Source organism: Oncorhynchus gorbuscha, linkage group LG21 (assembly GCF_021184085.1).
Source record: "Oncorhynchus gorbuscha isolate QuinsamMale2020 ecotype Even-year linkage group LG21, OgorEven_v1.0, whole genome shotgun sequence".
In the NCBI taxonomy this organism is placed as follows: Eukaryota; Metazoa; Chordata; class Actinopteri; order Salmoniformes; family Salmonidae; genus Oncorhynchus; species Oncorhynchus gorbuscha.
Genome location: NC_060193.1, coordinates 16,780,265 through 16,852,353, shown reverse-complemented (window position 1 = coordinate 16,852,353; position 72,089 = coordinate 16,780,265). Strand labels below are relative to the sequence as shown.

The following is a 72,089-nucleotide window of genomic DNA, read 5'->3' as shown; positions in this document are numbered from 1 at the left end:
TTTCAGTTGACAGATTCTTATAACTATGATCTGGCCCCCCGACCATCCGCTCCGACCAAAAATTGGCCAGCTGCTGAATCTAGTTGCCTACTCTTGCCAACGTCTTTAGGTGGATAAAAACGCATATGGTTACAGAGCATTATGGGTACTGTAGTATATCATGCTTTATTACCTAAGCTTCTTCTTCCCCCACATGAACCCTGTCCAGAAACAACTCCAATAGCAGGGTCCCAAACTGGAAGCCTGCTGCCCGAATATGTCCCGTGGATGGTTTTTACATTTTATTTTCATTGTTGGACATAATACTGTTAACACCAGCAAATCAGCTCCAAGTGATTTTATTCCCACGCGTAATAGAGAGACACGTAATTGTATACAAATGTAAGCAAAGTTTGAAATTATTCTGTTTTAGTGAAATATTATATCTGTTTGGGTTTCTTGCGGTCCATTTGCATTCTACAAATTATTTGTAATTATGTTTCGGCCCCCTGACCATCCCCTCAAGAAAAAATTGTTCCACGGCTGAATCTAGTTGATGAACCCTGCCCTATAGCCTCCCAAGGGTTGGCAGACATTGATGTCTGGATCAGGTTTCCATCAGTCTTCGTAGAACTCTCCAGCCTCTCCCTCCTACTTTCACACCTCTCAAAGCCAGGGGCGGCAGGTAGCCTAGCGGTTAGAGTGTTGGTCCAGTAACCGAAAGGTGTCAAATCTGTCTGCCCGAGTCCAAGGCACTTGACCCTAATTCCTCCAGGGTTGCTGTTGATAATGGCAGACCCTGGGCTGGGACCCCACTCTCTGAGGGTGTTTCAGGGAGAGTGGGATATGCTAAAAATATAATTTCCAATTCACACTTGTATCACTTCTCAAGTTCGCTATCAAACAGGGAGCCTCCAAAATTCCTCTTCCTTTCTCTCTCCCCCACTCTCTCCCCCACTCTTTCTTTCTCTCTTCCCCACCTTTCTCCCCCTCTTCACTGTTTTAACATCACTACAGTATACAAATGCTTACTTAGTGTGTGTAATTTAAAGAAGAGATGGGTGGGAAGGGTACAGGAAACCCCCTCGCAAGATGAGAATAAGACCTGGCAATCCAACCCCGACATGGCAATCCAACCCCGACATGGCAATCCAACCCCGACATGGCAGTCCAACCCCGACATGGCAGTCCAACCCCGACATGGCAGTCCAACCCCGACATGGCAGTCCAACCCCGACATGGCAATGTTTCTGTATGAAATGTCTTTGTTTACAATGCACACATACTACAGCTTATTCTCCTGAACTAGAAGCATCAATTTAAAGTCTTTGGAAGAATGCATTTTTAGGGGAATCATGGGGGGAAACACAATGTGGACTTGTTTGAATCGAGTCTGAAGTGTGTGTGACTCGGTGTGAACGAATATGTTGCACATGACAGATAGGCAGGAAGTGTTCAGGGATCCTCATAGAAACACAGCAAGAGAACAGCACCTGGGAGACGGACTAAAAGTGACAACACATTTTTCACTGTCATTAATACATCTCTTTCCCCCCCAGTGGAGATTGGAGGCGTTGTTTCTGCACACAAAGCACTCTCCTCTCCCTGGGTCTTTGTTCTCACTTTAATTAGGCTGCTGAATGAGAGTGTAGATTTACATCTTATTTGTTTTCGCTTCAATGTATTTTTCATGTGTCTGGGATGTTGCCGCTTTCACAGGGAGCGAGAGAGCGAAAGCGTGGGGTGTGTGTGTGAGTTTAATTTGGTCATTGGGGAGAAAGAAATAGCAAGGGGTGGAAGAGGGAACTGAACTTGGAGATACAAGCCCAATGGAGTCTGTTACCATGGTTATCAGACAAAGTTAGTGATCGATCTTTGTTTAAAGTGTTGTGCAGACAATAGACACGAGGCAAAGATGGAGGGGATAGTGAAAGGACAGTTTAGAGAGGACGAGGTAGACACAGTCATCTAATATACAACAGGGGCTAGGAGAGAAACGATGATCCAAACCCAGACCAACAGATGTAGATTGAGGGGAAAAAGATAGCAAGATTATGACTACCAGACCGAGAAGCCAGCTCCTGTACTGTAGACTGCACTGTAGTAGATGTAACAGGCCTTGGGTGTTCAGCAGCTAAGAGACCTGGGTTCAAATAGTGTGTATGTATGTTTTTTTTTTTTCAAAACACTTCAGCCACACTTGACTGAGTTTGCCTGGCACTATGGAATCAATGAAATGGGCTCAAAAGTACAAACCGCTGCCCACCTGACTCTAAAAAAACAGGCTCAATCTAATGCTTCCAAGTATCTGAAAGAAAACCAATACTATTTGAACCCAAGCCTGGTATCTAGCCAGAACAGTGTCCAGTTCACTGTCTGGGCTAGTGTCCAGAGAATGTGGATTAACGAATGGTCTTGTTTGAAAGCCTGTGGATCTCTCTCAGCATTGTCTGAATCCACAAATCCTTTGAACTAGTGTAGCATAGTAGGTAGTCTTCAGACTGGAGTGGACACAGATATACTCTGACTCACCTCAGGGCTGTAAAGTGTGACCAAATGGATTGCATAATCAACAAAAATATCTTGCTGTGCGACAAGGAGTTCTATTTTGGCAGCGGTGTGCGGCTATGAAAGAAAATAATCTCCTAGGCGCTCTACCCATGTTTCCGAGTGCCCTAGAGAAACAAGCGAGTGCAGATGTGTTAGCGTCATGGTTTCACCATTACAATGAAAACGGCTTGCTTCTAGACCAACCAGGTCAAATGCTCTGACCCATATTACCGACGCCATATGAGCCAGATCTTTTGGTATTCAAAGTCTGTGTCGGTGGGGTCGGCAAAATGAATTTACTTACTGTACATTAGTTGTCTGAGTAAACTGAGAATATTGCCTGGCTAGCCATCCATATCGCTCAGTCCAACCGACATTTCTTCTCCACGATGAGTCTGGATTTGCCTCCCTCTCCGGCGATTTCTAGAATGCGAAGACATTCTGGCTTGAAATCTATGGCAAGACTTGAAAATGGCTGTCTAGCAATGATCAACAACCAACTCGAAAAAGCTTCAATTTATTTAGAGTAATGGGCAAATATTGTACACTCCCGGTTTACAGAGCTCTTAGACTTACCCAGAAAGACTCACGGCTGTAATCGCTACGAATAGTGATTCTAACATGTACTGAGGGGTTTGAATTCTAATCAAGATCTATTAGTATTTTCATTTCCATTTTTTTTTTTTTTTAATTCACATTTTTCTTCCACTTCGACATTAGTATTTTGTGTAGATCGTTGACAGAATTGCAATTAAATCCATTTAAATCCCACTTTGTAACACAACAAAGTGTGGGGGGGGGAAGGGGTGTGAATACTTTCTGAAGGCACTGGTATGAAACCATGCAACTGTAAAGTTGATTAAGTTCAAGGTTTATATTTCCTCATATCTTATCTTTTAATATCATTTTAATCTAAACAGCCACCCGCTGCCTAATGAAATTCTGACTCCCAATGTTATTAAAGAAATACAATCACAGTGCCTGTAACTCCTAAACTCTTATCTTCTTGACCCAGATGGGATTAACCCAAGCAAGGCAATGGGAATAAATGCTGTAGATGCATATCACTCTTTTTTTTAAAGGGAAATGAAATAAGGAGATATAAATGTTGATGAATATGATGATACTGTGACAATGTATCCCAGAGGGACTGTCAAGGTACAGCATTTCAAAAGATCAGGGATCTAATGTGTTCCACAAGGCATTCAAACAAACCTGGGCTGTGTCCCAAATGGCACCCTATTCCTTATATAGTGCACTAGTTTTGACCAGAGCCACGAGAGACAGTGGTAGAGATCTATTATATCAGTATCTTCTAGAATACCATTTTGTCTGTTCCATCTCCAAATGCTCTGACCGGTAGTTTCCTTTAAATGTCCATTTTATGAACGTTTAATAGACAATAATGTTGTTTATCTTGTGACTGCAGGGCATTCTACAGTATTAGATAAGGGATAGGTATTTTCTTTATTACTCTTTACCTCATATCAAATCCTCAATCTTCTTCCTGAAAAATGTGTTTTCCTTCCATGATTACAAATATATTTAGTTACTATTGCTTTTAATAGTGATCACAGACATTTTGAAGAGGCATTCAAATGACTGAAATGAAGTCGATTTAACAACTCAAAGTTCAAGATGCCATGTTTTTCTCCCTTTGATTTCTTTCCAGTTTATTTTTTTGTGATTTTTCTTAGATTTTTTAAAATTTTTATAGCCACTAACCACTCATTGAGTGTCACTGGCATAAGAATGTTGTTCCCATTGGAAACTGTTGTACCAGAGTCCCTTACCATTTGTGTGTGTAACAAGTTAGTTGCTCTCTCCCTCTTCAGGCTCCGCAGCAAAGGCGGGAGGAGTTGGTTTCTCAGAAGAGCCAGCTGCCGGAACGCCGTCCCATGTCCACTTTGATGAGAAGCTCCACGACTCTGTCGTCATGGTGATCCCTCAGCCTGACGGGAACTTTATGGTCAAGGTGGGTTTGGGTTTTGGATTAAATAATTTAACATGTCTGACGTGAAAATGATCATAATACCCTGACTACACCGCTCGCGTTGCGTGTGTTGCAAAATACATTTAGAAATCTATATTATTCAATTATTGCACCCACACTGCTCGCACCCGCCAACAAGTGTCTGCATTGCCACGGGCTAAAATAGAAGTTGGTTCTATTTGTGATGCTGAACATGGTGCAAAATACATTTAGAAATCTATATTATTCAATTATTGCACCCACACTGCTCGCACCCGCCAACAAGTGTCTGCATTGCCACGGGCTAAAATAGAAGTTAGTTCTATTTGTGATGCTGAACATGGTGCAAAATACATTTAGAAATCTATATTATTCAATTATTGCACCCACACTGCTCGCACCCGCCAACAAGTGTCTGCATTGCCACGGGCTAAAATAGAAGTTAGTTCTATTTGTGATGCTGAACATGGTGCAAAATACATTTAGAAATCTATATTATTCAATTATTGCACCCACACTGCTCGCACCCGCCAACAAGTGTCTGCATTGCCACGGGCTAAAATAGAAGTTAGTTCTATTTGTGATGCTGAACATGGTGCAAAATACATTTAGAAATCTATATTATTCAATTATTGCACCCACACTGCTCGCACCCGCCAACAAGTGTCTGCATTGCCACGGGCTAAAATAGAAGTTAGTTCTATTTGTGATGCTGAACATGGTGCAAAATACATTTAGAAATCTATATTATTCAATTATTGCACACACACTGCTCGCACCCGCCAACAAGTGTCTGCATTGCCACGGGCTAAAATAGAAGTTAGTTCTATTTGTGATGCTGAACGTGGTGCAAGTCCCGCCTCTCCTATCTCTTCATTGGTTTATAGAAGCAGGTACCCACGTGCCATCTCCTCATTGGTTATACCCATGTGGGTGAATGATAGACGAACGAGTTCAGTGGCGGTAATGCATCTAATTTATGAAAGTTGCCAATTGCAATATAAAGTCAAGAGAAGAAAAAGACTGGAAGCAAGAGAGATGACTAGAAACGATTCGGTTGACCATTTTATGTGTGGATTATATGTCGGAGTAGATGATCTTGTGCATTTCAAGTAAAATAACAACTCAATGTTTATATCCCAGGACCAATTAGCTAGCAAGTGCAAGCTAGCTAGCTAAATAGGACCAATTAGCTAGCAAGTGCAAGCTAGCTAGCTAAATAGGACCAATTAGCTAGCAAGTGCAAGCTAGCTAGCTAAATAGGACCAATTAGCTAGCAAGTGCAAGCTAGCTAGCTAAATTGCCATAAATGTTTAATGCTTTTTGACCTGTCCCCAAATTAATGTAATTGGTTCAGAGTTTGTTTTGATATTTTAACCTGCGTGTCGTAATTGTGTTTGGTATGGGGGGACAAAATACATTTATGCGCGCAGTCGGTTTGGGTTCCGTGTAAGAGTTATCAAAACGGCACACCCAGAGAGCTAGGATTATCCATAATGTTTCCCCTCAATCTCCAGTGGTCTCCCAGCCATCCTTCTTTTCTTGCCATTTTGAACTATGAGGTGAACCTTTTTTTATAGGGTTGCAAAATTCCAGCAACTTTCAATTAATTCCCTGATTTACCAGAAATCTTTGTTAGAGGATTCTGGATTTCCTGCTTATTCTCTCCTTATTCCTCAAATCCTCCAACCGGGATTTCGGGATAACCAGGGAATTTATTAAAAGTTCCTGAATTTTGCAACCCTAAACCTGTATGACAACAAAGGGGAGGAGGCGAGTTTCTCTCTCATCTCTGCTAATCTTCTGTGTCTGTTCTGAAGATTCATTCCCAACTATGCCAGTCCTCTCCCCTCCTGTTTACCAGAGGATGACTGTGGATCAGAGAACTCTTTGCAGCATAGCACTGTAGTCGTGGGCGTGTAGTGTGACTGTGCTGCGGTTCAGACGGCCCTTTGATTCTGCTTCCCCGGTGTGGGAATTGGGGTCCACCAGACAGACGACAGCGGTGAATGTGCCGCGTGTCTGAAGTTCTCTGCTGCCTCCTTGGAACCAGTGGGTTGCCATGGAAACATGTGGGGGAAGGGGGGTGTAACCTAACCCAACGGGCTTGTTTAAATCAGATGTGGTGGGATGTAGTCAGTGTGTGGGATGGCTGGAGACAGACTGTATGCTGCAGAGCTATTTAATCAAAGCACTGGGTTTTTGTGTTTCACTCTTTTCTCCCTCACTTGTTTTTGTTTGTTGTTTGACACGGCCAGAGGGTCATGTGATGCTTGTTTGACACGGCCAGAGGGTCATGTGATGCTTGTTTGACACGGCCAGAGGGTCATGTGAGGCTTGTTTGACACGGCCAGAGGGTCATGTGAGGCTTGTTTGACACGGCCAGAGGGTCATGTGAGGCTTGTTTGACACGGCCAGAGGGTCATCCTTTGGTCCCTTTCGTTCGCTCTCCCTCTCTCTCGTTTTCTCTAAATCTTTTTCTTGCGCTCACCCTCTCTCCCGCTCTTACTTTCTCTCTCTTCTCTTGCAGCTTTTTTGCTTGCCCCCCCCCCCCCACCCCATCATGCCCTTTTTCATATTCACTCCCTCTTTTATTTTTATATCTATCAGGTTGGTTTCCTGAAGACCCAGCACAAGTATGAGATTGTCTTCACCCTCCCGGAGCTTCCATCACTGGGGAAGGACGCGTCTCCAGCTCCAGTACCCAACCCCCATATCCGCATCACTGATATCACTCCTGTACCAGAGGGTATGTCCGAGTCTTGGACATTTCTAAGTTATCCCAAACATTTGAACGGTAGTGTAATCCCCCTAACCCTTTTTAAGTTCCACTGATCTCTGCCCAGTCTCCGGTTGGCCAGACCTTCATGTCAGTCATGTTTTATAGTAGCTGTACATCTCAAATGTGCAGGAGAGACTGAAAGTGTGTCGGTCCATGACAGAATCCGAATTGAAGGAAGGAAATGTTGAAATGTTGAACCGTTTTGCTAACATCCCTCGGAGTTTCTGGATTTCGTAATGAGGGTTATTACCACTCACTTCAACGCTTCAGTAGTTTGTTTTAGCATTGAGCTGAGTGAGTTGCTCCATTCCATTACACCATCTGCTGGAAAACCATGACCTTTTACTTTCATCCCGGTGACCCATCCCGGTGACCTTTCTGTGAACACTTGGACTGTGTGTGTGTTATTTATTGTGTTAATGTGTTTGACCCCAGAGTTTTCCCACTCTGGTTGACATTTTGCTCCCCTGTGTATGTGTGTGTTCTCTGTATACGTGTTCCCTATCCTTCTGCCTTTTTGCCCTTCTCACCCCCCCCCCTCCCTCTCCTCAGGTGGTCTGAGAGTGACATGTGAGTACATGGCCCACCAGGAGGGGGTGCTGTGTGAGGAGGTGATGCTGGTCAGTGAGAGCCAGGAGGACGTCTGCGTGGGGGTCAAGGTGCACGCCCGCGTCATGGGTAAGACCACAGAGGCCAGCCTCATCATAATGCTGGAAGAGCATGATGCGCTCCTATTGGGTTTTAAATGAGACCTACTGTATTCTGTGTGCCCTAGGGTAGATCTAATGTTACACCCATAACAAAACCAGTGGGGGCATTCCAGGTCGTATTTAATTCAGTCACACTGCTCGGATGATCTAGGTTGTAATCATTAGTCCAACAAAAACAAGTCTATTGGACAAATTTGGGTACCCCCCCCCCCCCTCCGTTTGGTTCCTAGTGTAGATTGATCAATATGGAGATTCTGGGTTCGAGTCTAGGCTCTTTCACTGCGACTGGGAAACCCATGGGGTGGCGCACAATTGGCCCAGCGTTGTCCGGGTTAGGGATGGGTTTGGCCGGCAGGGGTGTCCTTGTCCCATCGTGCACTAGCGACTCCTGTGGCTGGCTGGGTGCAGTGCATGCTGACACCGGTTGCCAGGATACAGTGTTTCCTCCGACACGTTGGTGCGGCTGGCTTCCGGTTTAAGCGGGCATTGTGTCAAGAAGCAGTGCGACTTGGTTGGGTCGTGTTTCGGAGGACGCACGGCTTGACATTCGCCTCTCCCGAGTCCGTACGGGAGTTGCAGAGACAAGACTGCAACTACCAATTGGATACCACAAATTTGGGGAGTAAACAGGGTAATAAATAAAAAATAAAATAGATCAATATGAAACCATTGCATCACTTAACCTCCTTTCCAGTGTGATGCAATGTCCCGTTCCTAAAATGGATATTTTCTGATCAAAACAGATTGTGTTGTGGTATCATGCAGTATATGCCCTGTAGAGGTACAGGTAACTGCCAAAATAAAGGAAACCGGAACATACTGTCTTAATAGGGTGTTGGGCCACCACGAGGCAGAACAGCTTCAATGTGCCTTGGCACAGATTCTACAAGTGTCTGGAACTCTATTGGAGGGATGCTGCAGCGTTGTTCACTTGAGTAACAGTCTAGCACCTAGGAGACTGGTTGTGAGAACAGATGTAGTAGTGTGCTGCTTCCACCTGCTGGTGAGTGTGAGCAGCACGGTTTAAATTAAGAGCATCACTGATCACTGCGATGCTGTGATCACCTGAGTAGAACGGAATGAGTCACGCATTAGTGGAGAGCCTATGATTTGGTAAAATACTTGTACTGTATTGAACATGGCTGACTTTTTATAATCACTGCATCCCGTTCTTTCTTCCTGGCTCTTGAGTTGGAGCCATTTTCTGTCTAACACAATTTACTTGGACTCCGACTGCTTTCACTGTCTGGAAGCTTTGAATAAATGATGTCATGATGATTCACTTTGGAACCTAACACAAACCATGTCATTAATTTCCTTTCAACAGAAAATGATTGTATATTTAGATATTTAATTATCTGATTTCAGTCATTTATGTATTTTAAATTAGAAGAGTGCAACAACAAAAAAGTACTGATTGACAGGCTGTTCGTGTCAACTAGGGACAAAAACCACAGTGGTGATCCGAACTTGAACATCTGTAGGCAGGCAGAGGACTGGAGGGGATATAGTTGTATGAAAGGGTTCGTGGAGAGGCCGGGAAATGGATCAACCTACAGCTTAATCCCAAAGGGTTTACAGTCTCTCACTCTACTTTACCACACTGTAATAGAGCGCACTGGCACTGGTTGGATGTTGTGGACTAAACCATTTCTGAGAGACAGACTAATGTTTTTTTTCTTGCTCTCTTTCATTTTCTGTTGCTTTCTCTCCCTGTTTTTCAGACCGTCACCATGGTACACCCATGTTGTTGGAAGGAGTGCGTTGTGTGGGAGTGGAGCTGGAGTATGACTCTGAACAGAGTGACTGGCAAGGATTTGACTAAACCAGACCATGTGACACGCACACACACACACAAAAGACCATGCCACATGTATTCAAATTCAACATCACCTGTACTTCAAACGATCCCTGACCATTTCAAGATGTTATGGTCCTAAAGGAGGATTAAATTAGGAAATGGATAGAAGTTATTTTAAGTAGTAGTCTGGGTTTTTAATTTTACATTCAGGCCGTACTTGGCCGCTAAAAGCTGAATTGCAGCACACAACGCATACAAGTAAACAAATAAAAGCTTACCTTGCTTCAAAAGTAAAACAAGCATCAACACCTTTTTTTTCCAATGTGATCCGATCACTATTGAGCTTCCCTCAACTATACTGAACACAAATATAAATGTAACAATTTCAGTTACAGTTCTTATAAGGAAATCAAATCAATTCATTAGGCCCTAATCTATGGATTTCACGACTAGAAATACAGATATGTTGGTCACAGATACTTTAAATAAAAAAGATAATGATCATGCGGTTTAATCAGCTTCTTGATATGCCACACCTGTAGGTGGATGGATTATTTTGGCAAAGGAGAAATGCTCACTATGGATGTAAACAAGTTTGTGCACAAAATGTAAGAGATGCTTTTTTTTGCGTCTGGAAAAGTTCTGGTGTCTTATTTTAGCTCATGAACCATGGGACCAGCACTTTAAATGTTGCGTTTGTAATTTTGTTCAGTATAGTCAACATACCTGAAATGCATATGTACGAAGTACTGTTGATAGTACTGTGATAATGCGCTATCCAACTGCCCATGCCATTCCACTGCCTACCTGCCCCTATGTTGTTTAGAATGTGTTTTCTGAGTAAACCTTTAGGGGGGCAACAAAGTTCACGTAATGAATCCAGACCATTTCACCCAGCCTAAACTCAACTGTACCAATAGGGGGCGACAGAAACCACTAAAATTATCCCTCTCATCTGAATCCAAAGGTGAATAGGGATTCAAAAGGACTTTTTTAAATGCAAGAATTATACGCGATTAATCAGTCGCAAGTGCCTACGTTGCTGTAAAGCTTTTTACCATCAACAACTGCCTTCTGTCCCGTACTATCCTATCTATCAAGTATCTCCCCTTCAGGAGTTAAAAGATTTTGGACTTTAGTGGATCAACGATAGCTCAGCCTTCCAAGATAATTTTTATATCTACAAAACATTTCAAGTATATTTATAAAATATTAAAGATTGGCGCCATCAGTACCATTGGTAGTAAATCCACACTCAAATTAGATTGCCAGTTGTTTTTTGCTCTTTTAATATATTTGAGGCAACAAGAAGAAATAAAAGCCAAACATTTTGGTTGTTAGCCCACCATGAATCTGCCAACAACTAGTAACTCTTACTCTTTTATCTACCCCCAAAGCCCTCACCATCCTCTCTGAGCACTCATACTCTCGTTGCAACCTAATAGTTTAGTAGTCACTGTTTACTGTCAATAGCTTGTCAGTGTACATGTATATTCCGATCCAATAAGAATGTCGAGTATCTAGTATAAAACGTATCCTCATTTCACATAGCTAAACTGACAAAGCCCTGTTTTTAAATATTATTATTTTTATATCAGACAATCTTCATGTGTTAACTGTGTTCGGCCTTAATTGAGGAGAACCTTTATATCGTTTGTATAATAGGCTCTAATGTCTTAGTTATACCTTGTTGTTATGGTGTCCATACTAAATCCATGCTCCAGGGTAGGGGTCAATTCCATTTCAACTCAGGAAGTACATTTGAAATTCCAGTTCTTTTCAATTAGGAAAATGTGGAATAGGAATTCTGTTTACTTTCTGAGTTGACTGGAATGGAAATGGAGTTGACCCCAGCTCTGGTTGTTGGGTAATTGTACTGAGGGGTTACTGTACTAGGGGGGGTGTGGCATTTTGTCAGTCGATATACAATACATGTTCCTTCATTGGTGTTTGCTACTATGGTCTCTGTTCTTTTCTTATGCCATAAAACAAAGTTTAAGTGCTTATCAAGAAAAACTTCCAAAAGGACTGATTTGAGGTAGAAAGAAGTTAGAGCACTCAGCAACAAAAAAGCAGGGCTGTATTTATTTTAGCTCACTTTAATCCATTCTAAGCGATGTGAACAGGTGGATGTCAAGCTGACAATAAATCAATGTCAGATTTAAAATAAAATTAAATTGTTTCGTGCTCCAACTTCATTCGACTTCAAATGAGTCCTTTTGGAAGTTTAAGCGCTTCTCGTGAATTTTTGTTATTGTTGTTGAGCACCTTTGTCTGCTGAAGTGTGAACGCCCACCTGAACTAATAAAGTTTGTGTTTAATTGTGAATTTTTGTTTTACCATTGCGTAACTCAGGTGATTTTCTGCTAGAGGGCAGTCCTTGCTGTTACATCGCTGTGTTCTGTTGAATGGAACTACAGGACACAACGATGCTCTGCGGTTTATGGTGTCTCACATGGGCTATAGTGGGTTTGCTATAGTGTGTAATAATGTAACAGACACCAATTAGGTGTAAAGTCAGAATCGACTGACCCTTCATCTATTTTTCACCTCCGGTTTCTTCTTGTGTCCCTGGCTAAGTCCTAATCACAACACAACCTGCACTGCTGCTGGAAACCACAGATGAAAAGCCTGCAAACAGGGTGTGAGAGAGAGAGAGAACTCTTTGTTCCTCTACTATAACAGACTGGCCAGTGCTTCATGGCTGCTTATGTTCTGTTTCCGACTCAACCATAACAAGCAGCTGGACCCGAGACATGACTGATTCCATCCCCTGGACATGACAGTCTCCTTTTTATGTTATTGTTGAATGACCAACTTGACTTCCAATGTCACAGAGGTAAATGTTTTAAATGCATTACTTCTCAATCCAGCATATGGGACAAGGGATTGTAAAACATGATCTATGTACCTTCAGGTGACATGGGGCTACTATTCCCTTAGCACGTACACACACACACACACACACACAGTTAAGTCAGTCCCCTTAGTTGACATGGCCACAGAGAGTCCATTGTTTGTGTCCCCATAGCTGTGCGCTGTTTGTTTTTTATAGCGGTTCTAGTTCCTTGTTCCGTCTCCCCACCCAGCCGCCGTGGAACAGACGAGGCCAGTGTGATAGGAAACCAGGACGGAACTTGGAACTCGTAACTTCCCCCATTGTGTGTGTTGTTGTGGGGGGGGGGGGGTGATCTCTAGAAGCTTTGTCCTGAATCTTCACCCTTCTCCCAAAGTGCGCACTTGCACACTCACATCATGGATGTAAGTTAACAATGGTGGAAACTACCTCAATAATTCTTACACCCATTTAAAAGTGTTTAAATCCACAAGGGTTAGTGTGCAGGTGTACACTTTGAGGAGGGTGGAGAATTGGGAGGAACCTTTCTCTCCCTCGCACTGTTATGTGCACTAGTTGTCAGTGGGCACTGAGCAATTCATTAGCTCTCAACATTAAGTGCTTTAGAAAAATGATATAAATTGGCCAAAATTATTGACAATGTACTAATGAGCCACTCAACAGACATGATCGCATTACACATAGTAGGTTATAAACCATTGCCCCTTCTCTCTAGAGATATAACACATTGTTACTGATCATAAAAGACAGTATGCGTCAAAAACCATGTGAGTCACTGCTTCAACAGCGGTACATCGCTGAACTAAGGTATAGGCCTCCGGTAGGTATCTTTCCCTCCACCCCTCAATATGCTGCATAGTGAATTATAGACTGTATGTTTGTTAACTGTGTTGTTTTTGCCTCACTGCTTTGCTTTATCTTGGCCAGGTCACAGTTGTGAATGAGAACGTGTTCTCAACTGGCCTACCTGGTTAAATAAAGGTGAAATAAAACAGGACCCACCTCTGGACTCTCGTGATGACCTATGCAAATCAAACGAAGGACCTAGGAACAAAGCATTTGTCATTCAAGTAAATGAAAGTGTTTAGGTTGTCATGTAGAAATGCGATCGGGATTATCACAAGCATATTACATTTGTATTAGACTTTTGATTGTTCAACAGTAAACCAATCATCGTTTGCCTTCTTTACATCTGATTAGTCTATCATTACTATTCACTAGGCCTTGTTATTGTTATATTTGTCTTTCTATTTTTATAAGCTAATGTTCTTTTTAACTCTGCATTGTTGGGAAACGGGCTCTAAGTAACTAAAGCATTTCACAGTAGTCTACACCTGTTGTATTTGGCTCGTGACAAATAAGATTTGATTTTTGATTTGATGATCGTAGCCTACATCTCTCTTTAATGCATCCACTGCTCTAACCTATAAGTGCAAACATTGACATTCAAGACTACAAACTCACACATGTAGCCAATTGCTTTGATTAAATATTGAGTACATAGAATGTTTTCATTCATCGTTGACATTTTAACATTTTGAAGCGACGTTAAAATATTTTTTTCAGGAGAGGTGCCATAAACAGCCTAAATAAGTATCAATCCCCCTTGGCAAAAATAAACCCCTATTCACCAGATGATTAGGCTCCTGCGTTGGATAAGTGGAACCTACGTGAATCATTTATGTATTAAAACATGTTTCTAAATCAAAGTCTTTAAAAGTCATTTAAAGAAAGGCCTAGTTGAGATAGAACTAGCGTTACTCTGTCCGTAATCTTTATTGGGATACGCCTTTAATGCACAAGACAAGACTACCGCCATTTCGATACATGAAGCCAACAGGCGTAGATCTCTCAAAAACAAAAAATATCGCATTAGTTTTCTGGACAGTTGTTGGTGAAATTATTTACACACAAAATCCGGCCTCAAATTAGTAAATGTTTGAAGACTTAAGCAGTTGGGTACGCCTATAATGGTTATTTTACGCATATTAAATTATTTATTCGTAGGCCTACTTTCACTTCTAAATGGCGACTTGTGCTACAAATTAAAAGTTATATAGAATATAACATTAAGAGATGTGTGACCAGAACCAGATATAAAATAAATAAATATCGGCTTACCTTACATAAATCTTACGTAGACCTAGCCTATACATCTTTCGAAATCAAATAGGCTACAAAATGTATTCAACATTTTCCAAACATTTCCCCTTTCATTACGAAACCGCGCCAACATCTCACCGTTTTTTAGTCGAGACCAAACTTAAAATTATACTTTATTAAAGTTTTGCCATGCAGGTGTAGGCCTGTAGGCCTTATTGAGTTGAAAATAAAGTTGCCTAGGTTAAAAACAAATACGCCCATTTTCTACATATGCCACCACAAGCATAATTTAGGATTACAAGCATAATTTAGGAAATACAAATTTCATTCCGTTATCTAATACAAAAATATCTATATTCAGTTAATTTCTCATTACAATTTCAAAATTATTGTTCTTACCGTTCCACGGGGCAAACTTTCATAGCGTATACAATTCAACAGTTGGCTAAATAAGGTATAGCTGGGCTCAATTATTTTCACTATTCAGACGCTGTTGGTGTTCATGCAGTTGGAACACCAGACTAGACTGCCCCCAGAAACAGGACTAATGCAGCCGGTATTAAAGCCTAATCACCCAAACCAATAGTTTGACACCTGACAGCATGGGGTGATATGTTTTATGTTCATCTGTCACCCTTTGTGTCTCTCTCTCTCTCTCTCTCTCTCATTAATTTTAATATTGCTGAAATGAATAGAACTATGCCCCGTGAGCATTGTCTCACTGCACCGGGAGAGAAAGGCCTAGTATTTCGGTATGGTTGTATCTAGGGTGTTATACACTCGCTCTCTCTTGGAATTGTTCGTCTATAATCTGGTGCTTTGAATCTGTTTTAAAAAATTGGTTAAACTGTCAAGCTGAGGTTGGCTACAAAAGAAGTTGTATCTGCCATGTGTAGTATAACAGTTATTCTCAAGAATATAACAAATCAATCAATAGCAAATAATATATTTGCTTGTATATGTTAATGAACTTGTTGTTGCTTGTATATGTTAATGAACACTGGTGTTGTTGCGGGTCTTGGTGCATAGGCCAATGCCCAGCGCCATGTACTGTATATATGGCTCTGCCTATACAGACGATGAACACCTGTTGTTACTAATTGCCGTGCACCGCCCCCCTTAAGAACGCCTCTGTTCAAATACCCATTTTAGTTTCAAACACGTTTCAAGAATTGCAGAGACAATCAAGAATCATCAAAGTTTTGTTGAAGAATAGGCATGCATGCATGCACACACAGTGCCTTCTGAAGTATTTACACCCCGTTACTTTTTCACGTTTTTATTGTGTTAGTCTGAATTTAACATTGATTACGTTGTGATTGCGTGGCATACACACAATACCCCATAATGTCAAAATTGAATTTGGTTTTTTAGTATGTTTTACAAATGAATAAATTATGAAAAAATGTAATATCTTTAGTAAATAAGTATTCAACCCCTTTGTTATGACAAGCCTAAATAAGTTCAGGAGTACAAATGTTGCATGGACTCCCTCTGTGAATGACTAACTCATCTCTGTACCTCAGGTGAGCATTGCGTTTCGAACAGAGATTCAACCACAAAGACCAGGGTGGTTTTCCAATGCATCGCAAAAATGGAACCTATTGGTAGATGGTTGAGAAAAAATAGACATTGAATATTCCTTTGAGCATGGTGAAGTTATTAATAACACTGGATGGAGTATCAATAAACTCAGTCACAAGGATACAGGCGTTCTTCCTAACTCAGTTGCTGGAGAGGAAGGAAACGGCTCAACTATTTCGCCATGAGGCCTATAGTGACATTAAAACAGTTACAGAGATTGATGGCTGCGATAGGAGAAAACTGAGGATGGATCCACAACATTGTAGTTACTCCAGAATACTAACTTTATTGACAGAGTGAAAATAAGGACGCCTGTACAAAATACAAATATTCCAAAACGTGCATCCTGTTTGCAATAAGGCACTAAAGTAAAACTGCAAATCATTTGACGAAGAAATTAACTTTATGTCCTGAATACAAAGAGTTATGTTTGGTGCAAATCCAACGCAACACTTCAAGGATACAGGAAGAACGCCTGTATCCTTGAAGTGACTGGGAGTATTGAAACCATCCTAAGTGTCATTAATAACTTCACCATACTCAAAGGGATATTCAATGTCTTCATATTTTCAAGCATGGTGGCTGCATGATGTTATGGGTATGCTTGTCATCGACAAGGACTGGGGAGGTTTTTTTTAGGATAAAAAGAAACAGAATAGAGCTAAGCACAGGCAAAATCCTAGAGGAAAACCTGGTTCAGTCTGCTTTCCAACAGACGCTGGGAGACAAATTCAACTTTCAGCAGGACAACAACCTAAAACACAAGGCCACATATACTCTGGAGGTGCTTACCAAGACAACATTTAATGTTCCTTAGTGGCCTAGTTACAGTTTTAACTTAAATTGGCTTGAAAATCTATGGCAAGACATGAAAATGACTGTCTAGCATTGATCAACAACCAACTTGACAACTTGAAGAATTTAAAACATATATTGTACAATCCAGGTGTGCAAAGCTTTTGGATTTACCCAAGACTAACATGTATTGACTTAGGGGTTTGAGTACTTATGTAAATGAGATATTTCTTTATTTCATTTTTAAAAAATGTCTAAACATGTTTTCACTTTGTCATTATAGGGTATTGTGTGTAGATGGGTGAGACAATATATTTAATCAATTTTGAATTCGGGCTGTAACACAACAAAATGTGGAATAAGTCAACGGATATACTTTCTGAAGGCACTGTACATGATAACTCATTTCATTTTTTCCTAAGAACATTTATATTTTACTAAAGACAATTAAGATGTATGAAAACAACTAAAAAATAGCTGCCCATCGTTTAACCCCCAAAAATGTAGCCTAAAACAAATGTCATGACCTACAATGCATGCTGGAGGAACTAATTTCGATAGTAATTTACAAATATATTGACAGCTACACTGATAACAATAATGATAATCATGAAACTACTTTAAATACCAAGATAACAAGTAATAGTTAATAATGTTTTAGTTTCAAAAACACTTAACCCAAGGCAGGGGAAAAGTATCTGCGAATGCAACAGAAGCAGCTATATTTATTGTGCGTCTACCTCTGATTTAAACTGTTCCAGGCGAACCTCTGTTACATACAGGACCTAGGCCTCCAGGTTGAGGCCTCAGGTAGCCTATAACGCAACGCAACCACACAACTTCTTTAGTAGATTTGGCTGCGTAAAAAGCCTGTTGACTGTGATTTCTGCATGGCCTGGTACCCTAACATTGACCCGTTGGATTACAGTAATATGGAGTGATCTATAAAATGCATATCCACTAGGGGTTGAATCAGACACACAAACAGACTACGTTGCAATTCGGAGACACATTTGGCTGTAAGATTACATTTATGTAACGGTTAAATATATATTTGAAATGGACGTGCGTTACCTGTAACGTTTGTGTATGCCGTCTTACTTTTGGGGGGTAAACGCCTATCCACTGTAGGCCTAAACTTTGTAAAACAGTAGCCTATTCTGTAGTCATACAATATGAATTCAATATGTATCCAAATATGTGCCATTGGTGAAAGAAAAATACAATTTGATGGTGTTGTCTGACAAATAAGATTGGGACCTTAAATGCTATGTGGCAGAAACACATGATAAGGGAAATGTATTGCTTTAGGCCTACAACTTTTCTTTCTATAGTGATACGGATGGGATGTGAAGAGGGGTGTTCTCTGAGCTATAAGTAGAAACGTCAACACACGTGTGAAATGTGTAACCATATGGAGGAAACGACGTTTTGACATATGGCTGTTTAGATGACTGGCAAGAGACAAGCATTCAGTTCAATTTGATTTGAATTCAATAGAAATGTATTTATCACCTCAGGGGCAACTAAGAAAGGCGAGTCAGTTGACAGTAGCAAACGCCATATTCCACATAAAAATACAGTATATAACGGACACCAATCATTATGTGACTGAAACAATTATGGCCCCATGAGTTGTTGTTGGTTTGTTTTGATTGTCAGTGTGATGTACTGTATATTGGATGTTTAGTTGTCAAAAGATATTTGCATTGAAGTGAGAAAAAACATATGATTGGCATAGTGTATATTATGATACTGATTACTATTTAAATTTTGATCAATAATATTATTGATGTAAACACGTGATGAAGTTTGAATAGTTGAACAGTTCAACCAGCGTGATGACGCCATGAATGACGTTAGGCATATATGGGATGAGGGACTGCGGGTGTGGGAAAGTGTAGGCCTATATGGGATGAGGGACTGCGGGTGTGGGAAAGTGTAGGCCTATATGGGATGAGGGACTGCGGGTGTGGGAAAGTGTAGGCCTATATGGGATGAGGGACTGCGGGTGTGGGAAAGTGTAGGCCTATATGGGATGAGGGACTGCGGGTGTGGGAAAGTGTAGGCCTATTGAAACTGCAAAACATTTGAAGTGTGTGTGTGTGTGTGGGTTGGTGGGTGGGTGGGTGTGTCGTCACCCTCACACACAGAGAGCTGTTGTGGCAATCAGTCCTCTCTTATCTTACTGCTGAGTGTGAGATTTGATTGACAGGTACATTCAACGCATTCACAGATTACAACATCTGAAACGAATAATCAGCTATTTAATAATTATTACCTTCCTAATTATGTAATCCCATTCATTCCCAATGTGGATGTTTTGTGCCTTGTAAATGGGTATAGGCCTACAACAGGCAACCACCTGCGGTTGGTCCCAGTTACAATTCGCAACAGCCACAATTAGGCTATACTGCGCAGTCACAACAACGGTAGGCATGCAATGAACTCAAAATAAGTGAAGGCTTTAGTTGAACATACAACAATAGAACCCATCGCTATTAAATGTGAATTTGGGCAAAGCAGCCCAAGTGTTGTTCACATTTTCGTTAATATTAGGCATAATGGACCGATGGAACAAGGTTAAATCATTTAGCACAGTTCATGCGTTTCTGAAGAACTGAATATATACATTTGAGGAAAAAACTGGGCATATAAACTTTGACTGAATTTCAACTTTTCCAAGTAAGACTATGTTACACATATATAAAACTAGGCACGCTAGAGGAAAAACGATTTCATCGCTAGTTAAAAAATGCATGAGTTGTACAAAATGCATTGTACTATCAACTATAATAACCGTTTTTTGTTGTTGTTGCAGAAATTAGGCTGCGTAGGCTCTAGATCTTGGCCTATTGACAAGATCTATAGTGAACTCCAAATGTAACCTAGGCTAATGAGTGGTTGCAGTGCACTTCGGGTTTATCATTGAAGTTTTAGCTATAGGCAATTTTTGGTGGGCAATTTATTTGATTTTTTTGTAAATTTCTGCTTACTCGCTGTTTATAATCTATGCATAGTCACTTTACCCTTACCTACATATACAAAGTACCTCGACTAAACTGTGCCCCGCACACTGACTCGGTACAGACCCCTGTATATAGCCTCGTTATTGTTATGCAATCTTATACTGTTATTTGTTACTTTAGTTTATTTAGTATAGATTTTCTTAACTCTATTTCTTGAACTGCATTGTTGGTTAAGGGCTTGTAAGTAAGTATTTCACGGTAAGGTCTACTACACCTGTTGTATTCGGTGCATGTGACAAATACAATTTGATTTGATTTAGACTATGTGCATTTTACGTTCTCTAAACTTCTCTCAACTCTAAACATCCTCTCTTTTCTTTAATGTTTTCGTGAGATGCTATTACGGCTTTGTACGAGATAATTTCATGATTTCCCTCTAAAAAGATCATGGCAAAATAGCCTACTGTGGTGACTGAGCTTATTGCATCCATTGACTATTCCAGGCTTCGAGTAGCCAGTTTCTTTTCGATAGCGTTGAAATAATTTATAATATCCTATAGGTATGCATAGTATATGCACGCGTCTATTAGTCGGTTAAAACTAGTCGGGGAAAAAAAAATCTATAGTGTCTTAAACTTAGAAATTAGAATAATTTGGACTATATACTACATATACCGATCTGAGTCTGTTCACCAATCAAAGACTAGCCTGAGCAAACCGGATATTACGTTACTAGTGACAGCCACATTAGTGCACCCTGTCATTACAATATTGTCGATATACGACTGTCAAACCGACAAAAAAAACTACAGCCACCAAGATCTAAAAAAAATCATACAATAGTTATACACAAGAATGGCATGGCCATGCCTTATATGGTTCGTTTTACCTTATGTGACCCTTTCCCCCATTTGAACACCCGCTCCTCAACGTTTTCTACACAGACATTATTGCGATCTCCAAATGCAGAAGACCCCGAGCAGACCACCAACAATCCAATAGCCGTGACCATGCCACCACAGCGCCGCCGAAACCAGCAAGTCAAACGGGGGTAAAGTAACTGATTTCAAGCCCATGCTCTGGGGTGCATGGTTGGAGAAAAGGTTCCTTTCTTGGATGCAGAGTGAACTGACTGGCTTTGCAGAGACTAAGATAGATCATGCTGGTGGTTACCCGATTGTCTTTCAGTTCATTTCTTACGTGGGTGAACAAGTATAGCACCTCCCAGTTTCTTTGGTCATAGATCTGGTCGCCTCTTGTAGGCTACACTCATTGTATACGTACAACATGCATTTTGGGTTTAGCGCGTATCTATAGCTGAGGAGGCTCGCTATCTGGCTTGTCCATAGGGCCCCCTCCTTCTCACCACATCCACCATCTCTCTTCTCTACTTCGACCCGCAGGATATTGCTGAAACATGCCGAGACACTTGCAGGGCAGCTCGTGTCCGTCGCAGAACCGCGAGGCTGGTTCTGGTTTGTAGCCGAGCTGGATCTACTTTGTGGTGTAGTCTCCCCCAGCATATCTGAATATAACTATTGCAAAGGAGGGAAACAAGTTCAAGAATAGAAATAACTGCCCAAGAACGAAGTGAAGAATACAGGAGATCTATACACCAATATTGGAATCGATGTTCGATCAAGCTACGACTATGGGCGATGGGATCGCAGAGGACCGCAACCACCACCACCACCACCACCACCGTGGATCCAACTCTCTGTACGGTGACCGGATGGACAAATGCCATACCGAACTTGGGAGCAGGTCGCCGGTGCAGAGTACAACCGATACCGCGGGTACATCGGCGTCAACCCCCACCTCCTCCAGTGAAGACGGACATGATAAACTAGACCCCGTGGACCCAGACTACTGCCAGAGGATTTTAGTTCGAGGTTAGTAACATATTCTCTTTTTTGTTGTTGTTGAGAAAATGTACATCTAGAAAGATGAGTTGCAGAAAGAGAGCACAGATTTTCTGCAAAGGTTTCTGCACAAACCCAGATGTTCACAATTGTTAAGATTTGAGAATTTTCATAAAATTAACTTATTACTAGGCTATAATTTTTTTTAGAAGGATACATTTACATCTATACCTCTATTGCAATGAACTAATATTACACTACTTCGATAACAACTACTACGAGACTGCTACTACTATACTACTTTTACGCTTACAAATAAACCAACAGTTGAAGTGATTTATTGTAAATAAAATCTGAAGGTATTCTCATATTCAGATGAAGATATAATACTATATATGTCTAATATAATTCAACATTAAAATATAGCCATATATTCTGACACCAGGTTAGATTCTTTTTAACTGCTCAACTATTCAAACTTCATCACATGTATTTACATCAATACTATCTATTATCAATCCCAATTTATATAATAATAATCAGTATCATAATATACATTATAGGATCCCATAATAATAGCAGTACTTGCTTTGTACTATATGAGCCAACAAATGATTCAGTAATCATTGGCAAACAAAATATTTTTGAAACACAAACCATCATGCTTATGTCTTAGTGTGTGTTTACTCGTGGTCATGTTGTTGCCTTTGTTTGAGTTAAGGTATTGTTATCAAAAACGGGATAAGAAATCATCTAAATTGTCCACGCCCTCTTTGTTAAAGAAAGGGAACCACCTTCCTTGGTCTACGCCACCTCTGCATGGAATTCTCCAAAATATGTAGACTCACTCAATAGACCCCAGGAAAAGAATTAACCCCAGGAAGAGGTTCTGCTGCTTCAGCAATAGCTGATGAGGATCCTAATAAAATACTAAAAACTAAATAGTTATTTTTAAGAATGAATCAAATGTATTTCTGTGGATCTTAAGGCCTACAACCTATTTTAAAACGTGTTGACAGGGAAACAAAATATTTTACATTTTAGTCATTAAATAGACTCTCTTAACCCTAATTGCTCCTGTAAGTTGCTTAGGATAAGTGCCTTGCTCAATGGCACATCGACAGATCTTATAATTGTATGCAGCCATGATGGCAATAGTGCTTCAGTAGTTTGTAGTAAATTATGACAAGAATCATCATCCTCAGCAAACGTCCCGTCTCAAAGCACAACAAACACAGAGCCATGCGTCTTCCAGAATTAAAAACAAATATTAACTGCAAATCTATAAGGAAAGTATTGGTTTTTCATATTTGGTGTATACCAGTTACCTTTCAAATGTTTATATTTAAAACGTTATAAAATAGTTTCAGGAGTGTGAATTGTTAAAACATGTCACAATGTCAAAAGTGTGACCAAAATGATATAAAATGCTATACTTACATGCCTTGTAATCGATAGTAATTAGGCTATGTGACTGACTAATTTAGAATTAAATGAATTGAATATGCATCTCTATAGTTTTGTTTAGTGCTTATAGACATATGTCTTTGCGCTGCTTTGCAGGGCTGTAAAATGCATTATGATGTCAACAAACCCCAAACAATACAGGTAGCAAACATGTTTGGGAAGACTATTCTTAACAACAGTTTTAAAATTGTTTTATTTTTAATTTTAATAATAGTCATAGTGAACAGAAAACACATTTTTATTTAAGCTTATGCTATTCAAAATTTCAAATTTACCACTAATTTCAAAAATATAATATCCATATCCCTTACCCGGATAGTTTTCACACCAATGTGGGATACATATCAGGCTAACATGACATGTAGGCACTGACAATATCAATATCACTCTTTACAAAATAAAGTTAAACTTTCCCCCCTTTGTGTGCACAATTTGATTTTCACCAAATGTGCAACTGGCCCATTCATTTGAACAATGATGATCATACATTGCTTACTGGAAAGTTCTACATCATTTAGTTAAATGCTCATGACCAGGCCTTGAAACGGTGTCTTGGTGGGTGTGAATCTGAATAGAAAGCCGGTAATTGTAGCAGGGAGCGACCTCCGCGGCAGACCGAGCTAGATTAGAAGTGGCGAGGGCGAGCTGAGCGCTGTATTCCAAGCGAAATCCTTAGTCCCCGGTGTCACTATATGTTTTTAAAGCTGACGATTGAATGCGCTGGATACCTCGTGAGAACCCGGGGTCAGCGAAAGGTCAGCATGCCTGACCTGCGACGTCTCGATGCGCGTGCAAACTGTTTTAGAGGCCCTGCTGTAACGTTTCACATTGAGATGATTTTAATATATCGTGTTATGAATGAATGGGTGATGTATTAGTTGGAAATCATAAATATTCGAAATGTTAGAATGAATCTCTGCATGTTGCTCTGGCTAACACCATGCTTGCATGCCATGGCAGATGGGCTATGGTGCCCGAGACCATGCTGCATCTAGGCCTAGATGCTATTTCCAGTCTAGGCAACACATATGGAGTCACTGATGGTAGTCTACGTCATACATAAATATCTATAAATTGTACAATCTATAGGCTGTAATCAATGGTGCAACCATATAAGTAGCCTCAAAATATATATATACCACTCACGTGACTGCAATGACAAAGGAAACAGATAGTAGACCCAATGGTGGTTACGCACGAAGCAGTAGGCCCAGAGCCATGTATTTAGTTTATGTTCCATTCTGTCAAGGAATTGAGAATTCTGAAGCTTCTAGAATTTGATGGACGTTTTGCTGGGGAATTGATATGGATTTAGGCGCAACATTATACGGCAGAAATGCTACAGGGCTATACCTCATTTGACAGTCATATTTTATTGTGGGAAACCAGCTGGGTTAGGCTATATGTATGTTTCAGATGTATATATCACTTATAGGCGGGCCTATCTATTGTAAAGACGATATTATTTCAAAATACTGGAAATTGTTTAACAAGGGATTTAGAGGGATTTAGAAAACATTTGGTTGATATATTTTATTATCATATATTTAGTTTGATTAGTCACATTTGTTTGGACAGTGGTCCTAGATTATTTCATTGTTTTCAGTCAAAACACGTCCCTCTTTCTAGCCTACTTGAGGAGCGTTTCGTTGTTTTAACCATGTCTAGTATTGGCTGACTGATAAGTATTAAAGACATCTCTTGTTTAGGACGGATTGTAGGATATGCATGGGACCATTGTGACTACGTAAAACGTGTTTACATTTTTGTTTAAAAATATCGATTTTTCTATTCCATCTACATTGACAGTCAGTTTGGACTTATAGCAACTTTAAACTTGTCAAGATAGGGTTGCACAATTAGGTTTGCACTCAACAGCTATTTGGTACTGGATTAATAGCATATTCCCCTTAGCAAGACTTGGCATATGACCTAATTTGATATAAAAACACGCATTTCCTGATGTTGTATGTATTGAACCAAACAATGTAATATTGTCCCATAAATTGCTATATTAAACGTGTATTGATGCATCAACTAGCCTAGGCTACATTCTCCAGGGTTCTAGGACGCATGGCAAATGCAAAAGTACAATTGAAATAGAACTCTGAAAACATGGTCTCCAAACATTCGCTCTCGCTGAGGCAGACAGTGCACGTAATATTTAGTCAAATTAGGTATAGTTTAGTAATGTGATAGGGATGTTTCTTTCAGCTCTAATTTTCCGAACTTCTGGCTATTACTTTTTTGGGAATATTCCCCAAACATATTGCAATGCAACAATGGTATTCCGATTTTTAAAATTCTTATTATTTGAACTTACTTCCAGTTCCATGAGCCTAATGTAGCCTACGCTCAGTTGGAAGTATGAGAAAACTATTCTTAGGCATCAGAACCTTAACATAACGGGTTATCTGGTGTTATCTGGTGCATTGAGTTGTATTTACGGATATTGTTATTCTTACAATATATACTATTTTACGCCCTTTCTGTATTTCTTTCCCTGGTAACTTGACTAGCCTACACTATAATTCCCAAGCATGCAAACTACACGTCAATTTCCTCATACTGAAAATAATGATCACTTCAAGGTTATTCTAAAATAGCGTGGGCCCTACTTATATGAAAGCACACATTTGTACCATAAAGGAGCACAATGTTTAACTATATTTTCTTGGTCTGTCCAAAGAATTATGACATTGGTACAACAGCATATGCAATCGTAATGTTAAGCAAAGTAGCCTAAGAATATTATTTGTAATTGTGACATTTCACACTGTCCGGCTGCACTATCCACAGATGCTAAGGGTACCATCCGGGAGATCGTGTTGCCAAAGGGTCTCGACCTCGACAGGCCAAAACGCACGCGGACCTCCTTCACTGCAGAGCAGCTCTACCGGCTCGAGCTCGAGTTCCAGCGCTGCCAGTATGTAGTCGGCCGAGAGCGCACTGAGCTGGCGAGGCAGCTGAACCTGTCTGAGACGCAGGTAAGAAACAGACATCATTTGACAGACAGTATTTCCTCAGTCGTGGGGATAATAGATTGATATCCTGTTTTAACAATGAAGACAAATAGGAAGTACATTCAGGAGTCCCAATTTGTATAGGCCTAAATATTTAAATATTAGATTACATTTATTTTACCCAAAGACATTTTGAGTTTCATGTTTAAATAGTTTCTTTACCAGTTCAAATAACATGTTTTTTGTTATCCCTACGGTGGTGTGCTTATTGGTTTGATAAAGGTAACTTATTAGGCTGAGGTTATATCATACATTATAACTAATCGCTGTGCAGTGCAGTCACATCCAACTGGACACAAACATGTTGGATCAACGTTGTTTTAATGTCATTTGTTAACATATTGTGAAGTGGAATCTTCTTGGAAAATGCATTGGAGTTGAAAAAAGTAATCAACATAAACAGGTTTTTTAGGGTAAAATTTCAACCACAGGATTTTGTCATCATGGAAACCAAATTGTAACATACAACCTTGTATAACATATGTTTGAATTTGTACTTTTAAACCAATGTCATATCTTGGTATGTCCGAAGGAAGAAAAACAATTGTCTGGGCAGTACTGAATTCATCTATCTACAGCTACCTTCTGGTGTCCCATCCAGGGTTTTTAACCAAGCCCCACTATGCCATGTGTCACTGACTATTACCAATGTGCTGGCATGAGAATGATTGTTAAAAGATCTCCACTTAGCAACCGTGAAACTATTTCGTTTTTTATCGAAGTTATTCCAAAGAGTAGGTTTAACAGAGCAAATTAAATGTGACCATACTTTATCATTGCTTTAAATCAACCCATAATTCAACAAGAATAGACAATACAATAGGCCTTGGGTTTCAAGCTCTGGTTGATTTCAAATGGAATGATATTTAGTGATATTGGTGCGGCAGGTAGCCTAGTGTTTAGAGCGTTGGGCCAGTCATCAGTAACCGAAAGGTTGTTGCTGGATCGAATCCCTGAGACGACAAGGTAAAATATCTGTCGTTCTGCCCCTGAACAAGGCAAGTTAACTCACCGTATCAAGGCCGTCATTGTAAATAAGAATATGTTCTTAACTGACTTGCCGAGTTGAATATTGAATTTGTCTTTTTTCAGCGCAACAAAATATCAACATTTGAAGGAGATATTTCAAGTTTGATTTGATTTAGTTCTACTTTGTTGTTTTTGGTAGCGATGTGATTCCAACATATCAATTATTAATTTGTGGACTGGAATTAAACTGTAATTAAAGCCAAACTAAATCAGTGGAAAATGTTGATATTTGGTTGCGTCGTCAACCAAAAACTATTCAATATTACTTTTGCAATAGAGTAAATAGCCCACAATTAAGGTTATTTAAGAAACTAATATAACATTCAACCTTAAAATGAGGAACACATCCATGGCCACGTTTTGAGGTTACTGTAACTATAAATGTCTTATTATGTAATCATATAACGCGTGCAGGTTCAAGATAGCATGCATAGGTCATCGCAGGTTTGTGGAGAGATCTTCAAAATTGCTGTAATAATCTGAGGCAAATCTCGAACGGTATTGATCACTTGCACCATGTACTTTTAATGTAATCTCAACTGCAATCCAGGTCATTTGTCGCTGTTATTAGATGAAGCAGAGTGAAAACACATGCATCTGTTGTATAAATAAAATATCTGACATGGTATTCCCATTTGAACTTTGCTGTGCCTTTTTTAAATGGTTGAAAGCGCATTGATAGACATTTGGGTGTCAACTAAACCAAAAATTCAGACAGTTTTTTCCACTGGAATTTGGTTGTGGTTTTAGAATTTAGATGGTAGAATTTGCTTTTAGTGATAGCACATAGTAGAATTTCCTAACGTTTGGCTGTTACTTTGAGTGGGTGAATATAGGTGGTAATCTCATTGATCAACTTCTCAAACAAATATTGCGCTATTATCCAAGTTGGAATGACGTGGTGTGCTCAGTGTGATTCTATTGCATAATGTCTCTGAATGATTTTATACCTAACTTTTGTCATGTAGACTAAATGTATGTACTGAGGAGAAGCACGAGATGTAGACCTATTACATCTAAGACACGACCAATGTCTTATTCGGAAACTCCATGTCATCATCATATAGCCTTGCATTTGCGCAGTGGCTCCATTCTTGGGGCCTATCTACGAGTTCATAACCTATTGTCAGTGCTGACGTTTCTTTGCGGGAATTCATAGTAGCCCCATCAGCCAAACACCATCACGCCCTCGGCGCTTTACAGTAAGAATTCTATAATAATAACAATAACGTTAATATATTTATATTATTTAAACTTTTTTTTGCAACGATACAGTGTGCTGTATAAAACAAACTTCTCTAGACAACAGTAACAAGGGGAAGATGGATGGTTGTAGGCTATACTATAGCCCGTGTCCTCCAAATGAAGGATAGAGCAATGCTAGCGAATGACAGAAAACACGGTGTGAAAGAATAGGACAAAATGGCAACTAAAATATGATGGAAAACATCCATGGCCTCAATTGTCAACTGATGCCTTACTATGTCTCTGAAGGGAGTTGTGCCTATAGGAGCTGAACTATTTACACGGTAAGTTATCATTTCCGCAATATATTTAGTAGACCTAACGTAATGTGCAGCCTATACGTTTATCCATGATAATGAGAGAGTGACAGGGTTCATTTTCGTCAAATGGTTGGTGTGAATGAAAACACTTGCTAGAGATGCTATAGGCCCAACTTGTCTGTCCAAGACTGCATCTCCCTCCATTTAGAACCACACCATGGTGTGACAGAAAACAACGATTGGCAGCTAAAATATGATAGATAACATGGAGGATCCAGAACCTCATATGTTTTCCGTCAACTAATGCATTACTATGCCGCTGGTGTAATTATACGAGTTATGCCTATAGAACTAAACTAGTTACATGCCTAGTTCTAATTTCCGCAACACATTTAGTAGGCTAGACCTATGTGTAGCCTGTACGTTAATTCCTGAAAATGAGAGAGTGACAGGGTTGATTATCGTCAAAATGGTTGGTGTGAATGAAAACACTTCCTAGAGACGCTATAGGCCCCAGCCTGTTTGTCGAAAGGGCCATTCAAGACCAAGTATTTCTAGTTCAACGGCATCTCCCTCGATTTAGGACCAATGAGAATCAGAATCAACTTTATTCATCATGTACATTTACATGTATGCTGCCAGGAACTTGACCTGGTGAAATAGTGCTGACTACAATAAGCAGAACATACAGACAGAATATATGAACAAAGAATGTATACATGATCCACATACAGTATGTAGGCCTACACTATGTAGATACAGCAACAACAGAACAATTAGCCTACACTATGTAGATACAGCAACAACAGAACAATTAGCCTACACTATGTAGATACAGAACAATTAGCCTACACTATGTAGATACAGAACAATTAGCCTACACTATGTAGATACAGAACAATTAGCCTACACTATGTAGATACAGAACAATTAGCCTACACTATGTAGATACAGAACAATTAGCCTACACTATGTAGATACAGAACAATTAGCCTACACTATGTAGATACAGAACAATTAGCCTACACTATGTAGATACAGAACAATTAGCCTACACTATGTAGATACAGAACAATTAGCCTACACTATGTAGATACAGAACAATTAGCCTACACTATGTAGATACAGAACAATTAGCCTACACTATGAATACAGAACAATTAGCCTACACTATGTAGATACAGAACAATTAGCCTACACTATGTAGATACAGAACAATTAGCCTACACTATGTAGATACATTAGCCTACACTATGTAGATAGAACAATTAGCCTACACTATGTAGATACAGAACAATTAGCCTACACTATGTAGATACAGAACAATTAGCCTACACTATGTAGATACAGAACAATTAGCCTACACTATGTAGATACAGAACAATTAGCCTACACTATGTAGATACAGAACAATTAGCCTACACTATGTAGATACAGAACAATTAGCCTACACTATGTAGATACAGCAACAACAGAACAATTAGCCTACACTATGTAGATACAGCAATTAGCAACAGAACAATTAGCCTACACTATGTAGATACAGCAACAACAGAACAATTAGCCTACACTATGTAGATACAGCAACAACAGAACAATTAGCCTACACTATGTAGATACAGCAACAACAGAACAATTAGCCTACACTATGTAGATACAGAACAATTAGCCTACACTATGTAGATACAGCAACAACAGAACAATTAGCCTACACTATGTAGATACAGCAACAACAGAACAATTAGCCTACACTATGTAGATACAGAACAATTAGCCTACACTATGTAGATACAGCAACAACAGAACAATTAGCCTACACTATGTAGATACAGCAACAACAGAACAATTAGCCTACACTATGTAGATACAGCAACAACAGAACAATTAGCCTACACTATGTAGATACAGCAACAACAGAACAATTAGCCTACACTATGTAGATACAGCAACAACAGAACAATTAGCCTACACTATGTAGATACAGAACAATTAGCCTACACTATGTAGATACAGCAACAACAGAACAATTAGCCTACACTATGTAGATACAGAACAATTAGCCTACACTATGTAGATACAGCAACAACAGAACAATTAGCCTACACTATGTAGATACAGAACAACAACAGAACAATTAGCCTACACTATGTAGATACAGCAACAACAGAACAATTAGCCTACACTATGTAGATACAGCAACAACAGAACAATTAACCTACACTATGTAGATACTACACTATGTAGATACAGAACAATTAGCCTACACTATGTAGATACAGAACAATTAGCCTACACTATGTAGATACAGAACAATTAGCCTACACTATGTAGATACAGCAACAACAGAACAATTAGCCTACACTATGTAGATACAGCAACAACAGAACAATTAGCCTACACTATGTAGATACAGCAATTAGCACACTATAATACAAACAATTAGCCTACACTATGTAGATACAGCAACAACAGAACAATTAGCCTACACTATGTAGATACAGAACAATTAGCCTACACTATGTAGATACAGCAACAACATGTAACAATTAGCCTACACTATGTAGATACAGCAACAACAGAACAATTAGCCTACACTATGTAGATACAGCAACAACAGAACAATTAGCCTACACTATGTAGATACAGCAACAACAGAACAATTAGCCTACACTATGTAGATACAGCAACAACAGAACAATTAGCCTACACTATGTAGATACAGCAACAACAGAACAATTAGCCTACACTATGTAGATACAGCAACAACAGAACAATTAGCCTACACTATGTAGATACAGCAACAACAGAACAATTAGCCTACACTATATAGATACAGCAACAACAGAACAATTAGCCTACACTATGTAGATACAGCAACAACAGAACAATTAGCCTACACTATGTAGATACAGCAACAACAGAACAATTAGCCTACACTATGTAGATACAGCAACAACAGAACAATTAGCCTACACTATGTAGATACAGCAACAACAGAACAATTAGCCTACACTATGTAGATACAGCAACAACAGAACAATTAGCCTACACTATGTAGATACAGCAACAACATAACAATTAGCCTACACTATGTAGATACAGCAACAACATAACAATTAGCCTACACTATGTAGATACAGCAACAACATAACAATTAGCCTACACTATGTAGATACAGCAACAACAGAACAATTAGCCTACACTATATAGATACAGCAACAACAGAACAATTAGCCTACACTTAGGTGTACTATTACACATATCTGATAAATGGACTATTCTCCAGCGCATTTGTCCTGCCCTTATACAGACAGATCAATGACAATGAGGGAAAGGAGACGAGACGAGGAAAGCAAGCCAATACTTTTGAGATGCAGCCACAGCTATTAGCCGTATCATTGAAAGACGTGGCCTCTATTGGTTGACCTCTGCTCTTGAAGTGCTTCTGAGATTCTATGAATCGCTATAGAAGTTTAACACATTATTATTAGTATATTTCTGAGTTTTTGCATCAAGGCTTTCAAAGGAGCCATATGGTTATTTGATTTTCAGGTCCACTTACGCAACGTACAGTGGCCTATATGTGTGGTTTGAAACCATTCCCATTGCTTCTTCGTTGTGAGAGAGCTTTCGTGAAATGCAGGATTTAGCGTGGAAAGCTTTTAGGAATACAATACGAACTCATCTTAACTCAAGGCTAAATTGAACTTTGATGGTCAGAAACACGATTTAATTAGCATTTTCCATTTCAAGGAGGCGGTGATAACCAAAGTGCTCGTTGGGAAAAAAATGTACTCTGATTTCTGAGTACGTTTAGCCAAACTCATTCGTATTCATCCAGTGACGCCCTCGTTCAAATATTTCCATTCAAAGTCAAGTTTATTTCACAATATGAAATATCTAGAGGCCTACATTCTATCTACAACATTTTGTTTTATTGTCTATCTCCATGCAGCCTCATATTGAAAGGAAGAAGGTTCACCTACCACCATTGTCGACCATGTCCAATTTGCTATAGCCACACAAACAACCATGCGAGGAAAAGACACATCAAGTTCATTAAAAAGACAACTATGGCAATCTTATATCTAATTTTATCACAGTAAACTTCAAACCAAGGGCATCACAAATCATCTTTTTGCAGTTAGGCCAAAACAAAATAAGAGGTGGGACTATGTCATGGATGGTTTGGCCACTGTGAAGAATGTTTATATCAACATGTTCATCACTCAATGATATTTTTAAATGCCCATTCCATTGCTATGACATCTCTTGTCGATTTCTTTCGATTCAAAAAGAAGTGATTGAAGTCATCAAATGCTATACTTAATTTGATCATTTAAAGAGATCAAGCCTAATACGAATTACATTCAATACATGGAATAGGCTCGTAGCTTAAACCTTAGCGCATCCAATAACGTCATAATAACACCTAATAATGTGTCATTTAACCCAAAATCCTTCCATGCTGTAAGATATTGCTACATTTTGACATTGTAAGCCCATTTATATTCACTAGCCTATTATAGTTGACTAACACGAAATATCGAAGTCGCGACAATATTGGACCCAAAAATATATATATTTTACAATAAGTTTAGTAAGTTTATTAAGGGGGGGGGGCAACGTATGCACACAAACAGATATAGCCTAACTTGTGATATTGCGCTCTTATAATATGACGTCAGTCATGTAAATCGTTTATTGTTCCGAAGTTCGTTAAAGACATTTGCGCGGATTCCTAAGCACCATGTGTTTGAGGATATGGTCGTTGACCCAGGTGTAACTCGAATTAGTTTGGTCACGTATCAAAATTGCCCAGGCAATGAGGCATAGGCTACATTTGCTCAACAACATACATACGGGAAATACTTTTTAACAGTTTCATTTAATCAAAAAAGACAGAAAATATATAAAATAGTCTGCGTGTTTTGCTGTTCAACTTGTACTAAGACAAATTATTCAATGAGGTGTCTGAATATGCTTCGGGCTACCTAAACCGTTTCCCAGTTAAAACAAAGTTTCCAGGCCAGTTGTGCGTAAAAGCCTTCCAAGAGCAACATGAAAGCGAACTATTTGCAAGTTGACGTTTATTGGGAGAAGTCTTGTCCTTGAGTCTTGTCCTTGAGTCTTGTCCTTGAGTCTTGTCCTTGAGTCTTGTCCTTGAGTCTTGTCCTTGAGTCTTGTCCTTGAGTCTTGTCCGCTCCGTGAGCGATTTCTGCTAGATGGACCAGCTGCAAAGTCAAAATGGTCTATATTGTAAATATTCTTAAAAACAAAAATGTTTTTTATTTATTTTTTAAACATTTAAGTTTAGAGTTAGGCATTATGCTTATCAGTGTGGTTAGGTTTAAAATCAGATATTTTAAAAATCAGTTATTACTTTGTGGCTGTGCCAGCTAGTGACCACTGCAGAGCTGCCTCCAGAACACGATCCATGACGAAAACGCGAACCTATAAACTATTTGAATTGGGTGAATAACCTGTAAAGTCCAACCCCTCCCTCATTCAGGCAACATCTCGCCTCTCCCCAGAGCCCAGCAGGTGGCTCCCCCTTCCCATGTAACGCGGCGGGGAGCCTCGCACGCTATGGAGTTTTCTTGGGGATGTCTGTTCTAGCAGGCTTAACTGCTCCAAGGAGGGATAATGTTCATATTATATCAGGAAATACATCCCTAAAGGCAGCGTAATTGTGTTACTATTGTCACTGTCACTAACTTCTCTTCCTGTTCACTGCTAAAATGATTTACTCAGCTAAAGAAGAAACACTCACATTGCATTTCGGGATGGTTCTTTGACTGTGCAACCCGATTGTTCTTGCTTGTGTTTTCTCCAATTGGTTTCTCGGACTCCTTGTTTTACATAAAAGCTTAAAAGTACATTTTGGATTGACCCTCGGTTAATACCTCCATACAATTTGGAGCACTTTCATCCCATGCACTCGTAATCTCTTACAATATTAATACATTTTCAATTCCGTTATTCTGTCCATCAGTCCACAGAGTAGGCTACATTTTCAGTTTGCTTGAGAAACGCCTTTAGTCTGGGAATGCGCAGAAATGGCAACCTACGCTGAGTGTACAAAACATTAGGAACACCTTCCTAATATTGAGTTGCACACCCCTTTGCCCTCAGAACAGCCTAATGTCGTTGCTGCATCTACTCTACAAGGTGTCGAAAAGCGTTCCACAGGGATACTGGCCCATGTTGACTCCAATGCTTCCCACAGTTTTGCCAAGTTGGCTGGATATCCTTTGGGTGGTGGGTCATTGTTGATACACAAAGGAAACTGTTGAACATGAAAAACCCAGCAGCTTTGCAGTTCTTGACACACTCAAACCTGTGCGCCTGGCACCTACTACCATACCCGGTTCAAAGGCACTCTTGCTCAATCACCCTCTGAATGGCACACATGTCTCAATTGTCTCAAGGCCTACAAATCTTTCTTCAGCCTGTCTCCTCACCTTCATCTACACTGATTGGAGTGGATTTAACAGGTCACATCAATAAGGAATCATAGCTTTCACCTGGATTCACCTGGTCAGTCTATGTCATGGAAAGAGCAGGTGTTCCTTAATGTTTTGTACACTTAGTGTATTTTCCCTATACAGCAGGACCCTACTCATGCACAGGGCTCTGGTTTAAATTGTTGCACTATATTGGGAATTGGGTGCCATTTCAGATGCACCCCAAACGGGGTCTAATGACTGTCTTTCACATCGAGACTGTCTTCGTTAGCACCATTCATTTCTTTTCATTTGAATTTGGTTGTAGATAAGCTACATTCCACAATGTGAGAAAGGAATGTCTTCTAGGTGAGGGCTACCCTGGAGTACAACGCTTCAATCACCAGAACTGAAATGACCTTTACTGAAACCACGTTTAGTGAAAATACTTTCACTGAAATGACTTTTAACGGAATGCACTTTTACGGAAATTACTTGTGCAGAAATGATTTTTACTGAAATGGTTGACTGAAATGACCTTTGACTCCGACTGAAATTATCATTTAGACCAAAAATACAAACATTTTCCACCAAATACTTAAGTTAGTAAGGGTTTATCTTTTCACTTATGTAAATAATGACAGGTATATTAATCTGTCACTTGACTCTGAGGCCTTGGCATAAAGATGTTGAGTCAACGTAGTTTCCATGTTAATTCAACATTGGTATTATTACTTTATAGCAACGATGAAAACAGGTTGAATTTTGGTCAATGATACACGTTTGCATATAGAATCACACTGTTCCCATCAAAACTGTTCCCATCCCACCTGGTACCAACCATGGGTCCACCGTCACCAGGCCTTATTTCATTGACATATTGCATTGTATCACTCTATTGTTCTCTAATGCCCATCCAGGGAAAACCATGATTTAATGGTGGAAGGGGCTGTTTAAAACTGGTTTATTCTGGCCCTGGGACAAATAGTAGAGGGATAAGTTACATAATGAATGGAATCCCACTAGTTCATGTGGAGCTTTGGACACAAGCTGGTCAGAGCTAGCAGCTGTGAGTGACCAAATATTTTTATATATTTTGATCTATCAAGGCAGCAAAGCTTGCTAAACATGCACAGTTAGGTAGGCTGATGAGCTGCTGGAAAACACCCACAACCATGTTTGTTTTAGAGACTTGTGTGTGAAGTACAGTAAGTGAAGTACAGTAAGTGAGGTACAGTAAGTGAGGTACAGTAAGTGAGGTACAGTAAGTGAGGTACAGTAAGTGAGGTACAGTAAGTGAGGTACAGTAAGTGAGGTACAGTAAGTGAGGTACAGTAAGTGGTACAGTAAGTGTGGTACAGTAAGTGTGGTACAGTAAGTGTGGTACAGTAAGTGTGGTACAGTAAGTGTGGTACAGTAAGTGAGGTACAGTAAGTGAGGTACAGTAAGTGTGGTACAGTAAGTGAGTCACAGTAAGTGTGGTACAGTAAGTCAAATACAATAAGTGAAGGACAGTAAATGTGTGCATGTGTGTTGTGTTGATAATGGCTGTAGTGACATGCAGGTCTGCCATGACTGTGTCTAACCTTCCAACACAGTGGTTTTGCAGAATTTAATGCAAGATAAATACCAGGTTAAATACTAACAGAAACAAGAGGTAATCTATTCTAATCTGTGCTGTACTGACCATGGATTTGCACGAGAGAGAGAGAGAAAGAGAGAAAGAGACAGACAGACCGATAGAAAGACAGACTGACCAGCAGACAGACAGATGACAGAGAGAGAGAAAGAGACAGACCGACCGGCAGACAGATGACAGAGAGAGAGAGAGAGACAGACCGACCGGCAGACAGACAGATGATAGAGGGGGAGAAAGAGACAGACCGACCGGCAGACAGACAGATGATAGAGAAAGAGACAGACCGACCGGCAGACAGACAGATGAAAAAGAGACAGACAGACTGACCGGCAGACAGACAGATGACAGAGAGAGAAAGAGACAGACCGACCGGCAGACAGACAGACAGATGACAGAGAAGGAGAAAGAGACAGACCGACCGGCAGACAGACAGATGACTGAGAGAGAGAAAGAGACAGACCGACCGGCAGACAGACAGACAGATGACAGAGGGAGAGAAAGAGACAGATAGACCGGCAGACAGACAGACAGATGACAGAGAGAGAGAGAGAGACAGACCGACCGGCAGACAGACAGATGATGGAGAGTGAGAAAGAGACAGACTGACCGGCAGACAGACAGATGACACAGAGAGAGCAGAGACTTAGAGAGCGGATCTGATCCTTATCTTAGTAAAACCCTGGGAGGAGGAGCACTGAGGACGTATTAGAGAGATACATAACTCCTGTTTTCAAACATCAACTTGTCAGAATCCCTTATACACACAGCTCTACTAATACCTTCTGTGTGTAACATCCCTCTATCCCTCTCTGTGTGTGTGTGACATCCCTCTATCCCTCTCTGTGTGTGTGTGACATCCCTCTATCCCTCTCTCTGTGTGTGTGACATCCCTCTATCCCTCTCTCTGTGTGTGTGACATCCCTCTATCCCTCTCTCTGTGTGTGTGACATCCCTCTATCCCTCTCTGTGTGTGTGACATCCCTCTATCCCTCTGTGTGTGTGACATCCCTCTATCCCTCTCTGTGTGTGTGACATCCCTCTATCCCTCTCTGTGTGTGTGACATCCCTCTATCCCTCTCTGTGTGTGTGACATCCCTCTATCCCTCTCTGTGTGTGTGACATCTCTATATCCCTCTCTCTGTTTGTGTGACATCCCTCTATCCCTCTCTGTGTGTGTGACATCCCTCTATCCCTCTCTGTGTGTGTGACATCCCTCTATCCCTCTCTGTGTGTGTGACATCCCTCTATCCCTCTGTGTGTGTGACATCCGTCTATCCCTCTGTGTGTGTGTGACATCCCTCTATCCCTCTCTGTGTGTGTGACATCCCTCTATCCCTCTCTCTGTGTGTGTGACATCCCTCTATCCCTCTCTCTGTGTGTGTGACATCCCTCTATCCCTCTCTCTGTGTGTGTGACATCCCTCTATCCCTGTGTGTGTGTGACATCCCTCTCTCTCTCTCTCTCTCTCTCTCTCTCTGTGTGTGTGACATCCCTCTCTCTATGTGTGTGACATCCCTCTATCCCTGTGTGTGTGACATCCCTCTCTCTGTGTGTGTGACATCCCTCTATCCCTGTGTGTGTGACATCCCTCTCTCTGTGTGTGTGTGACATCCCTCTATCCCTGTGTGTGTGTGACATCCCTCTATCCCTCTCTCTGTGTGTGTGACATCCCTCTATCCCTCTCTCTGTGTGTGTGACATCCCTCTATCCCTCTCTCTGTGTGTGTGTGACATCCCTCTATCCCTCTCTCTGTGTGTGTGACATCCCTCTATCCCTCTCTCTGTGTGTGTGACATCCCTCTATCCCTCTCTCTGTGTGTGTGACATCCCTCTATCCCTGTGTGTGTGACATCCCTCTGTGTGTGTGACATCCCTCTATCCCTGTGTGTGTGACATCCCTCTCTCTGTGTGTGTGACATCCCTCTATCCCTGTGTGTGTGACATCCCTCTCTCTGTGTGTGTGACATCCCTCTATCCCTGTGTGTGTGACATCCCTCTATCTCTGTGTGTGTGACATCCCTCTATCCCTCTCTGTGTGTGTGACATTCCTCTATCCCTGTGTGTGTGTGACATCCCTCTATCCCTCTCTGTGTGTGTGACATCCCTCTATCCCTCTCTGTGTGTGTGGCATCCCTCTATCCCTCTCTGCGTGTGTGACATCCCTCTATCCCTCTCTGCATGTGTGACATCCCTCTATCCTTGTGTGTGTGTGTGTGTGTGTGGCATCCCTCTATACCTGTGAGTGTGTGACATCCCTCTATCCCTCTCTGTGTGTGTGACATCCCTCTATCCCTCTCTGTGTGTGTGACATCCCTCTATCCTTGTGTGTGTGTGGCATCCCTCTATCTCTGTGTGTGTGTGACATCCCTCTATCCCCCTCTCTGTGTGTGTGTGACATCCCTATCTCTGTGTGTATCCTCTCTCCTGTGTGTGTGACATCATCCCTCTATCCCTCTATCTCTGTGTGTGTGACATCCCTCCCTGTGTGTGATCCTCTCCTGTGTGTGTGTGACATCCCTCTCCCTGTGTGTGTGACATCTCTCCCTGTGTGTGTGACATGTGTGTGTGACATCCCTCTATCCCTCTCTCCCTGTGTGTGTGACATCCCTCTCTCCTGTGTGTGTGACATCTCTCTCCCTGTGTGTGTGACATCTCTCTCCCTGTGTGTGTGACATCTCTCTCCCTGTGTGTGTGACATCTCTCTCCCTGTGTGTGTGACATCCCTCTATCCCGCTCTGTGTGTGTGTGTGACATCCCTCTATCCTGCTCTGTGTGTGTAACATCCCTCTATCCCTCTCTCTCTGTGTGTGTGACATCCCTCTATCCCTCTCTCTCTGTGTGTGACATCCCTTTATCCCTGTGTGTATGTGACATCCCTCATCCCTCTATCCCTCTCTCTGTGTGTGTGACATCCCTCTATCCCTCTCTCTGTGTGTGTGACATCCCTCTATCCCTCTCTCCCTGTGTGTGTGACATCCCTCTATCCCTCTCTGTGTGTGACATCCCTCTATCTCTGTGTGTGTGTGACATCCCTCTGTCCCTCTGTGTGTGTGACATCCCTCTATCCATCTCTCTGTGTGTGACATCCCTCTATCCATCTCTCTCCCTGTGTGTGTGACATCTCTCTCCTGTGTGTGTGACATCCTCTCTATCCCTCTCTGTGTGTGTGACATCCCTCTCCCTCATCCTCTCTGTGTGTGTGACATCCCTCTATCCTCTGTGTGTGACATCCCTCTCTGTGTGTGTGACATCCCTCTATCCCTGTGTGTGTGACATCCCTCTCTCTGTGTGTGTGACATCCCTCTATCCCTGTGTGTGTGACATCCTCTCTCTCTGTGTGTGTGTGACATCCCTCTATCCCTGTGTGTGTGTGGCATCCCTCTATACCTGTGTGTGTGACATCCCTCTATCCCTCATCCCTCTATCCCTCTGTGTGTGTGTGACATCCCTCTATCCCTCTCTGTGTGTGTGACATCCCTCTATCCCTCTGTGTGTGTGACATCCCTCTCTCTGTGTGTGTGATCCCTATCCTGTGTGTGTGTGTGACATCCCTCTATCCCTCATCCCTCTGTGTGTGTGACATCCCTCTATCCCTGTGTGTGACATCCCTCTATCTCTGTGTGTGACATCCCTCTATCCCTGTGTGTGTGACTCCTCCCTGTGTGTGTGACATCCCTCTATCCCTCTGTGTGTGTGTGACATCCCTCTATCCCTCTCTGTGTGTGTGACATCCCTCTATCCCTCTCTGTGTGTGTGACATCCCTCTCCCTCTCTGCATGTGTGACATCCCTCTGTGTGTGTGTGACATCCCTCTATCCCTCTCTCTGTGTGTGTGACATCCCTCTATCCCTCTCTCTGTGTGTGTGTGACATCCCTCTATCTCTGTGTGTGTGTGACATCCCTCTATCCCCCTCTCTGTGTGTGTGTGACATCCCTCTATCTCTGTGTGTATGTGACATCCCTCTGTGTGTGTGACATCCCTCTATCCCTGTGTGTATGTGACATCCCTCTGTGTGTGTGACATCTCTGTGTGTGTGACATCTCTCTCCCTGTGTGTGACATCTCTCTCCCTGTGTGTGTGACATCCCTCTCCCTGTGTGTGTGACATCTCTCTCCCTGTGTGTGTGACATCTCTCTCCCTGTGTGTGTGACATCTCTCTCCCTGTGTGTGTGACATCTCTCTCCCTGTGTGTGTGACATCTCTCTCCCTGTGTGTGTGACATCCCTCTCTCTCTCTGTGTGTGTGACATCCCTCTATCCCTCTCTGTGTGTGTGACATCCCTCTGTGTGTGTGACATCTCTCTCTGTGTGTGTGACATCCCTCTATCCCTGTGTGTGTGACATCCCTCTCTCCCTGTGTGTGTGACATCCCTGACATCCCTCTATCCCTGTCCCTCTCTGTGTGTGTGACATCCCTCTCCCTGTGTGTGTGACATCCCTCTCTGTGTGTGTGACATCTCTCTCCCTGTGTGTGTGACATCCCTCTATCCCGCTCTGTGTGTGTGTGTGACATCCCTCTATCCTGCTCTGTGTGTGTAACATCCCTCTATCCCTCTCTCTGTGTGTGTGTGACATCCCTCTATCCCTCTCTCTGTGTGTGTGACATCCCTCTATCCCTGTGTGTGTGACATCCCTCTCTGTGTGTGTGACATCCCTCTATCCCTGTGTGTGTGATCCCTCTCTCTGTGTGTGTGACATCCCCCTGTGTGTGTGACATCCCTCTATCCCTGTGTGTGTGACATCCCTCTATCTCTGTGTGTGTGACATCCCTCTATCCCTCTCTGTGTGTGTGACATCCCTCTATCCCTGTGTGTGTGTGACATCCCTCTATCCCTGTGTGTGACATCCCTCTATCCCTCTGTGTGTGTGATCCCTCTATCCCTCTCTGTGTGTGACATCCCTCTCCCTCTGTGTGTGACATCCCTCTATCCCTGTGTGTGTGTCCCTCTATACATCCCTCTATCCCTCTCTGTGTGTGTGACATCCCTCTATCCCTCTCTGTGACATCCCTCTATCCCTCTCTGTGTGTGTGACATCCCCTCTATCCCTCTCTGTGTGTGTGACATCCCTCTATCCCTGTGTGTGTGTCCCTCTATCTCTGTGTGTATGTGACATCTCTCTCCCTGTGTGTGTGACATCCCTCTGTGTGTGTGACATCCCTCTATCCCATCTCTCTCCCTGTGTGTGACATCCTCTGTGTGTGTGACATCCCTCCCTGTGTGTGTGACATCCCTCTCCCTGTGTGTGTGACATCTCCCTGTGTGTGTGACATCTCTCCCTGTGTGTGTGACATCTCTCCCTGTGTGTGTGACATCTCTCTCCCTGTGTTTGTGACATCTCTCTCTCTGTGTGTGTGACATCTGTGTGTGTGTGACATCTCTCTATCCCTGTGTGTGTCTCTCCCTGTGTGTGTGACATCTCTCTCCCTGTGTGTGTGACATCTGTGTGTGTGACATCCCTCATCCCTGTGTGTGTCCCTCTATCCTGCTCTGTGTGTGTACATCCCTCTATCCCTGTGTGTGTGACATCCCTCTCCCTCCCTGTGTGTGTGACATCCCTCTATCCCTGTGTGTATGTGACATCCCTATATCCCTGTGTGTGTGACATCCCTATATCCCTCTCTGTGTGTGTGACATCCCTCTATCCCTCTGTGTGTGTGTGACATCTCTGTGTGTGTGTGACATCCCTGTGTGTGTGACATCCCTCTGTGTGTGTGACATCCCTCTGTGTGTGTGACATCTCTCTCTCCCTGTGTGTGTGTGACATCCCTGTGTGTGTGACATCTCTCTCCCTGTGTGTGTGACATCTCTCTCCCTGTGTGTGTGACATCTCTCTCCCTGTGTGTGTGACATCTCTCTCCCTGTGTGTGTGACATCCTCCCTGTGTGTGTGACATCTCTCTCCCTGTGTGTGTGACATCTCTCTCCCTGTGTGTGTGACATCTCTGTGTGTGTGACATCCCTCTCTCCTGTGTGTGTGTGACATCCCTCTATCCCTGTGTGTGTGACATCCCTCTCCCTCTCTGTGTGTGTGACATCCCTCTCTCTATGTGTGACATCCCTCTATCCCTGTGTGACATCCCTCTCTCCCTGTGTGTGTGACATCCCTCCCTGTGTGTGACATCCCTCTATCCCTGTGACATCCCTCTCTCTGTGTGTGTGACATCCCTCTATCCATGTGTGTGTGACATCCCTCTCTCCCTGTGTGTGTGACATCCCTCTATCCCTGTGTGTGTGTGACATCCCTCTATCCCTCCTCTGTGTGTGTGACATCCCTCTATCCCTCTCTCTGTGTGTGTGTGACATCCCTCTATCCCTCTCTGTGTGTGTGACATCCCTCTATCCCTCTCTGTGTGTGTGACATCCCTCTATCCCTGTGTGTGTGTGACATCCCTCTATCCCTCTCTCTGTGTGTGTGACATCCCTCTATCCCTGTGTGTGTGATCCCTCTCTCTGTGTGTGTGACATCCCTCTATCCCTGTGTGTGTGACATCCCTCTCTCTGTGTGTGTGACATCCCTCTCCCTGTCCATCCCTCTATCCCTGTGTGTGTGACATCCCTCTATCCCTGTGTGTGTGACATCCCTCTCTCTGTGTGTGTGACATCCCTCTATCCCTGTGTGTGTGACATCCCTCTATCCCTGTGTGTGTGACATCCCTCTATCCCTGTGTGTGTGACATCCCTCTATCCCTCTCTGTGTGTGTGACATCCCTCTCCCTCTCTGTGTGTGTGACCCTCTATCCCTCTCTGTGTGTGTGACATCCCTCTATCCCTCTCTGTGTGTGTCCCTCTATCCCTTGTGTGACATCCCTCTATCCCTATCTCTATCCTGTGAGTGTGTGACATCCCTCTATCCCTCTCTGTGTGTGTGACATCCCTCTATCCCTCTCTGTGTGTGTGACATCCCTCTATCCTTGTGTGTGTGTGGCATCCCTCTATCTCTGTGTGTGTGTGACATCCCTCTATCCCCCTCTCTGTGTGTGTGTGACATCCCTCTATCTCTGTGTGTATGTGACATCTCTCTCCCTGTGTGTGTGACATCCCTCTATCCCTGTGTGTATGTGACATCCCTCTATCTCTGTGTGTGTGACATCTCTCCCTGTGTGTGTGACATCTCTCTCCCTGTGTGTGTGTGACATCCCTCTCCCTGTGTGTGTGACATCTCTCTCCCTGTGTGTGTGACATCCCTCCCTGTGTGTGTGACATCTCTCTCCCTGTGTGTGACATCTCTCTCCCTGTGTGTGTGACATCCCTCTCTGTGTCCATCTCTCTCCCTGTGTGTGTGACATCTCTCTCCCTGTGTGTGTGACATCTCTCTCCCTGTGTGTGTGACATCTCTCTCCCTGTGTGTGTGACATCCCTCTATCCCTCTCTCTGTGTGTGTGACATCCCTCTATCCCTCTCTCTGTGTGTGTGACATCCCTCTATCCCTCTCTCTGTGTGTGTGACATCCCTCTCTCTATGTGTGTGACATCCCTCTATCCCTGTGTGTGTGTGACATCCCTCTCTCTCTCTCTCTCTGTGTGTGACATCCCTCTCTCTATGTGTGTGACATCCCTCTATCCCTGTGTGTGTGACATCCCTCTCTCTGTGTGTGTGACATCCCTCTATCCCTGTGTGTGTGACATCCCTCTCTCTGTGTGTGTGTGACATCCCTCTATCCCTGTGTGTGTGTGACATCCCTCTATCCCTCTCTCTGTGTGTGTGTGACATCCCTCTATCCCTCTCTCTGTGTGTGTGTGACATCCCTCTATCCCTCTCTCTGTGTGTGTGACATCCCTCTATCCCTCTCTCTGTGTGTGTGACATCCCTCTATCCCTCTCTCTGTGTGTGTGTGACATCCCTCTATCCCTCTCTCTGTGTGTGTGACATCCCTCTATCCCTGTGTGTGTGACATCCCTCTCTCTGTGTGTGTGACATCCCTCTATCCCTGTGTGTGTGACATCCCTCTCTCTGTGTGTGTGACATCCCTCTATCCCTGTGTGTGTGACATCCCTCTATCCCTGTGTGTGTGACATCCCTCTGTGTGTGTGACATCCCTCTATCTCTGTGACATCCCTCTCCCTCTCTGTGTGTGTGACATCCTATCCCTGTGTGTGTGTGACATCCCTCTATCCCTGTGTGTGTGTGTGACATCCTATCCCTATCCCTCCCCTCTCTGCGTGTGTGACATCCCTCTATCCCTCTGTGTATGTGTGACATCCCTCTATCCCTGTGTGTGTGTGACATCCCTCTATCCCTCTCTGTGTGTGTGACATCCCTCTCCCTGTGTGTGTGTGTGTGTGACATCCCTCTCCCTCTGTGTGTGTCCCTCTCCCTCTCTGTGTGTGTGTGACATCCCTCTATCCTGTGTGTATGTGACATCCCTCTATCCCCCTCTGTGTGTGTGTGACATCCCTCTATCCCCATCTCTCTGTGTGTGTATGTGACATCCCTCTATCCCTCTGTGTGTGTGACATCCCTCTATCTCTGTGACATCTCTGTGTGTGTGACATCCCTCTATCCCTCTCCTGTGTGTGTGTGACATCCCCCTCTCATCCCTCATCTGTGTGTGTGTGACATCCCTCTATCATCCCTCTATCCCGCTCTGTGTGTGTGACATCCCTCTATCCTGCTCTGTATCCCTCTATCCCTCTCTCTCTGTGTGTGTGACATCCCTCTATCCCTCTCTCTCTGTGTGTGACATCCCTTTATCCCTGTGTGTATGTGACATCCCTCTATCCCTGTGTGTGTGACATCCCTCTCTCCCTGTGTGTGACTCTCTGTGTGTGTGACATCCCTCTGTGTGTGTGTGACATCCCTCTCTCTGTGTGTGTGACATCCCTCTATCCCTCTCTGTGTGTGTGACATCCCTTTATCCCTGTGTGTATGTGACATCCCTATATCCCTGTGTGTGTGTGACATCCCTATATCCCTCTCTCTGTGTGTGTGTGACATCCCTCTATCCCTCTCTCTGTGTGTGTGACATCCCTTTATCCATGTGTGTGTGTGACATCCCTCTATCCCTCTCTCTGTGTGTGTGACATCCCTCTATCCCGCTCTGTGTGTGTGTGACATCCCTCTATCCCGCTCTGTGTGTGTGTGACATCCCTCTATCCCGCTCTGTGTGTGTAACATCCCTCTATCCCTCTCTCTGTGTGTGTGTGACATCCCTCTATCCCTCTCTCTGTGTGTGTGACATCCCTTTATCCCTGTGTGTATGTGACATCCCTGTATCCCTGTGTGTATGTGACATCCCTCTATCCCTGTGTGTATGTGACATCCCTATATCCCTGTGTGTATGTGACATCCCTCTATCCCTGTGAGTATGTGACATCCCTCTATCCCTCTCTCTCTGTGTGTGTGACATCCCTCTATCCCTCTCTCTGTGTGTGTGTGACATCCCTCTATCCCTCTCTCTGTGTGTATGTGACATCCCTCTATCCCCCTCTCTGTGTGTATGTGACATCCCTCTATCCCTCTCTCTGTGTGTATGTGACATCCCTCTATCCCTCTCTCTGTGTGTATGTGACATCCCTCTATCCCTCTCTCTGTGTGTATGTGACATCCCTCTATCCCTGTGTGTATGTGACATCCCTCTATCCCTCTCTCTGTGTGTATGTGACATCCCTCTATCCCTCTCTCTGTGTGTGTGACATCCCTCTATCCCTCTCTCTGTGACATCCCTCTATCCCTCTCTCTGTGTGTATGTGACATCCCTCTATCCCTCTCTCTGTGTGTATGTGACATCCCTCTATCCCTCTCTCTGTGTGTATGTGACATCCCTCTATCCCTCTCTCTGTGTGTATGTGACATCCCTCTATCCCTCTCTCTGTGTGTATGTGACATCCCTCTATCCCTCTCTGTGTGTGTGTGACATCCCTCTATCCCTCTCTCTGTGTGTATGTGACATCCCTCTATCCCTCTCTCTGTGTGTATGTGACATCCCTCTATCCCTCTCTCTGTGTGTATGTGACATCCCTCTATCCCTCTCTCTGTGTGTATGTGACATCCCTCTATCCCCCTCTCTGTGTGTATGTGACATCCCTCTATCCCTCTATCCCTGTGTGTATGTGACATCCCTCTATCCCTGTGTGTATGTGACATCCCTCTATCCCTCTCTCTGTGTGTATGTGACATCCCTCTATCCCTCTCCTTCTGGCGAGCTCCTCTCTCTAGACTGACATTAACGGTCTTAGTGCTCCACAGAATTTGTATGTAGGGGCCAGGAGTTTTTCCTGGCCACATTTAATGACCGGACCAGGAGAAACCCCACTGTTCAGAACAGCACAAGAATAGAAGAACATAAAAATAAAATAGCTTTGTGTTTCCCCGCAGGAAACTTCAGTCAGCCGTAATTAGTACTACATTTTCCTCATTCTGTATCTGAATGTGTTTGGATGTTGTTCTCTTGTGTTCCTCCCAGGTGATTTAACACCTGAGCATCTCCCATCTACTTATCTGTCACTCATGAATTGCTTTGCTGTGGGGTCTTGCACTGACTACAACGTACAATTGAATTTGTTGTCTTGGTGAAAGGCATTAACAAAGACCAAGGTTGCAGATAGCAGGGGTCTGAGTGTGTGTGTGTGTGTGTGTAGGTGTGTGTTTTTCTCTCTCTGTTTCTGTGTGTGTGAATGTACTTCACTGTGCATTGTTCCCAGTAACTCCTAGACATACAGTGTCTGGCCAGTCGTCTGGAACATTACATAGTCCCACAGATGTCTGAGAGAGAGAAACAGAGACGGAGACAAAGGCAGAGAGAGAAAGAAAGAGAGAGAGACCAAGACAGAGACCAAGAGACCAAGACAGAGACCAAGACAGATACCAAGACAGAGATCACCTAAAAGGGAGGGAAGCAACTAACTTCATACAATTGTACACATTGCCATGGGTCAGAGAGAAAATGTTGCCGTTTTACAGCTAATTTCCTGTCATTCAAATTTCATGACATGTTCATATCCTATCTGGGGAACGGAGGAGGGGGCGACCATAGAGATCCTATTAAATTCCAAGAGGGGCTGTGTCATAAACCCTCAAAGTTCCAGAATGGTTACTGATAGAGGAAATTATGGTTGAAATGACTAATTATGTATACATTCCAATCAGAACTGACTAGTCCAAATGCTATAATGTACTGTACATGTGAATTTTCTCTCTTGCTCTCATTCCCAATTGTATATAATGTAGTCAGGAGTTTAGTAACAATGAAGGTCTGTTCCTTAGTTCGTTCAGTTGTACAAATCTCCAAGTGGCGGGAACGGCCCATCTCCAGACTGTCTAGAATGTTGATTTATACTGACTGACCTTGACTTCGTGCTGATAACGCGAAGGCTCGAGAGCTAGAGGGCCCCTCTACTTGTGAAATAAATAGAACGTTTAGAAAAGATTTCTGTATAAACAGCCTCCAAAATATACGTGAACAGACCATAAATGTCTAAATTGTTGTTTTCTTGGAAAGCTGAGTGCTATTATATGATACAACATCAGTACTGGTTGCATTTCCTACTGTGGTGGAAATTCTACCTTTAACTAATAATGAGGAGAGGCAAAGTCAATAATCAGTCAAGGTATTACTTTTATTAATACAATTATTGCAGTGTGGGAGCCGGTCACACCACACACACACACACACACAGTGAATGAAGTGAGAGCCCCCTGCACAAAGAGTCCGGAAGCCTTATATAGTCACGCTATCTTATGCAAGCATCTGCAAAACACATGATCTTATGTGTGTGTATGTGTGTGTGTCTGTGGAGAGAGACGAAACTGGGTTACGGGGTACAGGCTATAATTAAAATGTTGTCTCTTTCTGTCGCAACAGAGTGAGGACAATAGGTGCCAAAGTGACAGGAAGTCACTCCAGACATACTTCCTCTAACAGTAGCTCAACGGTTCCCCCAAGTTGGGCGAGCAAAGCGCCTTTGACTGTCGGCCCAGAGGATGTATGGTCCTACCCCTACACACATACACACAAGCATGAACCTTTTCACCCAGAAACGGTCTCCTAACAGAACCACAGCCTTATCCCTGGTGTTCAGGATATAACACTTTGCTCTGAGGAACCAGTTTCTGTCAGGTCTTGGCTGAGTGCCCAGACATCATGGGGTCCTTCTACACACAGAACAGTTAGAACAGGCCTATCTTAATACACACACACACGTTTCTGTCTTATATGATTTCTCTAGCCCAATGCCGAGGCTTAAAGAAGGATATTTGAGTACACAAGCATTAGTAAGGTTTAAGAGAAAATGCCCTCTCACAACTTGTCTAAGTCCTGTCAGCTACTGATTTCAGCCAGTGCATGGATTGACTTTGTTGATTGATTGGAATGTTGACATATTGACAGTTAATTTGAAAAAATAATGGAATCATTTCTCTAAAACTGGCTAGCTAGCTAACAAACACTGAGTACAGATACATTCTTAAAATGAAATATTTTACACAATATCTTATCGTGGCACTTGCAAACCACGGTGGACCAACTCTCTGACAAAAATGGCTGACCTTTGGACCATCATAAGAAGGATCTTGTCCATTCTGGTATTATAATTCCTAATTCCATAGGGGTTTACCTCCAGGTCCTTGCAGGGGCCAGGCGGGTGTGTAGTATGCCAGTGTAAACAGTACAGAGTTAAGACGCTGGCTCAGGAGGAGCTCATTGCCCCTCATCAGCTTAGCTAATCAATCAAATTCTATTCATCTGTCTGCTCATATGAATCAATAAAATAATATTTCTTTATTGATCTGAGACGGATGTGGTAGGGGACTTGATAAGGCAATTAAGTCAATTGGGGCACTTGTCAATACATACAGGTGCATGACAATTCATTGCTAAGGACGATACACTATTGGACCCAACGATGACACGCTGAAGGATGTGTGTGTGTGCATGCGTTTCAGGCCTTCCTGTTATTCGCCGGGCAATGCCGTAATGCTGTTATCTCATTGGATTAGCAAGAACAGAAACCTGCAACATCCATATGGATCGAGTATTCCTTAGAACGCACTGCCTGGAATCCCTGCCCCCGTGTCCAGATGACACACCCACGCACGTAGGCTATACAGACACACACTTATACACACGCAAATGCGTCTGACGCACCCACACACATTTGTAGCCGAGTGGTAATTATCGAGGGTTGTCTCATGAACTGCATATCCCTAGTGTTAAGCCCTGTTCAAGAGTCCATTTTATTGAGTAGTTGTCTGTAGCACATTGAGATGTGTGGCATATCCCACCATCTGTAGCCACCATCTGTAGCCACCATCTGTAGATGAACGATGTCAGGCTGCAGTGCTTGGACTCCACCACACAGAGTGCTGTGGCGTGGTAGGAAGGAACAAGGGAGTGGTGAAGAAGTTAGGGGTATCCTCTTAGGCTGTGTTTACACAGGCAGACCAAATCTGATTTTTTTTTTTTCCCATTAATTGGTCCTTTGACCAATAACATCAGATCTTTTTCAGAGCTGATCTGATTGGTCAAAATACTAATTAATTGTGCTGTCCCTGTAAACGCAACACACACACACACTGTGAGCCTAATTCCCTTATCCAAACCTCGACGTCACAGAACTGTTGGAAGAAGGGCCTGGTCCACCTCGGTGCGGAGCAGGGGCGGGACAGGGGGCGGGACAGGGGGCGGAACAGGGAGGGGGACAGAGCGCGAAGTAGAGGGCCTAATAATACTCCCAAGTGCTTTTGCACTAAGAAGGATTAGGGAGCCACATCTATCAGTGATTCGCTAAGACTGGGTTGACCCTTGGTTGAACCTGCTTGGACATGTGTTTCAGTAATGCAAGGAAGGGATGGCAGGAGAGAGGGAAGGAGGGATGAGCTTGGGCACGAGGGCAAGAGGTATCAGAACAGATATAGGAGAAAGGCAGGATGTAAGAGGTCTAGGAGACAGGGAGTGGTAGAAGCTAAGAGCTAGGAGGTAGGGATTCGGATGGGGACAGTCAGAGGGGCCTGGTGTTACAGCATGTGGCTGTTGGAGAGAGAGAGAGGTTGTGGAGGAAAAGGACAGCGTGGAGCTCTGTACATACACTCGCCATATAGAAAAGTAGTCATTCATCCATGTACAATGTTACCATACAGTTTCCATACAGAAAACTAAGTCATTGTTACTATACAGTTTCCATACAGAAAACTAAGTCATTGTTACCATACAGTTTCCATACAGAAAACTAAGTCATTGTTACCATACAGTTTCCATACAGAAAACTACAGTTTCCATATGGAGAAAACTAAGTCATTGTTAATAGTTTCCGTACAGAAAACTTCATTGTTACCATTGTTACAGTTTCCCTATGGAAAACTAAGTCATTGTTACCATACAGTTTCCATACAGAAAACTAGGTCATTGTTACAATACAGTTTCCATACAGAAAACTAAGTCATTGTTACCATACAGTTTCCATATAAAAAAGTAGTCATATTCATCCATGTACAATGTTAGCATACAGTTTCCATACAGAAAACTAGGTCATTGTTACAGTACAGTTTCCCTACAATGTTTGTTACCATACAGTTTCCCTAAAAACTAAGTCATTGTTATTGTTACCATACAGTTTCCCTATGGAAAACTAAGTCATTGAAAACTAAGTCATTGTTACCATACAGTTTCCATACAGAAAACTAAGTCATTGTTACCAAAACAGAAAACTAAGTCATTGTTACCATACAGTTTCCATACAGAAAACTAAGTCATTGTTACCATACAGTTTCCGTACAGAAAACTAAGTCATTGTTACCATACAGTTTCCGTACAGAAAACTAAGTCATTGTTACCATACAGTTTCCCTATGGAAAACTAAGTCATTGTTACCATACAGTTTCCATACAGAAAACTAGGTCATTGTTACAATACAGTTTCCATACAGAAAACTAAGTCATTGTTACCATACAGTTTCCGTATAAAAAAGTAGTCATATTCATCCATGTACAATGTTAGCATACAGTTTCCATACAGAAAACTAGGTCATTGTTACAGTACAGTTTCCCTATAGAAAACAATGTAATTGTTACCATACAGTTTCCCTATGGAAAACTAAGTCATTGTTACAATACAGTTTCCCTATAGAAAACAATGTCATTGTTACCATACAGTTTCCATACAGAAAACTAAGTCATTGTTACAGTACAGTTTCCCTATAGAAAAGTAATGAATTGTTCTCTTCGTACGAAGTGAGGCAATCTGATGTTCATCACGTGTAGGATCAGTGGGGTCATGGGAGGAGTCACGGGGAAGTCGCGGAGGGGACCGCTGAGCCTTTCACAGGGTCACAGAAAGTGTTAGAAAGATTGTCAGCAGGTGCCCTGCGTAATGGAGCTAGGCTTCTCTTAGAGAGATTAACTAGCTCTCACTTGTACAACTACAGCTTATAAAGGTCATTCACAAGGCCTTATAGGGCATTCATAAGGCTTTATAGGGCCTTCAAAAGCCATCGTAAGCACTATACATAGAGGGGTAATAACAAGTAATTTATTAACAAAGTCAACCAATGTAAAGGCTGATAAAAATGCTACAACATTTTGGCTCACCTAATCCTTTTAATATAGCACTACATTTTGGCTCACCTAATGCTTTTAATATAGCACTACATTTTGGCTCACCTAATGCTTTTAATATAGCACTACTTTTTGGCTCACCTAATGCTTTTAATATAGCACTACATTTTGGCTCACCTAATGCTTTTAATATAGCACTACATTTTGGCTCACCTAATGCTTTTAATATAGCACTACATTTTGGCTCACCTAATGCTTTTAATATAGCACTACATTTTGGCTCACCTAATGCTTTTAATATAGCACTACATTTTGGCTCACCTAATGCTTTTAATATAGCACTACATTTTGGCTCACCTAATGCTTTTAATATAGCACTACATTTTGGCTCACCTAATCATTTTAATATAGCATTACATTTTCGTAGGAAAATCTAAACCTCGACATCATAGAACCATAGGAAGATGGGCCTGGTCCACCTCGGGGCGGAGCAGGGGGTGGGACAGGGAGGTTGACAGAGCGCGAAGCAGAGGGCCTAATAATAGTCCCAAGTGCTTTTTTACTAAGAAGGATTAGGGAGCCACATCTATCAGCGATTCGCTAAGACTGGGTTGACCCTTGGCTGAACCTGCTTGGACATGTGTTTCAGTAATGCAAGGGAGGGATGGCAGGAGAGAGGGAAGGAGGGATGAGCTTGGGCACGAGGGCAAGAGGTATCAGAACAAATATAGGAGAAAGGAAGGATGTAAGAGGTCTAGGAGGCAGGGAGTGGTAGAAGCTAAGAGCTAGGAGGTAGGGATTCGGATGGGGACAGTCAGAGGGGCCTGGTGTTAATACAGCATGTGGCTGTTGGAGAGAGAGAGAGGTTGTGGAGGAAAAGGACAGCGTGGAGCTCTGTACATACACTCGCCATATAGAAAAGTAGTCATATTCATCCATGTACAATGTTACCATACAGTTTCCATACAGAAAACTAAGTCATTGTTACAATACAGTTTCCCTATAGAAAACAATGTCATTGTTACCATACAGTTTCCCTATAGAAAACTAAGTCATTGTTACCATACAGTTTCCCTATGGAAAACTAAGTCATTGTTACCATACAGTTTCCCTATGGAAAACTAAGTCATTGTTACCATACAGTTTCCCTTTAGAAAACTAAGTCATTGTTACCATACAGTTTCCCTTTAGAAAAGTAATGAATTGCCTCACTTCGGTCTAAGAGAACAATCTGATGTTCATCACGTGTAGGATCAGTGGGGTCATGGGAGGAGTCACGGGGAAGTCGCGGAGGGGACCGCTGAGCCTTTCACAGGGTCACAGAAAGTGTTAGAAAGATTGTCAGCAGGTGCCCTGCGTAATAGAGCTAGGCTTCTCTTAGAGAGATTAACTAGCTCTCACTTGTACAACTACAGCTTACAACAAAGTACTGAGTAAAGGGTCTGAATACTTATGTAAATGTAATATTTTGGTTATTTATTTTTAATCAATTTAGCAAACATTTCTAAAAACCTGTTTTTGCTTTGTCATTATGGGCTATTGTGTGTAGAGTGATGAAAAAACAAAAGTATGTAACGTAAAAAAATGACCCAAAACAACGACGTCGTAAAAGAGGCAAACGAAGCGGTCTTCTGGTCAGGCTCCGGAGACGGGCACATCGCGCACCAGTCCCTAGCATACTACTCACCAATGTCCAGTCTCTTGACAACAAGGTTGATGAAATACGAGCAAGGGTAGCACTGCAGAGGGACATCAGAGTCTGTAACGTTCTTTGCTTCACGGAAACATGGCTCACTCGAGAGACGCTAGCGTAGTCGGTGCAGCCAGCTGGTTTCTTCATGCATCGCGCCGACAGAAACAACCATCTGGTAAGAAGAGGGGCGGGTGTGTATGCCTTATGATTAATGAGACGTGGTGTGATCATAACAACATACAGGAACTCAAGTCCTTCTGTTCACCTGACTTAGAATTCCTCACAATCACATGTTGACCGTATTATCTACCAAGGGAAATCTCTTAGATTATAATCACAGCCGTATATATTCCCCCCCAAACAGACACATCGATTGCCCTGAACAAACTTTATTTTATTCCATGCAAACTGGAAACCACATATCCTGAGGCTGCATTCATTGTAGCTGGGGATTTTAACAAGACTCCCTAAATTGTATCAGCACATCGATTGCGCAACCAGGGCTAGTAAAACTCTAGATCATTGTTATTCTATCTTCCGCAACGCATATAAGGCCCTCCCCCACCCTCCTTTCGGAAAAGCTGACCACGACTCCATTTTGTTGCTCCCAGCCTACAGACAGAAACTAAAACAAGAAGCTCCCGTGCTCAGGTCTGTTCAACACTGGTCCGACCAATCTGATTCCACGCTTCAAGACTGCTTCGATCACGTGGACTGGGATATGTTCCGCATTGCGTCCAACAACAACATTGACGAATATGCTGATTCAGTGAGCGAGTTCATTAGAAAGTGCATTGTTGATGTCGTACCCATAGCAACGATTAAAACATTCCCAAACCAGAAACCGTGGATTGATGACAGCATTCGCGTGAAACTGAAAGAACGAACCACTGCTTTTAACCAGGGCAAGGTGACCGGAAACATGACCGAATACAAACAGTGTAGCTATTCCCTCCGTAAGGCAATCAAACAAGCTAAGCATCAGTATAGTGACCAAGTAGAGTCGCAATTCAACGGCTCAGACACAAGAGGTATGTGGCAGGGTCTACAGTCAATCACAGATTACAAAAAGAAAACCTGCCCCGTTGCGGACCAGGATGTCTTGCTCCCAGACAAACTAAACAACTTCTTTGCTCGCTTTGAGGACAATACAGTGCCACTGACACGGCCCGCTACCAAAACCTGCAGACTCTCCTTCACTGCAGCCAACGTGAATAAAACATTTAAACGTGTTAACCCTCGCAAGGCTGCAGGTCCAGACGGCATCCCCAGCCGCGTCCTCAGAGCATGCGCAGACCAGCTGGCTGGTGTGTTTACGGACATATTCAATCAATCCTTATCCCAGTCTGCTGTTCCCACATGCTTCAAGAGGGCCACCATTGTCCCTGTTCCCAAGAAAGCTAAGGTAACTGAGCTAAACGACTACTGCCCCGTAGCACTCACTTCCATCATCATGAAGTGCTTTGAGAGACTAGTCAAGGACCATATCACCTCCACCCTACCTGACACCCTAGACCCACTCCAATTTGCTTAAATAGGTCCACAGACAACCCAATCACAACCACACTGCACACTTCCCTAACCCATCTGGACAAGAGGAATACCTATGTGAGAATGCTTTTTCATCGACTATAGCTCAGCATTTAACACCATAGCAGCAGCGCCTCTTCAACCTCAGGAGGCTGAAGAAATTTGGCTTGTCACCAAAAGCACTCACAAACTTCTACAGATGCACAATCGAGAGCATCCTGTTGGGCTGTGTCATCGCCTGGTACGGCAACTGCTCCACCCACAACCGTAAGGCTCTCCAGAGGGTAGTGAGGTCTGCACAACGCATCACCAGGGGCAAACTACCTGCCCTTCAGGACACCTACACCACCACCCAATGTCACAGGAAGGCCATAAAGATCATCAAGGACAACGACCACCCGAGCCACTGCCTGTTCACCCCACTATCATCCAGAAGGCGAGGTCAGTAAAAGTGCATCAAAGCAGGGACCGAGAGACTGAAAAACAGCTTCTATCTCAAGGCCATCAGACTGTTAAACAGCCACCACTAACATTGAATGGCTGTTGCCAACACACTGACTCAACTCCAGCCACTTTAATAATGGAAATTGATGGAAAATGATGTAAAAATATATCACTAGCCACTTTAAACAATGCTATTTAATATAATGTTTATCTACATTACTCATCTCATATGTATATGTATATACTGTACTCTATATCATCTACTGCATCTTTATGTAATACATGTATCACTAGCCACTTTAAACTGTGCCACTTTGTTTACATATCCTACATTACTCATCTCATATGTATATACTGTACTCGATACCATCTACTGTATCTTGCCTATGCCGTTCTGTACCATCACTCATTCATATATCTTTATGTATATATTCTTTATCCCTTTACACTTTTGTGTACAAGGTAGTAGTTTTGGAATTATTAGGTTAGATTACGCGTTGGTTATTACTGCATTGTCAGAACTAGAAGCAGAAGCATTTCACTACACTCACATTAACATCTGCTAACCATGTGTATGTGACAAATACATTTGATTTGATTTGCTCTGCTATCCTACATCTATTCTGCCCAGCACTGCTCTGCCTAGCCCCGCCCCGTCCTCTTGGCACATCTAAAGCCTATTCTTTTGGGGTGTTGCTATAGGCCATAATGTGCTAACATTCAGTATCTAAATAATATGTGTGAAAATGCTTGATAGTGTATGTGATGTAGACAGAGAGGTCTACTTTCTTGGGGACCTGAATATTGACTGGTTTTTATCAAGCTGTCCGGTCAAGAGGAAGTTTCTTACTGTAACCAGTGCCTGTAATCTGGTTCAGGTTATTAATCAACCTACCAGGGTGTTTACAAACACTACAGGAACAAGATCATCCACATGTATCGATCACATGTTTACTAATGCAGTAAAACTTTGTTCTAAAGCTGTATCCGTACCCATTGGAGGCAGTGATCACAATATAGTGGCTATATCCAGGAACGCCAAAGTTCCAACAGCTGATCCTAAAATAGTGTATAAGAGATCATACAAAATATTTTCCTGTGACTCTTATGTGGATGATGTGAAAAATATTTGTTGGTCTGATGTGATTAATGAGGAGCATCCAGATGCTGCACTTGATGAATTTATGAAATTGCTTCTTCCAATTATTGATAAACATGCACCTGTTAAGAAACTGACTGTTAGGCCTGTTACGGCGCCATGGATTGATGAGGAATTGAAAAACTGTATGGTTGAAAGAGATGGGGCAAAAGGAGTGGCTAATAAGTCTGGCTGCACATCTGACTGGCTGACTTACTGCAAATTGAGAAATTATGTGACTAAACTCAACAAAAAGAAGAAGAAACTATATTATGAAGACAAAATCAATGACACAAGGAATGACGGAAAACAAGTTTGGAGTACTTTAAATGAAATTATGGGCAGAATGACAAATTCAACTCCATCTTATTCATCACAAAACCGTTTGATGTTGCCAATTATTTTAATGCTTATTTCATTGGCAAAGTGGGCAAACTTAGGCAGGAAATGCCCACGACAAACAGTGAGCAATTATATTAATGTATAAAAAAAACTAATAATTTTGTATACTTATTATGGGAGAGTTTGGAAAATTATTGTTAAGTATCAATAATGACAAACCTTCTGGCATTGACAACTTAGATGGAAAGCTAATGAGGATGATAGCTGACTCTATAGCCACTCCTATCTGTCATATTTTTAATCTGAGCCTAGAGGAAAGTCTTTGTCCTCAGGCCTGGAGGGAAACCAAAGTAATTCCCCTACCCAAGAGTGGTAAAGCGGCCTTTACTGGTTCTAACAAGAGACCTATAAATAAGCTTGCTGCCAAATCCTAGCAAACTGTTGGAAAAAATGGTGTTTGACCAATTACAATGCTATTTCTTTGCTTATAGAGAAGGGCACTCAACATGTACACATGATGATTGGTTGAAAGAAATTGATAATAAGAAGATTGTGGGAGCTGTACTGTTAACTTTCAGTGCAGCCTTTGATATTAGTGACCATAACCTGCTGTTGAAAAAACTTAAGTGCTATGGCTTTTCAACCTCTGCCATATCGTAGATTCAGAGCTATCTATCTAATATAACTCAAAGGGTTTTCTTTAATGGAAATGTCTCTAATGTCAAACATGTAAATGTGGTGTACCGCAGGGCAGCTCTCTAGGCCCTCTACTCTTTTCTATTTTTACCAATGACCTGTCACTGGCATTAAACAAAGCATGTGTGTCGATGTATGCTGATGATTCAACCATATACGCATCAGCAACCACAGCTAATGATAAACTGTCATGGTCAAAACATATAGATTCAATGGTTGCAAAGATGGGGAGAGGTCTAGCAGTAATAGTGATGCTCTGCTTTTTTGACACCACACTCCAAAAAGCAAGTTCTGTTTTGTTTAATCTTGATTATTGTCCAGTCGTGTGGTCCAGTGCTGCAAGGAAAGACCTAGTTAACCTGTAGCTGGCCCGGAACAGAGCGGGACATTTTTCTCTTAATTGTAATCAGAGGGCTAATATTAGTACTATTCATGCCAGTCTATCTTGGCTATGAGTTGAGAGACTGTCTGCATCACTTCTTCTTTTTATAAGAAACATTAAGGTGTTGAAAATCCCAAATTGTTACACACAGCTCTGACACACACTTATCCCACCAGACATGCCATTAGGGGTCTTTTCATAGTCCCCAAATCCAGAACAAATTCAAGAAAACATACAGTATTATATAGAGCCCTTATTGCACGGAGCTTCCTTCCATCTCATATTGCTCAAATAAACAGAAAACCTGGTTTATAAAAACAGATAAAGCAACACCTCGAGGCACAACGCCTCTCCCCTATTTGACCTAGATAGTTTGTGTGTATGCATTGATATGTAGGCTGCTTTTGGAACAGCTAATGGGGACCCTAATAAAATAACAACATACCAATACTCTGCTTTGTCCAGTCTTGCCCTGCCCATCCCTGCACTACCCAGCTCTGACATGGCCATGCCCTGCCCAGCCCTGCTCTGACCCGGCCATGCCCTAGTAGAAGCGGTGGGGAGGGTGATGGCTTGAGTGCAAATCCTGGTCATGCCTGCCCAGCTCTCTCTCGTTCTCTCCCCCCTCTCTCTCAGTAATCTCTGCTCCATCTCTGAACCCTGGATCCCATTAGGACTGATTTATTTCCAATAGTGTAGATGTATGGAGAGGGTAGAGATTTGCTCTCTTTCTCTTTTCATAATTTCCCCCATAGTAAAGTCCCCTGTAAACCTTAGGGTTTTTCCTCAAGCGGACGACTGTGAAATGAACGGCCCACCTCCTCCAGCTCCCTCTCACCTCAGCCCCTGGCTAAGCCGTGCCCCATCGAGGAAGCGCAGAGAGGTGATTGCCTGAAGGTGTGTGGGTTTTCACCCAATTGGGAGGAAATAGGAACACACAGGAATCAGTCAGAGGCTTTGCTTGAAAAACCCTGATTTGGGAAGTGGTATTTTTAACTTAGGCTCGTATAGTATATACTGTATACATAAAGAGGATTAAGACAAGACTGAGACTGTGGATAGGGGCCCAGGTCTTTACTACTCTACGTCTAAGATGTGGCGTCAGTATCCTTCTCAGCTGGGGAGGATTCCTCCCCAATCTCATTATACACATACTGAAAGGGACTCAACTAACCAACAGTTCTATCCAGGGTTGGGGACAATTCCCTTTCCATTTCAGTCCATTTAGAATGGAAACCAAATTCCACTTCCAATTCCAAATGTTCTACATTGAAAAGCATTGGTTTCTGTTCTGTGGTTGAGCGGCGGTCGCGTGCTTTACAGACATATGAGCTCTCTATGACTGCTGTGTGTGATGTGAATGCAGCAGCTCACGGCAGCGTTGTGTGTGCCCTGTCCTTGCCACACTGCTGCTAGTCATATAGGCTAGGTAGGTCCTACTCATCGTGGATGTGTTTCAAATGGCACAATATTCACTCTATAGTGCCTGGGTCAAGAGTACCCTACCCCTCCCTGCCCAGCCTTCTCTGCCCAGCCCTGCCCAGCAATGTTCTGCCCAGCCCTGCCCAGCCCTACCCCGGGCTCCCGTGTGGTGCAGTGGTCTAAGGCACTGCATCTCAGTGCTAGAGGTGTCACTACAGACACCCTGGTTCAAATCCAGGCTGTATCACAACCATAGGGTGGTGGACAGTTGGCCCAGCTTCGTCTGGGTTTGGCCGGTGGACAGTTGGCCCAGTGCCTTCTGGGTTTGGACAGTTGGCCCAGTGCCTTCTGGGTTTGGCCGGTGGACAGTTGGCCCAGTGCCTTCTGGGTTTGGCCGGTGGACTGTTGGCCCAGTGCCTTCTGGGTTTGGCCGGTGGACAGTTGGCCCAGTGCCTTCTGGGTTTGGCCGGTGGACAGTTGGCCCAGCGTTGTCAATGTAACTGGAACTCACTCTGCTTCGCTCTACCAATCCACCAATCCCCTCTTTAGCTTAATTAGATGGCAGTGTTCTCCAGATAAAGAGTGGATGAGTTGATGATGGTAGTATGCGTACTGTACATAGTACTGTACATAGTGTACTGTATGCGTACACTATGTGGTCTGTGACGGTCCTATACATGTATGTGTACATTATGAGCATGTGAGTGTGAACACTAAACTACATGATCTGTGCCAAGAGATGTGTTCGTCTCATGGTGAATGTATAGAGTGGCGGAGAGAGACGAATACGAAGGAGAATCTGACAGAGGGTTTATTCTCGATATGAAAATGCAGCGATCGCATTCTTCCAGTCAGCTCACATCAATGGGTCATGTGTGGTGATCGCCTTGCCCGGATCGAATGCCATGACACACACACAAACGTACGAATGCACACACTCACACCCGAGAGGTGAGGAAAAGAGCAGTAAGTCAGTGAAGATTGTATACATTTTTCATGAGTGTGATTTCTCTGTGTGTGCAAACGCATCTGATCTCCCCTGACCCCCATTACCCTGTGTGTGTGTGAGCAAACGCATCTGATCTCCCCTGACCCCCATTACCCTGTGTGTGAGCAAACACATCTGATCTCCCCTGACCCCCATTACCCTGTGTGTGAGCAAACGCATCTGATCTCCCCTGACCCCCATTACCCTGTGTGTGTGAGCAAACACATCTGATCTCCCCTGACCCCCATTACCCTGTGTGTGTGAGCAAACACATCTGATCTCCCCTGACCCCCATTACCCTGTGTGTGTGTGAGCAAACGCATCTGATCTCCCCTGACCCCCATTACCCTGTGTGTGTGTGTGAGCAAACGCATCTGATCTCCCCTGACCCCCATTACCCTGTGTGTGAGCAAACGCATCTGATCTCCCCTGACCCCCATTACCCTGTGTGTGTGTGTGTGAGCAAACTACAGTACGGTGCAGTACACTACAGTACAATACAGTGCAGTGCAGTACAGTACAGTACAGTGCAGTACACTACAGTACAGTACAGTGCAGAACAATGCAGTACAGTACACTACAGTACAGTGCAGTACAGTACAATGCAGTACAGTACAGTGCAGAACATTGCAGTATAGTACAATGCAGAACAGTGCAGTACAGTACAGTACACTATAGTACAGTACACTACAGTGCAGTACACTACAGTACAGTGCAGAACACTACAATGCAGAACAGTACACTAAAGTACAGTACAGTGCAGTTCAGTACAGTGCATAACACTACACAACAGTGCAGAACAGTGCAGTACAGTGCAGTTCAGTACAGTGCATAACACTACACAACAGTGCAGAACAGTGCAGAACAGTGCAGTACAGTGCAGTACACTACTGTGCTGTACAGTGCAGTGCAGTACAGTGTAGTACACTACAGTACAGTGCAGTGCAATAACTACTGCCGTACATACTGTATTCTCCACATAGCTCATCCTATATAACTACTGCTGTACATACTGTATTCTCCACATAGCCCATCCTATATAACTACTGCTGTACATGCTGTATTCTCCACATAGCCCATCCTATATAACTACTGCTGTACATGCTGTATTCTCCATATAGCCCATCCTATATAACTACTGCTGTACATGCTGTATTCTCCACATAGCCCATCCTATATAACTACTGCTGTACATGCTGTATTCTCCACATAGCCCATCCTATATAACTACTGCTGTACATACTGTATTCTCCACATAGCCCATCCTATATAACTACTGCTGTACATACTGTATTCTCCACATAGCCCATCCTATATAACTACTGCTGTACATACTGTATTCTCCACATAGCCCATCCTATATAACTACTGCTGTACATACTGTATTCTCCACATAGCCCATCCTATATAACTACTGCTGTACATACTGTATTCTCCACATAGCCCATCCTATATAACTACTGCTGTACATACTGTATTCTCCACATAGCTCATCCTATATAACTACTGCTGTACATGCTGTATTCTCCACATAGCCCATCCTATATAACTACTGCTGTACATACTGTATTCTCCACATAGCTCATCCTATATAACTACTGCTGTACATGCTGTATTCTCCACATAGCCCATCCTATATAACTACTGCTGTACATACTGTATTCTCCACATAGCTCATCCTATATAACTACTGCTGTACATGCTGTATTCTCCACATAGCCCATCCTATATAACTACTGCTGTACATGCTGTATTCTCCACATAGCTCATCCTATATAACTACTGCTGTACATACTGTATTCTCCACATAGCCCATCCTATATAACTACTGCTGTACATACTGTATTCTCCACATAGCTCATCCTATATAACTACTGCTGTACATACTGTATTCTCCACATAGCCCATCCTATATAACTACTGCTGTACATACTGTATTCTCCACATAGCCCATCCTATATAACTACTGCTGTACATACTGTATTCTCCACATAGCCCATCCTATATAACTACTGCTGTACATACTGTATTCTCCATATAGCCCATCCTATATAACTACTGCTGTACATACTGTATTCTCCACATAGCCCATCCTATATAACTACTGCTGTACATACTGTATTCTCCACATAGCTCATCCTATATAACTACTGCTGTACATGCTGTATTCTCCACATAGCCCATCCTATATAACTACTGCTGTACATACTGTATTCTCCACATAGCCCATCCTATATAACTACTGCTGTACATGCTGTATTCTCCACATAGCCCATCCTATATAACTACTGCTGTACATGCTGTATTCTCCACATAGCCCATCCTATATAACTACTGCTGTACATACTGTATTCTCCACATAGCTCATCCTATATAACTACTGCTGTACATGCTGTATTCTCCACATAGCCCATCCTATATAACTACTGCTGTACATACTGTATTCTCCACATAGCTCATCCTATATAACTACTGCTGTACATGCTGTATTCTCCACATAGCTCATCCTATATAACTACTGCTGTACATACTGTATTCTCCACATAGCTCGTCCTATATAACTACTGCTGTACATACTGTATTCTCCACATAGCCCGTCCTATATAACTACTGCTGTACATGCTGTATTCTCCACATAGCTCATCCTATATAACTACTGCTGTACATACTGTATTCTCCACATAGCCCATCCTATATAACTACTGCTGTACATGCTGTATTCTCCACATAGCTCATCCTATATAACTACTGCTGTACATACTGTATTCTCCACATAGCCCATCCTATATAACTACTGCTGTACATGCTGTATTCTCCACATAGCTCATCCTATATAACTACTGCTGTACATACTGTATTCTCCACATAGCTCATCCTATATAACTACTGCTGTACATACTGTATTCTCCACATAGCCCATCCTATATAACTACTGCTGTACATACTGTATTCTCCACATAGCCCATCCTATATAACTACTGCTGTACATACTGTATTCTCCACATAGCCCATCCTATATAACTACTGCTGTACATACTGTATTCTCCATATAGCCCATCCTATATAACTACTGCTGTACATACTGTATTCTCCACATAGCCCATCCTATATAACTACTGCTGTACATACTGTATTCTCCACATAGCTCATCCTATATAACTACTGCTGTACATGCTGTATTCTCCACATAGCCCATCCTATATAACTACTGCTGTACATACTGTATTCTCCACATAGCCCATCCTATATAACTACTGCTGTACATACTGTATTCTCCACATAGCTCATCCTATATAACTACTGCTGTACATGCTGTATTCTCCACATAGCTCATCCTATATAACTACTGCTGTACATACTGTATTCTCCACATAGCTCATCCTATATAACTACTGCTGTACATACTGTATTCTCCACATAGCCCATCCTATATAACTACTGCTGTACATGCTGTATTCTCCACATAGCCCATCCCATATAACTACTGCTGTACATGCTGTATTCTCCACATAGCCCATCCTATATAACTACTGCTGTACATACTGTATTCTCCACATAGCTCATCCTATATAACTACTGCTGTACATGCTGTATTCTCCACATAGCCCATCCTATATAACTACTGCTGTACATACTGTATTCTCCATATAGTCCATCCTATATAACTACTGCTGTACATACTGTATTCTCCACATAGCCCATCCTATATAACTACTGCTGTACATACTGTATTCTCCACATAGCCCATCCTATATAACTACTGCTGTACATACTGTATTCTCCACATAGCCCATCCAATATAACTACTGCTGTACATACTGTATTCTCCATATAGCCCATCCTATATAACTACTGCTGTACATACTGTATTCTCCACATAGCTCATCCTATATAACTACTGCTGTACATGCTTTTTTCCTACTTATATATTGTCCATATTGTCTGTGCGCACCACATATTTATATTCTGTACTCTGACATTACTCATTCGGATATTTTTTTTATTTCTTTTTTTTTCAAAGTATTTTTTCTCCAGGAATTATTTGTGTATTAGTATTCCACCGTTAGACATTTACTGCACTGCTGGAGCTGGAAACACAAGCATTTTGTTTTAACATCTGCTAAACCTTGATTTGATTTGAGTGGAGAGCGATGAGGGTAAAAACCAACCAATCATGGTTGAACCCAGTGGGAAATCCAATGAGGTGTACTGGGGGTTGTCTCTGTATGTATACTGCTTGTGTCTGTGCGTGCATGGATGGCCAGGCACTTAGCTAGGTATCACGTGTCACCAACTTTTACATTTATTTTACCTTTATTTAACCAGGCAAGTCAGTTAAGAACAAATTCTTATTTTCAATGACGGCCTAGGAACAGTAGAAATATCATATAATATCATATACTTTACTGTAGCCTCCACTGAAAGAATATAGTTATGTATCGTAACTCTCAACTTGGAGGTGCCTTCTTGACAATGACTTGCTGAGTTAAATAAAGGTTTCATTTTCATAAAAGTTTCATGCAACAGAATTAACCAGAATCCAATGATGGCTAAGATGATTGTTGAGACAGAATCTGTGTTTGTGTGGTTTGAACTAGACATAAGTAAGAGTTATTATTTCTCCTATTGTCTGCTGATTTAGTGAACCGTTCAATGAATAAAGCCATGTTTTAACTCTTTAGTCTGTCTCACTTCTTCTGTCTTTATAGGTTAAAGTGTGGTTCCAGAACCGCCGCACCAAGCAGAAGAAGGACACGACCAAGGACTCTGACAAGCACTCCTCCTCCACCTCGGAGTCACTGGCCACCTGTAACATTTTGCGTCTCCTCGAACAGGGCCGCCTCCTCTCCGCCCCGCCCCCCAATCCCCCATTGGGCCACCACCCAGGAAATGGCTCCCTATTGGTCAGCTCCGGAGGGGGCTCCTCGCCAGGCGTGAGTAGGAGAACGCCACCAGGAAATGGCATTCTTGGCATGGGTGGAACTTTCGGGCTGTCACTGCCCTCCCTGGGAGGGACTTCACCTTCACCACGTCTGGGCATGCCGCCGCCGCACTCACTGTGCTTCTCAATGCCGCTGCTAGGGGGCGCTCATCATGAACTGGCGTCTGGGTACGGGTGCGGGTCCTCGGCATTTGAGCCATACATGCGGCTGGACAGGATCTCCAAGGATGGAGATCTAAGTGGGAAGAAGAGAGTTTCCTAAAAAGTGGCCATTAAGGGGTTGGGATGACCCCCCCCCCACCTCTGGTCTCCCACCTATCCACCCACCAACATTGCTGTCTATCATTGGTTGGCCCATCAACATCATTGTTCAGCTACTGCCTGCCACGGTGGGGGGGGGGTTACGGAACAGGACCTCGTGGTGTGACAGACAGGGGTGATGATGAATCCCCTCACACACAAAAACGTTGCTTGTGAATTATTTGGGAGATGAAATGTGTGTGTGATTCATACGGAGAACAGACCTTTTTGTCTTAACGCTTCTCCTCCTTTGTTCACTTTGTCCAGTCAGGACGTTTGTGTGACCGTTCTCTTCTTTCTTTTTCTTTCTTTCTTTCTTTCTTTCTTTCTTTCTTTCTTTCTTTCTTTCTTTCTTTCTTTCTTTCTTTCTTTCTTTCTTTCTTTCTTTCTTTCTTTCTTTCTTTCTTTCTTTCTTTCTTTCTTTCTTTCTTTCTTTCTTTCTTTCTTTCTTTCTTTCTTTCTTTCTTTCTTTCTTTCTTTCTTTCTTTCTTTCTTTCTTTCTTTCTTTCTTTCTTTCTTTCTTTCTTTCTTTCTTTCTGTTCCATAGTATGTTTTGTAAAAGCCTGACATCGTAGAAAAGGCCCTGACTGAGTCAGTGTAAGTGAATAAACGTGATGTCGTCTGTAGATTACATTACAATACAAAGGAGTGCAACCAGTTACCCCTTTAACATATTACATACCTTCCAGCAAAATGACCAGGTTTCCCATCATGTGGCAGTTTTCTGCCAGAGCGTTCCAAGTCAAATAATCATACGCGTTAGCAGTTTCTAATGTTAATTTGCACTGTATAGTGTCCAACACTGATTCCTGTAAATTCTGTATTTGGTTGGTTGTGTGTGTATTTAAAAAAATATTGTGGACAAGTAATATGTGAACTAAAGCTAGTCCTAGGTCAAATCCATGCTATGAAGAAGAAAAAGCAGTTGAAAAAAGGTACTGGGGGTTACAGTATGGCCTTGCCAAAGTAACGGGTTAGCAATAGCGCCGTTATCCTGGCCCCTGCTCTGCGCTACGTCCTCACGTCGTTGTGTCGTCCAATCAACTGGAGTCCAGGTCAACCTGAGGAGCTTGACCTCTGACCTCTAACCCCTTGACCTCTTATCCACTCCCATGAGATGAACTCTTGATGTGTAATTCACCGGTGACAGTATCACTCCGTATGCTTTACCATTGGCTACAGAGACTACTCTCTGGTTTAAAACCACCCACCCGCAGGTTGCCACAACAACCCCCGGTTTAGATTATCTCTGAATGTTTGCAAACAAAAAGGGCTCATCATCGTTGGGGGGCGGGGTGGGGGGTTAATTTGTTTTGGTGTACATAAAAAGCGACCCATCTGTCCCGTACATATCCCACCACCGCCCCCTGTGCTTGGTCTGGCCAAACACTCCTTATCCCAAATCTTGTGTTTGAATGTTGTTCACGTAGGTTTGGTGCACACACATACACAAACACACACACATACACAAACACACACACACACACATACACATACACAAACACATACACACAGACAGAATTTCTAACCGGTTCATATCAATCCTTCTCCTTATCTCATGGAAGTCTGTGTGTGATGTTCTGATGGGTCGACAGATACTGTAGGATGCAGTAGGCATCATCTCTTTTAAACTGGTTTCTTCTTCCAAGTCATAATAAGCTGTTTTTTATGTATATATTTTCTCAGATTGGTACATTCAATGGCTTCTATTTCCCCTTTCCCTGTTTATTATTTAACAATTATATTTGGCTATTCCTTCCTAGACCCTCTCCCGCGCTCAAGACTCGCCCATTTACTTTGATCTAAAGCACTTTATGTTCCTTGAAGATTTTTACATGATCTCCCATCTCCCTCTTTTTGAATATAGTTTGTTGTCATGTGCTACACCGTGAAAGTTATTTGAGATCTTGAGGTATCAGATATTCACCGGTTGTATCCCCTATAGGTACAGTTCCAAACGCAGTGTACGCAGACTATCTATTAAGAAGACAGGTTAAGGGTTAGTCAGAGATTCTGGATTCAGTTCAGACACGTTTAGATTATTTTCTCAAAGAGACTCCAAGCTCCAAGCCCTGGTCACTGTAGTTCGACCTCAGTTTGTCAATATTAACTAGAGTTATCTCCACTGGGTTTTTTCACAACTTTCTATTTCTCACCTCGAAATGGTGGTTTTCCTATTCATCGGGGCATGGACTCGACAAGGTGTCGAAAGCATTCCACGGGAATTCTGGCCCATGTTGACTCCAATGCTTCCCACAGTTGTGACAAGTTGGCTGGATGTCCTTTGGGTAGTAGACCATTCTTGATACACATGGGAAACTGTTGAACATGAAAAACCCAGCAGCGTTGCAGTTCTTGACACAAACCGGTGCACCTGGCGCCTACTACCATACCCCGTTCAAAGGGCAGTCATATATTTTGTCTTGCCCATTCACCCTCTGAATGGCACACATACACAATCCATGTCTCAAGGCTTAAAAATCCTTCTTTAACTTGTCTCCTCTCCTTCATCTACACTGATTGAAGTGGATTTAACAAGTGACATTAATAAGGGTTCATAGCTTTCACCTGGATTCACCTGGTCAGTCTATGTCATGGAAAGAGCTGGTGTTCTTAATCAAATCTAATCAAATGTATTTATTTATATAGCCCTTCTTACATCAGCTGATATCTCAAAGTGCTGTACAGAAACCCAGCCTAAAACCCCAAACAGCAAGCAATGCAGGTGTAGAAGCACGTTTTGTACACTCAGTGTATATGGATCACATTTTGGGCCCCCTATTTCTTGATCTCTTGAAGGTCCTGGTTTGTGATGACATCAATAAAAAAGGGCCGACCTTATCGCCGACCTTCACAAATAATTGCCAAGGTCATCTACCTAAATTGTTCCAAAGCCTGAAAAAATCCCCTTCTGTGAGAAAAGTGTGTGGAAAAAAAGATTCTGATAGTAAAACAACAGATTTGCTCTACTACGGTGTCTCTCTGACCTTCTGACCTTTGTCTGCCAGTCTCACCTTCACGTTGTCGTAGTGAAGCACCGCTGTGGGTCTTGTAGTCATGGAAACCTCTCTGTTTGTGTGTTGTTGCTGTGGTTCTACCGGGGCTGTTGTTGAACATCATGTTATTTTCAATAAGCAACATCCATAATTCACACCATCCTCCATCAAATATTGAAGGGAGAGGCAGACCTGAGAGGCAGGGAGGTAGGGAGATAGACAGGGAGGGAGGCAGGGAGGTAGGGAGATAGACAGGGAGGGAGGGAGATAGACAGGGAGGGAGGCAGGGAGGTAGGGAGATAGACAGGGAGGGAGGCAGGGAGGTAGGGAGATAGGTAGGGAGATAGGCAGGGAGGGAGGCAGGGAGGGAGGCAGGGAGGTAGGGAGATAGACAGGGAGGGAGGCAGGGAGGTAGGGAGATAGACAGGGAGGGAGGCAGGGAGGTAGGGAGATAGACAGGGAGGGAGGCAGGGAGGTAGGGAGATAGACAGGGAGGGAGGCAGGGAGGTAGGGAGATAGACAGGGAGGGAGGCAGGGACATATCTTTTTATCAACAGAGGTAGGGAGATAGGGAGGGAGGGAGGCAGGAAGCAACTTACCTAGCTTCCCACTTCTACTTCACGTCCTTTTTTGTCTTCTTTTATCTTTCTTTTATTTTGGTCCAGAACTCTTTGCTTCTCCTCTGCCACTATGTCAAAGGCATTCTCTTCTCACACTGTATTTATTTGTTCATTTTTAACAGTATTCCTAGAAAACAATTCTTTCCTCCTGTAAAGTCAAAATGGTATTTCTTTGGCAGTTCTCAGTATCTGTGTCAAACTCAGATATTCACCCATCTTCAATCCCTTCAAGACTTCGACCAGTAAACAACTAAACGAGTAGAGAAGTAACGGTCATGTGATCCCTCTCTCTCTCTCTCTCTCTCTCTCTCTCTCTCTCTCTGTGTCTCTCTCTCTCTCTCTCTCTGTGTCTCTCTCTCTCTCTCTCTGTGTCTCTCTCTCTCTCTCTCTCTCTCTCTCTCTCTCTCTCTCTCTCTCTCTCTCTCTCTCTCCTCTCTCTCTCTCTCTCTCTCTCTCTCTCTCTCTCTCTCTCTCTCTCTCTGTGTCTCTCTCTCTCTCTCTCTGTGTCTCTCTCTCTCTCTCTCTCTCTCTGTCTCTCTCTGTCTCTCTCTCTCTCTCTCTCTCTCTCTCTCTCTCTCTCTCTCTCTCTCTCTCTCTCTCTCTGTCTCTCTCTCTCTCTCTCTCTCTCTCTCTCTCTCTCTCTCTCTCTCTCTCTCTCTCTCTCTCTCTCTCTCTCTGTGTCTCTCTCTCTCTCTCTCTCTCTCTCTCTGTCTCTCTCTCTCTCTCTCTCTCTCTCTCTCTCTCTCTCTCTCTCTCTCTCTCTCTCTCTCTCTCTCTCTCTCTCTCTCTCTCTCTCTCTCTCTCTCTCTCTCTCTCTCTCTCTCTCTCTCTCTCTCTCTCTCTCTCTCTCTCTCTCTCTCTCTCTCTCTCTCTCTCTCTCTCTCTCTCTCTCTCTCTCTCTCTCTCTCTCTCTCTCTCTCTCTGTCTCTCTCTCTCTCTCTCTCTGTCTCTCTCTCTCTCTCTCTCTCTCTCTCTCTCTCTCTCTCTCTCTCTCTCTCTCTCTCTCTCTCTCTCTCTCTCTCTCTCTCTCTCTCTCTCTCTGTGTCTCTCTCTCTCTCTCTCTCTCTCTCTGTGTCTCTCTGTCTCTCTCTCTCTCTCTGTGTCTCTCTGTGTCTCTCTCTCTCTCTCTCTCTCTCTCTCTCTCTCTCTCTCTCTCTCTCTCTCTCTCTCTCTCTCTCTCTCTCTCTCTCTCTCTCTCTCTCTCTCTCTCTCTCTCTCTCTCTGTGTCTCTGTGTCTCTCTCTCTCTCTCTGTCTCTCTCTCTCTCTCTCTCTCTCTCTCTCTCTCTCTCTCTCTCTCTCTCTCTCTCTCTCTCTCTCTCTCTCTCTCTCTCTCTCTCTCTCTCTCTCTCTCTCTCTCGTCTGACCATCTCTTTCAATAACAACTCCTTTTCCTGCAGCTGTACAGTCCTGTGTTTGTGTTGTATGTTGTATGCTCAGCCGACACTGTTCTTGTGCACGGTGTTGGAACCACATGGAAAAGCAGCGCTGAAAAGCTAGTACGTGTGTTTCATTTAAGGAGAGGCCGTTCTCATTTTCAAAAAATAACATTCAAAGGCACCACAGAAGGAAATCTAACCGTTGCCCTTTCTGGGTTGAAGATGATAGTGCTTTCATAGCAAATAGCTCAGCATCAAACAGTTTCTCTCTTTCTCTTTCTCTCTTTCTCTCTCTTTTTCTCTCTCTGCTCTCGCTGACTTTTGTTACGCGTTTTCTCCTGACACCGTGCAACACTGAAAATTCACCTTCATATACAAATAAACCCATGTCAGAGAGATGTGACTGGGGGTAGAACATACCAGGGTTGGGGTCAATACCATTTAAATTCCAGGCAATTCAGGCAGTACACTGACATTTCAATTCTGATTCTATTCAATGCTTTTTAATAAGGAACATTTGGGATTGGATTTGGAATTTGGTTTACTTTATGAATTGAATGGAATTGAAATTGAATTGACCCCAAACCTGGAGAACACTGTTTCCTCTCCTCCTTCAGGCTCTCCAGGGCCCATATTCCCAAAGTATCTGAAACACGTTGT

General features: G+C 42.6%; 2 protein-coding genes across 3 annotated transcripts in view; both read left to right on the top strand.

Annotated features, from left to right (window-relative positions):
• LOC124008578 (UPF0687 protein C20orf27 homolog) overlaps positions 1–12,122 on the top strand; it is an 18,829-nt gene extending 6,707 nt beyond the window's left edge. For both annotated transcript variants that reach the window (XM_046319966.1, XM_046319965.1), the window contains exons 3-6: positions 4,365–4,504; positions 7,112–7,250; positions 7,836–7,961; positions 9,718–12,122. In XM_046319966.1, coding sequence (XP_046175922.1) covers positions 4,365–4,504; positions 7,112–7,250; positions 7,836–7,961; positions 9,718–9,818 — 506 coding nt within the window. In that variant the 3' untranslated portion in view covers positions 9,819–12,122. The remainder of the gene's footprint in view (positions 1–4,364; positions 4,505–7,111; positions 7,251–7,835; positions 7,962–9,717) is intronic.
• Positions 12,123–21,361: 9,239 nt separating this feature from the next.
• LOC124008720 (ventral anterior homeobox 2-like) lies at positions 21,362–66,811 on the top strand. Its single transcript, XM_046320232.1, has 3 exons — positions 21,362–21,994; positions 26,231–26,418; positions 65,904–66,811. The coding sequence occupies exons 1-3, from the start codon at positions 21,733–21,735 to the stop codon at positions 66,396–66,398; spliced, it is 945 nt and encodes a 314-aa protein (XP_046176188.1). The 5' UTR covers positions 21,362–21,732; the 3' UTR covers positions 66,399–66,811.
• The last annotated feature ends 5,278 nt before the right edge of the window (positions 66,812–72,089 follow it).

What these genes read in the sequence shown, in the direction of transcription:
- LOC124008720 (XM_046320232.1), top strand. Translation starts at nt 21,733, where the DNA reads ATGTTCGATCAAGCTACGACTATGGGCGATGGGATCGCAGAGGACCGC. An exon ending in CCAGAGGATTTTAGTTCGAG is followed by an intron (nt 21,995 to 26,230) that starts GTTAGTAACATA and finishes CACTATCCACAG; the next exon opens with ATGCTAAGGGTACCATCCGG. An exon ending in TGAACCTGTCTGAGACGCAG is followed by an intron (nt 26,419 to 65,903) that starts GTAAGAAACAGA and finishes CTGTCTTTATAG; the next exon opens with GTTAAAGTGTGGTTCCAGAA.